This window comes from Teleopsis dalmanni, chromosome 1 (genome assembly GCF_002237135.1).
Source record: "Teleopsis dalmanni isolate 2A chromosome 1, ASM223713v2, whole genome shotgun sequence".
Taxonomy (NCBI): Eukaryota; Metazoa; Arthropoda; class Insecta; order Diptera; family Diopsidae; genus Teleopsis; species Teleopsis dalmanni.
Window position 1 is genome coordinate 49,691,880 of NC_051846.1, and position 70,273 is coordinate 49,762,152.

The 70,273-nt window shown below is 27.1% G+C and overlaps 10 protein-coding genes across 13 annotated transcripts; 4 read left to right on the forward strand and 6 right to left on the reverse strand.

Moving 5' to 3' along the window:
• Positions 1-17,534: 17,534 nt before the first annotated feature.
• On the reverse strand, positions 17,535-19,808 carry LOC119668874 (UPF0389 protein CG9231). Its single transcript, XM_038078545.1, has 3 exons — positions 19,773-19,808; positions 19,498-19,685; positions 17,535-17,789 (listed from the first exon to the last, which is right to left on the reverse strand). Exons 1-3 carry the CDS (start codon positions 19,782-19,784, stop codon positions 17,591-17,593), a joined length of 399 nt encoding a protein of 132 aa, XP_037934473.1. The 5' UTR covers positions 19,785-19,808; the 3' UTR covers positions 17,535-17,590.
• A 759-nt stretch (positions 19,809-20,567) lies between these two features.
• On the forward strand, positions 20,568-21,959 carry LOC119672931 (rRNA methyltransferase 3, mitochondrial). Its single transcript, XM_038084103.1, has 2 exons — positions 20,568-21,731; positions 21,789-21,959. Exons 1-2 carry the CDS (start codon positions 20,638-20,640, stop codon positions 21,940-21,942), a joined length of 1,248 nt encoding a protein of 415 aa, XP_037940031.1. The 5' UTR covers positions 20,568-20,637; the 3' UTR covers positions 21,943-21,959.
• A 595-nt stretch (positions 21,960-22,554) lies between these two features.
• On the reverse strand, positions 22,555-25,230 carry LOC119667897 (importin subunit alpha-7). 2 transcript variants are annotated; one of them, XM_038077238.1, is made up of 8 exons: positions 25,032-25,230; positions 24,608-24,825; positions 24,274-24,549; positions 23,993-24,213; positions 23,641-23,904; positions 23,241-23,580; positions 23,023-23,182; positions 22,555-22,927 (listed from the first exon to the last, which is right to left on the reverse strand). In XM_038077238.1, exons 2-8 carry the CDS (start codon positions 24,788-24,790, stop codon positions 22,743-22,745), a joined length of 1,629 nt encoding a protein of 542 aa, XP_037933166.1. In that variant the 5' UTR covers positions 24,791-24,825; positions 25,032-25,230; the 3' UTR covers positions 22,555-22,742. The 2 variants fall into 2 exon arrangements, with proteins under 2 accessions (XP_037933166.1, XP_037933165.1); XM_038077237.1 differs by having other exon boundaries at positions 24,608-24,817; positions 25,032-25,229.
• An 86-nt stretch (positions 25,231-25,316) lies between these two features.
• On the reverse strand, positions 25,317-26,127 carry LOC119667898 (coiled-coil domain-containing protein 58). Of its 2 annotated transcripts, none has more exons than XM_038077240.1 (3): positions 25,928-26,127; positions 25,587-25,872; positions 25,317-25,522 (listed from the first exon to the last, which is right to left on the reverse strand). In XM_038077240.1, the coding sequence occupies exons 2-3, from the start codon at positions 25,842-25,844 to the stop codon at positions 25,415-25,417; spliced, it is 366 nt and encodes a 121-aa protein (XP_037933168.1). In that variant the 5' UTR covers positions 25,845-25,872; positions 25,928-26,127; the 3' UTR covers positions 25,317-25,414. The 2 variants fall into 2 exon arrangements, with proteins under 2 accessions (XP_037933168.1, XP_037933167.1); XM_038077239.1 differs by having other exon boundaries at positions 25,587-25,859; positions 25,928-26,122.
• A 2,567-nt stretch (positions 26,128-28,694) lies between these two features.
• On the reverse strand, positions 28,695-33,675 carry LOC119665739 (sterol regulatory element-binding protein 1). Its single transcript, XM_038074977.1, has 10 exons — positions 33,570-33,675; positions 33,058-33,200; positions 32,245-32,996; positions 31,309-32,185; positions 31,062-31,252; positions 30,388-31,002; positions 29,936-30,324; positions 29,748-29,871; positions 29,335-29,502; positions 28,695-29,271 (listed from the first exon to the last, which is right to left on the reverse strand). Exons 2-10 carry the CDS (start codon positions 33,161-33,163, stop codon positions 28,912-28,914), a joined length of 3,582 nt encoding a protein of 1,193 aa, XP_037930905.1. The 5' UTR covers positions 33,164-33,200; positions 33,570-33,675; the 3' UTR covers positions 28,695-28,911.
• Positions 33,676-35,347: 1,672 nt separating this feature from the next.
• LOC119665347 (Y-box factor homolog) lies at positions 35,348-37,999 on the forward strand. Its single transcript, XM_038074616.1, has 4 exons — positions 35,348-35,779; positions 36,255-36,881; positions 37,280-37,371; positions 37,676-37,999. The coding sequence occupies exons 1-4, from the start codon at positions 35,665-35,667 to the stop codon at positions 37,721-37,723; spliced, it is 882 nt and encodes a 293-aa protein (XP_037930544.1). The 5' UTR covers positions 35,348-35,664; the 3' UTR covers positions 37,724-37,999.
• A 340-nt stretch (positions 38,000-38,339) lies between these two features.
• On the reverse strand, positions 38,340-39,910 carry LOC119665437 (torsin-1A-interacting protein 1). Its single transcript, XM_038074681.1, has 4 exons — positions 39,216-39,910; positions 39,015-39,154; positions 38,860-38,965; positions 38,340-38,801 (listed from the first exon to the last, which is right to left on the reverse strand). Exons 1-4 carry the CDS (start codon positions 39,802-39,804, stop codon positions 38,680-38,682), a joined length of 957 nt encoding a protein of 318 aa, XP_037930609.1. The 5' UTR covers positions 39,805-39,910; the 3' UTR covers positions 38,340-38,679.
• Positions 39,911-41,590: 1,680 nt separating this feature from the next.
• On the forward strand, positions 41,591-43,360 carry LOC119669616 (ras-related protein Rac1). The gene has a single exon (XM_038079593.1). The coding sequence runs from the start codon at positions 41,850-41,852 to the stop codon at positions 42,426-42,428; it is 579 nt and encodes a 192-aa protein (XP_037935521.1). The 5' UTR covers positions 41,591-41,849; the 3' UTR covers positions 42,429-43,360.
• A 2,798-nt stretch (positions 43,361-46,158) lies between these two features.
• Positions 46,159-47,396, reverse strand: LOC119672174 (calumenin-B). The gene is made up of 2 exons (XM_038083168.1): positions 47,294-47,396; positions 46,159-47,229 (listed from the first exon to the last, which is right to left on the reverse strand). The coding sequence occupies exon 2, from the start codon at positions 47,218-47,220 to the stop codon at positions 46,246-46,248; it is 975 nt and encodes a 324-aa protein (XP_037939096.1). The 5' UTR covers positions 47,221-47,229; positions 47,294-47,396; the 3' UTR covers positions 46,159-46,245.
• A 1,274-nt stretch (positions 47,397-48,670) lies between these two features.
• On the forward strand, positions 48,671-52,520 carry LOC119670798 (membrane-associated tyrosine- and threonine-specific cdc2-inhibitory kinase). 2 transcript variants are annotated; one of them, XM_038081208.1, is made up of 7 exons: positions 48,671-48,858; positions 48,930-49,592; positions 49,647-49,845; positions 49,901-50,046; positions 50,109-50,125; positions 50,201-50,482; positions 52,171-52,520. In XM_038081208.1, the coding sequence occupies exons 1-7, from the start codon at positions 48,760-48,762 to the stop codon at positions 52,322-52,324; spliced, it is 1,560 nt and encodes a 519-aa protein (XP_037937136.1). In that variant the 5' UTR covers positions 48,671-48,759; the 3' UTR covers positions 52,325-52,520. The 2 variants fall into 2 exon arrangements, with proteins under 2 accessions (XP_037937136.1, XP_037937135.1); XM_038081207.1 differs by having other exon boundaries at positions 50,109-50,482; positions 52,171-52,519.
• The last annotated feature ends 17,753 nt before the right edge of the window (positions 52,521-70,273 follow it).

A 70,273-nucleotide genomic window follows, 5' to 3' on the forward strand; every position in this document is an offset into this window, starting at 1 on the left:
TTTCAGTTTGATTATCAATAATGAAGTTTAACGTTCGTTATAAATAAATGTATAAAAAAATATGTTTACATAGATTGAACAATATAGCACATCTATGAACATATACTTTATTATATATTTCTGTAAAAAAACAATTTAAGTATAATAAGAAATGAATACAAATTTGTATAAGAACAAAAAAATAAAAATTTAATCAAGATTTTTTTTATTTGAAATTAATTTAAACAGAACGACTTTTTCGACAAAGCATGTATACTCGTACGTAAATACAATACTTGTATATATGTAATAACAATACATAACAATACATATACGTTCAAGTTGTAAATATATATTTTTACCTAAATAAAAGTCTATAGATATATCGATCAATTAACTATGCATGTTCATGCGTTCGTTAGTCGAACAGTCTGTATATCTGTCTGTCTGTCCATCTATGCCTATATGCCTAAGCATTTATAAAAATATGTGTGCTTTACATTTATATATAGAAGGTTTTGTGAAATTCGAAAGGCATTTATTTGGCATCTGTTAAAGTCGTTACTATGTACTTAAATTTAAATTCAATTGACTTCTTTTATAGCCAACAAGTTTTAATAAACGTACGTAATCTGAATATTTGTTTGTGTGTATATGTATGAACTTCTTGGTCTGCTCAATTCTTTTTTATGATTTGAAAAAAAAAAAATTTTTTTTGACGGCATCATGATCATCATTATCATTTTCATGATCATGTTTGTAAGAGTAGTCGTGATTGCTGTCGACGGCCTGCGTGCCTTCGATTCAGTTAACATTTCTCCGAGACAGATTCAATCTCAGGTTCAAAATGTACTTAACGAATTCAGACACACATATCTGAAAGTCGTTTCCATTGTGTATGTGTATAAGCGTTAAGAATTAAGCATAACTGCCATATTTACAGAGATAAATTTACGTACCTTTCTGCCTGCTGTGAATACAAACGCAAACATTTATACACACATATAACGCACATAATTGTTCTTGTCTTTTGGTATAAAACAGATTTAAGGTATCTATCTTACGTTCCTTTTGATTTTTTATTATAATTTTTTTTTTACTTAAAATCGTTTTGTTACCACCGGTCGTTTACCAAAGAACACGTTTATGAAATAAACTGGTTCCAAGACATTTTATTCATTAAAATACAGGGTAAGACTCGTAAATTCTCTATATATATGAATGATATTTTGAATATTGAATGTTAACTATGGATTAATGCTTCAAATATTATTCGAGCAGTTCGAAGTTTATACCACTTTTACATTCGGGTATGATTTGGCTAGAACAAAGCGAACCTTTTGAATATGTTCGAATATTATATATATTTGCTGATATACTGTATTTGCTGTAAAAACAAAGAAAAAAATTAAATTAAATATAAATCAGACTGCCAAACTGCACTATTACATATAAATATCCCTATAAATGTATATTGATGTATGTACATATAGTAACTTAAAAATTTATTGTTTGCGAGAGAGGAGTAAGGTGGTTTACTTTATTGTCATATATTTATAGATATCTATATATCATTTATTATTTGCTATTATTAAATTTAATGACGTGAAATCGCCCAACAGCCGGCACTGCGGCCAAGTGAGTTCTATTGTACCACAAGACATCTATATAGATATGTATATTACCATTTACAGATATTAATTATTTTCTTTGGGAAACTCAATGAAACTATGTTTTGTTCAAGCTACAATCTTGTCGATTAGAAAAATATGTTAATTAATTCGAAACTATGTAAAGGGTACATATAAGGTTACCAATATAATTAATTTTCAACGAACTGAAATACTAAGTTACTAACGCTATGAATGATAAAATAAGTAATATTTACGAAATAACAAAATATTTAATAAGATGAGTGAAAGTGGTAGTATTTAATTATTCAAACGTACAAATTAAGTATCTGTTTTTAAAATTTAGTAACAGTATTATTATTACAGTAACAATAATAACAGTAATTATTAATTTTCTTAATAAAAACATTTATATCTCCGAACATTTGATTAATAACTGCTTTTTTTCTCATCCCATATCAATGTTGATATTAATTTTATTTTACCTAAACACTACATTTTTCCGGAAGACGAACTTGAATTTTGATAATAAACGGAAGTTCTTCTTTGCCAACAGGCACAGAGACGACTATTGACTACCTAAAACAATTTTCTCGAATCTCATAATGAAAGTAAGCTTTCAATAATAAGAGTCAACAAAAAAGATTGAAGGAAATATAGACTGAAACATTATTTTAGATAAAATTTTATCAATAACAAAACAATAGAAATAAATATAAATATTTTTCTTTTAAAAATACATAACATCATACACCTATTTAAAAAATTAATAATTGTTTTATAAAATTACTGTATAATGTCGATTATACTAATTTTCTTTGGTATAATTTTGTTTGACTACACGTCTTGACTCTGAGCACGTTCAAGTTCGGTCGCTGGAATAAATAAAATTTGTACATCAGGCTTTCCAACAGTTGACGATATTATTGAGCATTATACTTTTGAATTAATGGTTCTGATTCTAAGCGCAACGGAAAGTGATGATGAGGGTTCTTCTTCTTCTTATTTGGCACTATAGTCCAGTATGAACTTTGGTCTCCCTCACGATCTGCCTCCATCTGTCCTTACCTTCTGCTATTCTCTTCCAGTTCAGTACTCCAATCGTACTTGCATCAACATACACGTCTTCATCCCATCTTGTTCTTGGCCTACCTCTGTGCCTGCTTGTCATCGGTTTTGCATTGAATATGCTGTTTGGCTTTCTCTCCGACCACATTTTTATTACATGAGCAGCCCATTGTAACCTTTGCGACTTAATGTATCTATATTTTCGTTTCTAAGCAGTTCTTCAATTTCATTATTTGTTCGTTTTTGAAAAGTTTCTGCATCAATTTGGATTGGCCCGTAGATTTGACGAACTATTTTTCTTTCAAAAATTTTTAAAGCTTCTTCCTCCGCCTTCGTCATTGTCCATATTTCTGAGCCATATGTAGCTACCGGTCTTATTATTATCATGTACATTCGTAGTTTACTTTCCTTGGATAGTAGTCTTGATTTCATTAAGTCTAAATATTTGTAAAAACATCTATTTGCTGCTTGTATTGTATTTTTTATTGGGTTGGTGATGAGGGTTCGGTGGATGAAATTGTTCATCAGCCTTCCAAGAATGAAGTATAGGACTCATTTAAAATTCTGAATTTTTATTTGCAAACGAATGATACTACAATTGATGATCACTATAAGAGTTTGAATAAAGTGTAATCTCTTTTTACTGAAATAAGCAAAAAAATTAAAGTCCCAAATCCTAATTTCTAAATATTTTACTTCACTATAACTTCTGTGCTTCATTTGATTGCATATAAATAAATATCTTAAAATGTAATTCTAGTTTCTTTCAAAAATAAAAACAATAAAAAAATTCTCTAACTCGAAGTCTTCATAAGTCGAACGTTTTCTTTGCAAAATGGTACTTCGAGTTATGGAAGTTTGACTGTATATATATTTGTTGTTATTTAAAAAAAAATCCTAATAGCAACAAAAAAAAAACACGTATAAACGATATTAAGTTTAATTTTTTATTCAACACAACATGTAATAAATCTACATATATCAAATTATAAAATAATATAAACGATTTCTTTTTTAAATACTAATTCTAACAATTGTCTAAGCAATTTCAATTATTAATCTAATATCTATTTTCGAAAATAAGTAATAAACATGTATTTTAACCTGTTTGTGTGGAGATTATTTGAATAACCCTGTATCGAAAGTGTTTTTTATTTTCTTTTACTCCCGCATTGTTGAATTTAAAAAATCAATAGCTTCGAAATGCGAATAATCAAGCAGGCAAGAAAAAAGACCAAGGAAATCACTTCAGGCAAAAATTTCATTACTGCTGCTGTATAACTTATGAGTATACGCAATACAAACACAAGTAACTATAGAATATAACCTTTTATATACGTGCAAGTGACTGTGTATCACTGCCTTATAAACGTAAGAAAAGACTGGCTATGCAAGGTAAAAAAGCAAAGACTCTCTGATAACTCTCTGTGTAAAACCTGCAAATCAGGTATGAGACAATCAAGCCAGCGCACACCAGCTTCATTTAATACACCAAACGATTATGAACGTAGTTGTGTAGTGTTAAGGCGAACAACAACAGTTTAGACGAAAGCAGCACCAGCAGCAAATGCCTAACGATCGATCAGTGCACAACGTACAGGTAAGCGTGTTGCTTATATTTTCGTCACCGGTTATTTTAAAATTCAAAGGTGGTGCTGCGCAGGGTAAAATGTACATTCCGACTGCCACTATTTGTTGCCCCGTGTGTCGTACGTTCGTTGCTTGGTTCAATAGTCGTTAACAAATACATGCATATATGCAATTTTATCTCAGTCACTAACACATACAATGACAAATACGTATTTACATAACATAACGCATCGAATCATAACGCCTTAACTCGGCTTACGTCGCACCAAGCCAATTTTAAGAACTGATCTGGAGCTCAATTCAAACATTTCAGCCAAAACTTAAATTAGTCTAGAAGCGTTTGTCGGCAATGAAGGAAATACCAAGTAGTCGTGCTTGTACGTTCAAAAATGTCGGCAGTTAAAGTCATTTTTATGAGTTAAATTTTTTTTGTAATTTTTAGAAAGATTTTTGCTTAAAACATACAGAATCACTTTAGTGAGTTTAACTAGTTGGATTTTTTTTATAAAGTTAAACTTAATGGCAATCGGTACCGGCGCTACAAAGCTGCTACTTAAAGGTTTGTGATGCTGTAATGATGATTATTGCAATTTTGCCAAAATGTAAATTTATTTTTTTTTTAATTAATATTTTATTACACATTGTTGTGTAGTGAGGCACAAAATTGCTTAAAGAAATTGTTATTTTTTCTCTTTGATTTATTATTTATTTTTTTTTTTAAATTTCAAAAAAGTGATAAATGTGCATAAATAATTAAATATATATTGTTTCGTCTGGATTTAAAATGCATGTAAGTATATTTGTTAAAATCTATATAAATAAATAAATGTATGCATAAATACACGCAAATGTACTGTCAAAGTGTATAGGCGTTTAATGATATTTTGTCTGCTGCTGTAGCTACATCCGGCTGTGTTATGACGATCTATATTGAATCTGCGAATTTATAGGTATCTTTTTGTTTCTAGGAAAAACGTGTTTGTGTTTGAAATAAAATTATAAAATCAGAATAATCAATTGACATGTTTAAAATAAAATTATTCATACATTTAGATGTATGTAAATATTTTTAAAACGTAACGGTTTTTAAAGTGCAAAATATTTACCGCTGATTTACTTTTAATTTTTTTTAATTTGCAATTTAATTAGCAGCTCTTCATATACAAATGTTAGTAATTATTGTACTATTCTCCCGAATGCTGTTGGCGCCATTTTCTTTTTCGCACTTAAAAAGTTGAAACCAAATCAGTGCTACCAAAACGCAAAAAAAAAACAGGAAATGATGCTAACTAATACTTGAAAAGACTCCTATTAAGAGAAAGAAGTACCATTTAAAAAATTTGATTTTTATTTTTAATAAAATATTTATTAAAATGGGTTTTTTTTAAATTAATCAACAAAAAAAATAATTGATATTGGCAATAACAAATCTGATTTTAACAATATTTCAAACATTTTTAAAAATTATTCATTAATGTATAAATTAAATTCACGTCTGTTGAAGAAAATACATAATCAAAAAATATAATACAATTAAAATTATTTCCGGTATACGTTAAAGTTTAACTATATCATTCATATTTCTTACTAAACTGTGGGGAAATTTTAAATATATTTTTATATAAAATATGCCTTCTCTGTGACTCAATAAGATGTCATTACATATTAATTATTACATGATTAAATTAGTCATAATATATAAAACTGTTGTATTTTTTTTAAAATTTGTATTTAAAAACCTAACTTTGAAGGAATTGTAGAAGATATTAAAACATGATTGCAATATTAAAAAATGGTAACTTTTTTGAAGAATAGATAGTCAAATACATCGTAAAAATTTGCTATAAATTTTTAGGCTTTAATTTTTATAGAGAACTTTAAATTTTATAGTAACATCTACCTCATTTCCTGTGCTAACTATTATTTTTAGCCAGTAATATAATCATCTAAAAAATATTGTATAAATCGTATATATAGTATATATAAAATACTATATATATATATAAAATACAGCACAACCGCCAATAGTAGAAACCGAATTAAATAATTAATAGAACTAATTCATAGAAATATGTAACACAGATATACAGATATATATAAATTATTTTACATAGAATTAATATGATTTCACTTTAAAATCATAAAAAACCTTTCAATATAGTAGTTACTTATTAAAAAAAATATAGGACTATTAGTTAATATGATATCATATATTCTCCAAAATAATTTATATTAAATGCAAAAATTTAAAAATAAAAAATTTCATTTATATTTTTATTATTTTTAATTGATTAATTTTATTTCAATGACTTTACTGTGTTTGCTGTACGAATTTCCAAAACAATTAAATGAGAATTAAAAAATAATAATTTAATTATTTTAATTTCGTAATTTTTTAATTATTTAATCATTTTAATTAATTTTGTTTTAATTTAATTATTAAAAATCTTGTAAAGATTAAGAATTTTAAATTGATTGTATCAAAATTAATTTTTTTAATTTTCTTTGCTCTTATTTTAATATTTTACCATTTATTTTCATTTTGTATTAATATTTTTTTTTAATTTGCTTCATTATTTTTGATAATTTTCTAATATTTCTATTACTAAGTAAATTTTTTATAATATTTTATTGCTTGTATTACTTGCATATCTGTATTATTTGTTAATATATTTTTTTTTCTGAATTACTATTTATTTTATTAATTATGTTTAAATTTTTTTTCAAACTTATTTTTTTACGTTTTTGTGTAAATTATTTTTATACATATATTTTTTTTTTGTTTCAAATATCAGTATTTATTTAAATATATATAAATTTATTTTACTTATTACTTATTTATCTCTTAGTATGTGAATTATTTCTTGTTTTTAATTATTATATCCTTTAACTTTATTATATTATGTATTGAACAGTTGGACGTATGAAATATTCTTTAAAATATTATTCAAATATTAACTTATACAATATTATTATTTTTTTAAAAATTTCAGTATAGTTATTTTAATATCATAATTAGTAAAATGTAATTAATATCTACAAAAATAAGAATATTAATTATAACAAACCTCAATTGTATATATATCCATTTTTTAGAGTATTATATATATCAATTTGATAGATAAGATTTAACTTATTGAATGTCTACTGAAGGTTTGTAACTAAATTAATAAATATAAAAAAAAGTATATATATACACATATTTTCTTTTAATAAAGTAAACTTTAGTCGAGAAGTATTTGATATGGTATAATTTTTACGTGCATTAAGTTTGCTCTTCAAATTATTTGCAATTGAGATAGTATTTTTTGTTTAAAGTTGAATCATTTTCAGAGTTAATCGAAATTTTTCTTATATGTAATATTAATTTTAATAAAATATATATTTTTTAAGTAACGCAGATATATAAAAATTAATTTTTTTATTTTATTCTACTTAATTTTACTTTTATGTGAAAATACATTTTTTAAATATTTGAAGAAAATTCATATTTATACGTCGAATTCAAATAATTATATTAATATTAACCAAGTGAAAATATTTGAATAAAATTATTTAGTGACGATCACCCCAAATGAAGTGATGTTTGCTATTTAGTGTTTTGAACGTAATTGTGGGAATTTACTTGAACATTAAATATCTCCCGTCTATTACAACATTCACCTGTTCATTCACTTCGTACACCCATCGTTCCAGTTACAGTCACTTGACCAACCGAAACAATAAGAATACCAAATATAATCGAGGCAAACAACGTAGCGTGCATATTTATGGGAATATTTTTAAAACTAAAAGTTGAACAAAATATAAAGAAAATTAGTAGAAAAAATTTAAATAATTTTCCGTCTTAATAACGATTTTTGACCTTTACAATTGAATGATTTAGGTAATTTTCCGAAAAATTATTATAAAAAAATATATATGTATCGTTGCATTTGACTAAATCTGTTCTAAATTATCTTTGGAAAATACATTTCTAGTGAACGTTTTTAAAATTGAGTGGGTTTTCTTTGTGGGCGTTCATTTCTTAAAGCGTGGTAAGAATTAAAATGACTTGACAACGTCCAAAACAGAAAAAAATCAAGCTCAGAATTTAAATCGTCTCTAAACTTTTATGAGGCACTACATGATACATTGGCAAACTGTACAAAATACATACTCGTACACATACGAAAATAGTACATAAATATTGAGCGCTTCATTGGTTGTGGTCAGAAAAGTGCTTAACAACAAATTAAATTAAATAAAAATAAAAATAAAAAAAACCATACATTAAACCGTGTGAAACAGCGTGATGACAGACGATTTAACTTGGCAATTTCATCAGAAAATCTACTAATTTATTTCTTGTGCTATGTTGTCTTTGGTTATCTAGCTGTATGAGTGAAAATAACGTCATAAAGCTAGCTTACCGAAGTTAATATTAGCACTTAACCAACATAAAACTTAACAATTTGAATACGAAATAGTATTATTATGTATAACGAATATATTTAGATGACGTTAGAAATAAATATTGTACAATAAATAAAATATGTAAATGGATGAACGAATTATAATATGAAAAATAACAAAAAAAATTTTTATTCATTCTTATATATTTAAAATACAACATACTCCACCTTAATTTAATATAATTAATCAAGTTAAGAATTAAATTATTAAAAAGTAAGCTTAATATTGTTAATATTAGCAATATTTACATATATATATAGTATATTGACTAGATAAATATTATATTGAACAAAATTAGATTGCATAAAATTGAAAGATTATATTGAAATGTGATTAATTTTTTAATTAAAAAAAATTATGGTAGACTTCATTTGTTTCAAAAATATTTATAAATATGGCAATGATTTAATTATTTAGCATTTACTTGAAAAACTATTTTATAGTTTCACTAAATGTTAGATAAAAAAAATTAAAGATAACTTATTGACACGCCTAGTAGAGATATTGTGTACTAACAAAACGCTCCTGATTAGAAAACCAAGTTAGGAATTGTATACTCTCTATAATTACTCTTGCTACAACTGCAACGAAAAACCAATAAATACTTTACAACTGCTTTATTATCGTCCAACTCAAGTCTATAAGTTTTCTAATGAATTATTTAGAAGATAAGGTAGAGAGAGTGCTTGATGATCATTCATGCATATTACAGCCCAACAATTTCAATTTAATTCTTGCAATTATTAGGTGATAACAGACTAAATGCCCTTTGTTGTCCGCATCCTCGAGAGATGAATGATATTTTGAAACTGTGAATATCGATAGTGACCATGTGATACCCATTTATGTTGTGCACTATAATCACTCTGAAATTCTTTCCTTTTAACTCTATTAAGCATTTCGGTGAGTTTATAGTCAGTTCTTTCGTTAGTTGGTTAGTAGATGACGATTAAATATACTAGTAATTATATAAAAGAGAGGTACTCAAACTTTTTAAGTTATAGATCATCTCTGAAATTCGAAAATCAACGTGGCGCAACAAATTTTATACCTCAATGATATATTGTATCAAATAAATATTATGATAAAGTAATACTAATAAGGTTAGCTATACTGTTTCAAAATTTAAGTAAATGTTGTAATGTGTTATTATTATTATACATAATGTATTCAACAATTTTTTGAACATGCTAATCCAGAAAAATATTTTTAATTTTAAACATGGACTACATTTTTGAAACAATGAAAATTGTTTTGCTGAACACAATTTAAGAAACGTTATTCTAAAGAATCTTAGTTATTTGCAAGACTTTGTCTTTCTTAAATATTTAAATTTTGTTTTTAATTGTGTTAGATAACGTCCTTACTAAAGCTATTCACCAGTCACAACGGGGTATACGCTGCGGGCTTTTAAACCATCTCGAAGATCTAGAATATGCTGACGACATTTGCCAAAACGACAGAACGATATGCAAGATAAGCCGGACGATATGCCGGACGGTGGCGCGGCAGTCGATATCCAAAGCCAAATTAACAAGGCATACTGAATAAAGATTTGAACTGTTCCATACTTTTCCAGCACACCAAGCTGCGGTTATTTAACAGTAATGTTAAGAGCGTTCTGTTCTACGGCTGTGAAACTTGGCTTACCACCAACAATCTGATTCGTAAACTAAAAACATCTCTAAACAAATGCCTTAGGAGAATTCTGAAAATTTGGTGGCCCCGCACTATTAAAAATTCCGAACTATTGTCAAGATGCCGCCAACTTCCTATAGCAAACGAAATCAAAAAGCGTAAATGGCAGTGGTTAGGGCACACTTTGAAGAAGGCACCAAATGAAATCTGCAAACAAGCATTAACATGGAATCCTCAAGAAAGCAGAAGACCTGGTAGGCCCAAGCAAACGTGGAAGCGAACACTAGAGAAAGAAACTCAAGCAAGCGAGAACCTTTGGAGAAATTAAAACCCTGACAAAAAATTTTGACAGTTGGAAAAAGTTCGTTATGGCCCAATATTCCCCTGGGAACGTATTGGAATAAATGAATGAAATATTTAAATTGGTTTATGTCAAAACAATAATCCAATAGACATAAGTGTATACAACCCATATTAAATACCTAAACAGTTTGTATAGTAGAAGAAAAGGAGTAAGGAAATAAATTATTTAATCATTTTTTATATTTTAAAGTCATTTTTAGATATTATTATCCATAAAAATAGACTTAATGCGTATTTCTATATTTTAAACAAAATATTGATATTAATACACACTTATATATTTTTTTTTTATATTAAAATGAATAGATTTATAATTCTTAATGCAAATAATATATCAGACAAAATAACAGTAGTTCAAATTACGTTTCTTCGCTCCTAATATTAATGGTAATATATGCGTTTTATTCAAATTATATTTACGCTTCGCTTTTACATAAAGTTCAGTATACTCATCGAAGTTCTCCCCTCACATCGAGACATGTTTCCAATTAAAGACATAGCAAGGTCACTAAGATAACTCTCTTAGTCTTGTTCAGTATAAGTAACTTCTGTTGAAAATTAAAAATTTTTTAGTTGCAGCAAATTGTTCCGCTCAATAAGCATTTGTGTGACAAAATATTATCAACATCTATCTGCCTTAGTAAACGCTCTGCGATATTTTCTGAACTGCTCCTCTGCCTTAGTTACTAAGTAAAATAAGAGTTAACGCTTTTACTTATATTTTTAAAGGTTGAGAATTTTTGTATAGGTATAGTATAAAAATATTTGCATAATTACTTATTTTTCATGCAAAATTGTTAATAAATAAAGTTATCTTTTAAAAAAAAACTAATGTACTTTTAATATTGAAAATATTATGTGAATTAATTTTATATGGTTTTAACAAAGTTCTTTTAGTGCTGTTAGGTGGTACCCTGAGCACTGACTTATGCATGTGTGAAGTGAAGTTAATTTCGTATATATTTCATTAAACTTAATTAAAATATAAACATTTCTAAAAATTATTTTTTTAAATAGGACACAATTAATTTGTGACTTAATTATTTTAGTAGTTTAAGATTGTTTTAAAATTTATTTTTAATAGGGTTTTTGATATAATATTACTTTAATAATTTTAAATGTTGTAAAATTTGTTAAAAATTGCAAATTTTATTTGTTTATATGTTTTGATAATTACATATAAGAAATAATATCATTTAAATAAGTGTCACAAATTAAATACTTACTATATATATTAAAATATATCAACTAATATTATTGATCTATATAAACAATTTAGATTGTGGCCAACTATAGGTAAGTTCCAGTTTAGCCATTTTGTTTTTCTTTTTCTTTTCTAATAGGTAAGAAAATATTATTGTTTTTCCAGACCAAAAAAGAGTTATAAAAAAAAAAAAAAGGAAAGCAACAGCAACTTGTCTGCGTTTTTTTTACCTTTAATACTAACGTACCCCGGAAAACATATAATCTATGTACATATAATTGATTTGACTTCATATTTTCAGATTTTCTAAACACTCCACTACTACTAACAGTCTCCTCAGACGACAAAGTACTGCTCATCTTATCCAACTGGATTACTGCTACAACGTGTTACCTAATGCGATTTAAGTGTCTTTATGGCCGCCTGTCTGTCATTCTAGACTAGTCTAGATTCTTTGCTTTTGGAAACGCATCTAATTATCGCCTATATATTTGCTTCTAAAATGGAAATAGTTTTTGTGTTGGGATTCTGAGTAATTGAAAATAAATAATATACGAATATAGCTTTCACCCATACTACGTCAAATTATACCAAACTACATATAACTTTTTGTGGAAGTTTTTTAGTTTAATTTATGTTTTTAATTTGATTTATATTCTGGTTAAGTAAATATAAAACAACAAAATATTTTGAAAATATTATTCCAAACTAAATAATCCTTTTTTAAATTCGGATTTTATTTTTAAGCAATAATATGGAGGGCTGTATTTTTGTACAGCTTTATAAAAAATTTTGAGAACGACAAACTGAAATCAAGATGCTTTTGATATTTTGTGGATATAATTAATGTTTTCTAAAATTTTGAATCCATTTTCGTCAAATAATAAATAATTTTAATTAATAAGGAATTCATTGAACTTATATTTCCTGTTAACCACTAAAAATTATTTTATTCAGAAAGTTTTGTTTTAATATATCACTTATTTCGATAACATAATTTATTAATAAAAAAATAACGTTTTATTGTACTATTATTAAATATAATATATCACTATTAACTATAAGAATACAAAATCTATTATTTAGTTAAGGGCTGTCCAAAGAATGGCCCGCGCGACACATGCGGCCCGCGGCTAATGTTTGTGTGACCCGCGACATGTTTTTAATCTACCACAATTACGCAAATTTTTTTTTGGTCTAGTGGTAAAACCACAATATTTTATTCTTATTATCCTATACCAAATAAATGAATTTAAATTGATAAATTAATGAAACTAAATTTAACATTATAACCTTATTTTTATTTATGTCGAAAACAACTATGAAATTATGTATTTGTTTCTGTGGCCCTTCAGTCTGTACAGTGATTTGTGTTGGCCTGCGATCACATCTAGTGTGGACAGACCTGATTTTGTTAATTCTGATTAACGTCACAACTCAAACTTTAAAAAACAGTTAATTATTATTCAACAGTTACGATCGTTCAAACAAATCATAACAGAGGGGCAGTTAGTGCCCCAGATATTGTAATTTCTAACATGACTTCCCCAACGCTGTAATCCTAAGTTTATAACATAATGCTCTAAAAATTTTGAACAATCTTTTTCTGTTTTCTTTTTCTTTGTTGAGTTATGTATATTAATTTTCTTTTTGCCATTTCATCGTTTGAGTTGTGATGAGTATGCTCAGCTCACTGGAGTCGTTGGATTTGAAAAAAGTCGGCTATGCATACGTCACCAATTGCTGCTCGAAAGTCATTCTTGTAACTCGTCCTTGACAATTTTAAATTATGGATACATTATGTTACTTGATATTTAATTAAGTAGGGACCTTTATATCAAAATTATAATAATTTAATAATATAAAAATCATATTATATTGTATGAATAGTAAAAATATTTCAGATACATAAAGCAGTTACCACATAAAGAATATAATAACAACACAATAAAAGATAAGTTATATTTCAAATTCGATAAATCAAGCTATAAATACTATGAAAGGAGTTATATAATAATTGTGTCTCTATAATTCTTTACGTATTTATTTCAATGGGCCTCTTCATTTACGATAAAACTAGCATTGTCATACGAATTAAGGAATACAATAACAACATATGGGGATGCAGTGGAATAAGATAGCATAGATGCCAATGTGTAATGGATGGTAGGTTGGTAACTGAATTTATTCCAAAGACGCCGCTGCTGCTGTCTTATCGATCAAAGTAAGACATATTTCATTTCATTTTTTTCATTTAAAAACCCAACATTCACATAAATAATTTATTTTATTAGAACGTCAAATAGAGTTAGTAAAAACTCATAAGTGCTTAAAGTATCTTTTATAAATGTGTAAATAAATTCGAAAAGAAAAGCAAGCGAAATGATATAACTACCAAATATAACATATATATAATAAAATTTTTAAATATAAAGCAACAATATTAACTAGTTCAAAATACAATATTAAACCAATATTATCTTATCTAACTAGTTAAAGAGTTGAACCAATGTGATTCTTTGATTGACCTAACTTTGTTTTAAACAAAAAAACAAACCTTAACATATAAGAACAGAAGAGAAACAAAATTCTTATCTTTTAATAAGAACATTAGGTTATGTATATTAATTTCCATCACATTTTTATATGGGATGGCCATGCACCTGTTTTCGCCATATATCCATCATCAGTGATCTTTGGAAAAATCTGTTGGTTTAATTGTCCGTATATAATTTTTAGACTTTGCAAGTGCCAGAAAATTGAACCCTTTTAGCTTTGAACCGTGGACCCATGTGTTTAAATATACAAAATCAATGTAAACTTTATTTAAATTATTCAATTTTCATGTCACATGATATATAATTTTTAATTATTACTTTTTATGTAATGCAGGGTAATAAATAAATTGAAAGTAAATATACAAGAAATTAATGGTGTATAAAATACCATTGAATTATTAAGTACTTTCGTATCACAGACAACTAACTATTAATGTCTAAGTATAATATAAATATAGATGTCCAACGCTAACTATGAAATAGGCAACGATTTAGTTTTTTTTTCAGCTAAAGTCATTCATACTAACACTTTTTTAAATCATAATCTATTTGAAAAAACAATTTTTGTAATTTGCTTTATGAGCTCATGTAATATATATTTAAAAAAATATAAATATATTTTTAATATATATTATTCATCTTTTGTATTGAGGGAACTTAACTTTATTTTTTCTTTACTTAATACATGTGTTCTTTTATATAAAAATGTACTTGTGAATTACATAGATTAAACGGTAAAATTTCAACATTTTCTTTGATCATTTATTTTACATAACTTTGAATGTCTAGTTATAATTTATTTATTTCAAAATTATAATTATTATTTTAATTTTATACACAAGTATTACAGAAACTTCGACTATGAAAAAGAAGATCACCCCGCGTACAACCTGTAAAGCAAAACATGGATATATGTCTTAACTTCTTAAGGACCATAGGACCGAATTGTCCCAAGTGAAAAATATTTATTTATTAATAAAAGATAATTATGCAGTTACTGTTTTTTCTCACTAATGCAAGTTTGACCATTGAAAATTGTACATATTTTTTTTGGAAAATATTGGATCCTAACAGTTTACTTGAAGTTTGAAAATCAAGTTTTTTATTTGTTGAATAGTCATTATCTCTTAATAACTGCTCTTAATAATAGAGCAACACATTTTTTTTAATTATTGCTTAATTTTAATTAATATAACAATATTTTAAGTCTGTTTATTGTTTTTGAGGAACTCGCAACAACCGAACTGGAACTGTAATAGTTGCCAATCGATTGAGATTAGAATTCGGGACATTATGTAAAACTGACTTACGACTTTACTCTTAATATGGAACGAAATTTATAATAGCTCACTACATTAAATAATTTGCTGACATATTTCAAATCATCAAATTGGAATTTAAGAAGTAGTGTAGATGTGAACCAGAACCGATTACTTATTTGAATGTGATTTATTATATATACTAGCAGAAAAGCGTGTGGATTTCTGCGTTATGGTCATGAAGAATTAATTATATTTCCACTGACAGAACAGATAGAAAGGTACTGTGCAAAGAATATTTTGATAACATTTTTAATTCATCCTTGCTAAAATACGAGTTAACATATCACAAAATAAAAGCATGTAGAACGGTTCAAAAAAACTGAATCCCGATAACCAAAACAATTTTTTTTCAAAATTTATTTATATTAGTCTTTACTGTATCCCAATTAGCAACTTCTAAACCAAAAATCTATCGAAAGGTTATGATCCTTATGGAATCAAAAAAACTGTGTATGGAAATACTAACAATATACTTAAGATAGAACCCAGTGATTCAAAGAACGGCCGGGTCTACGTCCCAAAGTCACTTGTCAAGCTCCACGTCCAAGCTCCGCTCGCTACACCCAAATGGGACTACACAAGCAGATCACTTTTAGTTACATCATGCAACTCAATAATTAAATTAATAAAATTAATTAGTTAATTAAATTAACTCAATTCAGATTTTAGTTTCTTGCATAAAAATTGATTTAATACTATATTTTATAAATTTGTAATTAATATCTAAAAATAAATTTGAATAATCTATATGTCTGGGTTAAAAAATCTTTTAAAAATATTCAATACTCCATAAGCACTTGTTAGATACGCAGCAAAACGTTGTCATCTTACATTATGCGTACACTGATGTTTAGGTTGACGTTATATCATACGTGACTTACCGCCAGTAAGATTAATCTAACCTAGCCTATGTTTTAAAAAGTTTTCAAGATTATAAGAAGTTAACCGTTCAATAGAACTTATGAGATGAATGAGTAAATTTCTAGGTGACGTATACAAGTATAAACTAATTATAGAAAACTATCAATCAATTCACATCAGTTAATTGTTTGGTCTTACGCACTCAGATTATAAATAGATACAACCGGCTGCATGTCTTATGGAAACTTAACTCGCTAAAGCCTTATGCAAGTCCCTTTTGTTACCGAGAGAATTTAATAAGATACGTAATAGGAATAGGTATGAACGGGATACTAGCTCCCCAGATTGATCTTTTGTACTGCATAAGATACGAAATAGTTGGATTTCTTTGTACTAAATTAATATTTTCATTTTCTATGAAAAACATAATTAATAATATAAGATAACCACAAAAAGGAGACGTGCACTTATTTTATCGGCTTATATCTGCACAGAAGCTATAACTGATATTGAAATAAATTATATATTCAGAACAGTGCAATATATGTTCATTGTAGTTTACTAAAATTGTTTATATCATATTTTGTGTGAAATTAAAGAACTTGTACTTGTTAATACTTAATTAATATAAGTCTATGTCTAATACTATTTCACAACAAATGCTTCGATTTACTTGAGATTTTGTTTTGCCATGAAAAGAATTATACACATATCTTATAAAAAATATAATATAGATTAACGTCTAAGTAAGCACAGGGAATATCGAACGCTATTTAATCTTGAATCTAGAGAAATATAAATTCTTAAAGTTTGACTGCTTAACAGAGCTTAGACAAATTAAAAATATTTATATATTATTCAATACATAAAACATATATTTTTTTTAATTTTTCTAAAAAATTAACACATTTTTATATAAAATTACTTTGATTCTTCAACTTTAACAGATTCGTTATATTGTTTGTGCCAATCTAGATTTTGCTTGGAAACAGATTCGCCACGTTTCGCAGCTTGTTTGCCACTATAGATCATTATACAGCAACCCACAATAGTAAGTCCTATCATTATATTAGCCAAACGAATACGCACTTTATTACGGCAACGTTCCATTTCTTCATAACTAGAATAAAGAGATAAATATTAATATAGTTCATTTTATAATGATATTATTTAAACAAATACCTACCTAATAATATGATTAGCAATATTAACAACAATAAGGTTCATAAGAACATAAATAAGACAAAAATTCTGAATATAATGAGTTATAAAAAAAATTGAACTTTTCTTATATCTAGGAAGGTTATAAAATGGGGATTATATTTTTATTAATTCATATTTCTTTATAAGGCTTAAATGAAAAAAAAAATCATTGAACTCCCATCTGTGGTGCTAAGAGTTATAGCAGTGTTCATCGGATACTACGTTAAAGTTATACTGCGGCAAAGTTATAAGCTATATCTTTCTGGTATAAAAAAAGATTAAAAAGTAAAAGCAAGTAGAGAAAAAGAAATGTAAAGGACAAATTCAATTATTTTACATTAAAACAGATTTTCAAATGTAATTTTTATTTTTATAATAATATTATTGCACGCATTTTAGTTCAGAAATTCGATATTCCCTGTCTTTTAAAGTTTATGTGATTCACTATAACAAAGAATAAGATTACAAATCCATTTTAAAGTCTAATAGACCATAAATAAAATTATTTATATTATATTACTTATTAATGTTATATTAATTATTTATTCATTAGTAATTAAAAAAATTATGATATTTTTTTAAATACAGAAAATATGTTTTTTTATTTAAACCAATTCAAAATTTTTATCACAAAATATATATAACGATAAGGAAGAAAAGATTTTTAAAATGGAAAAAAGAACAAACAGTTGGATTTCTGACTTAGTATTAAATAATGAATACTTTTTGTGTTTTTGTAAAGATAAGAGTGAATAATTGTTGTAAAATTAATTATAAACAAATACTAATAACATTACAACTTCAATTTGTAGTTAAATGAACATATTTATTTATATAAAAGAAATATTATTTTAATGACAATGTTTTTTAAAATACAGAAAATATGTTTTTTACATTTATGCTTATCATAAAGCTGTATATTATAATATTAAATAGAAGATTAAAAAAATAAATAGAAAAAGGTTTTATAAATTTAAGTTAATCAGCATAAATAAAAAATTATATATGTACATACATATATCCGCAGGCCAATATAGCAAGAATAAGCAATTCTCATCATACAAAACGTGTTTTTAAATGTTTAGGATTTTTACTTTAAGCCAAAAATGTTTAATTACCATATTATACTTATATAATTTCAACGATAAATTTTAACTTATTATAATTAATTAATTTTTTTTTTTTTGCAAAATCAACCACTAGAATAATATAATAGAAAATTATAATTTCAATTAAAACTTCCATGCCTTTTAAAATTACTCATGTTACTTTTAATATCATTAAAAGCATTCAGGAGTAAGTATATTATCATTAACGGAGCCAATAATTATGCACTCGATTTGAATATTGTTACAAAAATAAATATGAATTTCATCATTCCTAAAATTTGTTGTGCTTTCTTTATTAAAAAAAATTGATTGTTTATGATAAAAATTATAAGCATATTTTGAAACTAATATAATTAGCACTTTAGCGAAAGGAAAATTTTATTATTCCACTCTGAGCACTAATTATTAAAAATAATAACAAACTTTACAAAGGACTGCATTGGTTTCCTTATTTTGATTAGTTAATTATAAATTAATAATGGGTTAAATTAATAATGAGAACTAAATATCTCTTACCTGACATGACTTGGAATATCAGAAATATTTTTATATTTTCCACTCCAAACTAAAAACCGTTTTTCCAGATTGTTTGGAACATGACTTTTAATAGCCTGGCACAGCGGTTGACCAGTGGAGATGCTACGTTGAATCAACAAACTTCCACGCTGAATTGCGGAATACGAAACTTTTATATGCCGAAACATCTGAAAATTTAAATTTATTCTTTCGCCAATTAATAAAAAATATTTTATGCAGCTTTAATGGTAACTGCCTCTATTCTAAACTCTCACATTATACAACATTCGATCCCGTACCTTTCTATATAAATCAAAATATTACTCAGCTGTTCGTAGTGCTGGTAAATAATCGATAAATTTTACAATACTTAATAGATATAACAATTAATATTATATATTTAGCTTATACTATGTTTAGAGTAAAATATATATTATGTATTTTAAATTACTAAACTTAATTCGTCAGATGTATAGTTGCCATTTTAAACATAGTATCTCTTCAATAAGTTGAGCGTTAATTTTTTATAGATTTTTTTTAATTAGAAATATTTGTTTAAATATGTTTAGTATTCATTTGTATATTCAACACTAATTTGTATTATTAATGTTGAATATACAAATGTTCACATATATATATATATATATATTATCTTCTTTTAGTTTATTATTATTGTTAGGGGATGTGGCACTGTGACCGTAAGATCTATTGTGCCCCCTTCTGGGTTTAGAGTAGGTCTCTAAGCCTTGTTGCGTCAACAAAAAGTAGTATCATACTTTACAGAGTTTTATTGTCTCTTTCGTAAGAATACACATTCCCAGGAGCCTATTCCGAATGTGCATTAGGGTATTCTAACAGCACATGTGTGACCGACACCTCATTCTCTTCAGAGAGTTTGCATCCGTAAGTATACCCAGTCTTGTAGGGCGGTGTTTTAGTTTACAGTGCCTTTTTTTAATTTAATGTAAAACAATTTTTTTTTAAATTTTATAAATACATGAATAAGCAGCTGTTATTTTGAGATGATATTTATTAATATATCGATAACACAAAAACAAAAAAATAATAACCTTAGTTCTTGTCTGAAACACTCGGTAACTTAATATTATTTATAAATAATTGATTACAAAAGTAAAGAAAATGATTTGTCGGTTTCGGTGTTGGACTTTTGCTTCAAATGCTTTTCTACAAAAAAGTTCAGTGTTAAATGCAACAAATTGTATTAGAACTCGATCTCGTGGTGCAATATCAAGTTTTTCCCTCGTTCGCCATATGAAGACATTAGACAAGCCTAAAGCATCAGATATAGAAGATGCACTTCAAATAGAGGCAAATTTATTTGAAAATTCATCTTTAATAAATAAACCAGTAACATCTAATAAATTTCGAAATCAAAAGCCACAAGATTTTCAAATAAAAAAATTTCCGAAAGTTAAAGCGAGTTCAAGTCTCAATAAACCGAATCACAAAATCATTGATGATACCGAATTGGGTTTGCAATTTATTAAAACAAGTTCTGTAAATGATCCGATAATTACTAAGATAATGACTGATGTACGTTCCAGAAATCGAAAAGACAAGAGAGGTTACTTTGTATTAGAGGGAGCACGTTTAATACGAGATGCGCTTAATTGTCAAATTCCATTGGAAACTTTAATTTTTAGCAAAAAAGAGGAATTAGAGAAATTAAAAACAGAATTGGCAGATGCACAACGTAATTTTCAAACCAAAATTTATAAGGTAGCTTATCATGATATCAAAATTTGGTCAACTCTTACCACACCACCTGGTATAATGGCAATATTTAATCATTCCAATAAGGAAAAGATTGCCATTAAGTCAGAAGAACCAATACTTCCTATAACTGTAATATGCGATAATATAAGAGAACCAAATAATCTTGGCAGCATAATACGTACATGTGCAGCTATACCATGTCAACAGATAATTGTTACAAAAGGTTGTTGCGATCCCTGGGAATCCAAAGCTCTGCGCGGTGGTTGCGGTGGTCAATTTAGAGTACCAATTAAGGATAGGGTTGATTGGGAACATATACCTTTGCATATACCACCAGAAACGGCTCACGATTGTCATGTATTTATAGCAGAAAATAATCTAGAAAAATTAAAAAATAATAAAAACAACAAAGGTTATTTAGATGTTAAAGAAATTGGTGCCCACAACATTGTTATAATTGGAGGTGAAAGTCACGGTGTCAGTTCAGATGCCTACAAGTACATAAAACATTTATTTATTTAAGATAACACCACTAAACTTATTTTTCATTCTAGGTTAATGGAGATTGTTGGAACTAAAGGACAATGTTTACATATTCCATTAGCAAATGGTGTCGAAAGTTTAAACGTGGTTTCAGCTCTTACTTTAATACTTTACGAATTAAGGAAAAATATAATTAAATTGGACATAAGCGCTGACAATTATTAAAGTTAATTCCTTTTATAAAAAATACATATAAATAAAAAACTCACCTAGTTAAGTTTAAAAAAAATCGCTTTTGAAATGATTTCTATTAAAAAGAAAATGTTTGTTTTTCATACATATTTAAAATTTATATTTTAACTTAGGGAAAGTTAATACTTTAATTATTCATAATAATTTTATTTTGGTTGATTCCATATTGATTGTATCATATCTCCGTTTTTAATTGCTGCCTAACGATTTTAAACAGCAGAATGTTTGTGACGACTTATGATACATTCATCCATATACAATTAGCACCTCATTTTTAATTTCTATGGTATTTCATAAATGAAAGATTTGTAAGTAAGTTTTTTGGTTCCCTCTTTCAAAGTATTTTGGAACTTTTTTATTTATTATTGTTTCGTCACTGCATTTTCTTCAATTGTTTCATTAATTAAAAAATTTAACAAACTTAAAAATTAATAAAATATAATTTACAAATTTATATTCATGATTATATACATTTATATATTTATACAATCGCGAATATATTGGGCTATAAAATAAATATGTAGAATTTTATATACATAAAAAGCAGATAAATATAAAAATCTTTGCATTACAAATAGATAGAAATTATCCATATAACCAAGAACAATAATCTTTAAGAAGCATTTAATAAATAATATTTTAGTGGTATAACGTGTGCCGCTGTTATATGATAGATATAATTCTATTGTAAACAAGTTAAAACTGTTATTAAAAAAAATTGATATTAGTTGATTCAGAGCAGTGAACTCGAGCAATAAGTTATGTTAATAAGGCTAGAAATTAAAACCACCTTGAGGAGTATCGATATCAGAACTAAACGTATATTGATTATTTTCAACTGAAGGTGCTACGCGAACATCCTCTTCCTCATTTCCAAAGTATTGTTCAATGATATAAAACGATTTGTGGTAAATGTCACGATTTTCATGCGACTGTAAATACTCGATTTTATCCAAACCTATTTAAAAATTATAAATTTTTTTAATAATCTCATATTATTTCTTTAAAATTTGACTTTAGGCATAAATGTACATATCATATAATTTTATTTACCTCCACATTCTTCAATAGCCATAGCATATGGATTAGGCCGAGCTGGAAACTTTTCGCCTGCCTTTAAAATATTTTCCAAAGCATTTAAAGCTACTTGTATAATGTCAGTGTCTACAACTGTTAGGAACTCACACATAGGAGGTATGCAACCAACGTGTACCTATGATGATAAATATTATGTTGAATTCATTTTAAAAAAAAAAAAATAATTTTATTACTAAATATCGAATTTGTTCTGCTGTTCCGCTGCTAGTAGCATTAGTAATAGCCCATGCTGCTTCTTTTTTTGTTTTAAATTCAGCTGTTTGCATAATTGTCATTAATATAGGAAATATATTTGCATCAATAACTGCCTGAATCTGTTGACGATTTCCTGCAGCTATATTCGATATTGTCCAACAAGCTTCTTTTTTAATAGTTTCCATTTGAGATGTCAATAAAACACTTATACATGGTAATGCATTACAATTAAGTATAACCTGTGTTTGCACATCGTCTCCAGTAACGATATTACCGACTGCACGCAAACAAGCAGTAACTACATTATTTTGAGGATGCCTTAAAATTAAATATGGTTATTATAAATGAAAAAAGTTGTATATAAATACTTATATTTACATAAGTAACTCAACTAAACGCCGACAAACACCAGCGTCAATAACTGCCTGAATTTTGTCATTTGGTCCATCGGACAAATAACTAATTGCCCAACATGTATCACTTAAAACGTCTGGATCATTATGATTCAGTAGTCTTGCTAATATAGGCAATCCCTGAACAATTTTTGTAAAATCTGCTGGCGGATTTTTGCCCCTACATAAATTAGACAGTGTCCAAACAGCATTTCGTGTCATTGTTAAGCCATCTGTCGTGCTAAGCACACTACAAAAGGAATTTAAAAAATCTTTAATAATGAATTGTTATAATATATATGTAAAGTACAATATATATTATGAAATATATTACTAACTGTAATAATGGCTGTAATATTCCTGAGTTAAGCAAGTGATCACGGCATGTTGGAGAATCTCCTGCTATATTTCCTAGAGCCCAAACAGCTTGCTCTTGCACATCATGGTGGGGACTCGACAACAACTCTATAAAAATTGGCACTGCACCAGCATCTATAACAATTTTTGTTTGTTGAGAAGTTCCAGATGCAATATTGGTTAATGTCCACGCTGCTTCAAACTTTTTTAAGAATGTGTAAGATGATCGAACGCATTTTTATTACTAAATTTAAAAACTTACCTGTAGTGACACATTTGAGGTATTTTTAAGAAAATATACAAAACGTGGCACAATGCCTTTCTGTATCACTTCCTCTATTGGTGGATTTGGATCGCGCGATAAAAGTTTGCGAAACTTTTGCGTTGCTTCCAACTGTTCGTTTTCTTTATCGCTGTATAATTGATCAATCATATCTTTTTTAATAATGGAATTCAAGTTTATTTGATTTTGTTCTTCATGCTCATAATGCAAAAGTAGATCTTCAGAATGTTCATGAGAATTAGCAATATCCGATTCCTAATGTGACACAAGCTTGTGTATTACTAAATTTAAATCTATAAATCTATTTTATTACCTGCATAACCTCGTTATCCATGAAACCTATTCCTGGTGGATCAAGCACAACGTTACGCCGCTTTATTAATTGCTGCTCACGTTTTTGTTTCCTTAATTGAATGCCCTCCTCCTCCCGTCGGCGACGCATTTCACTTGAATCCAGACCAACATTTTTATAGCGATGTCTGTGTGTTGTAGACATGGCTATTCGAGTTTAAGAAAGAATTATCTAAAATTCTTTAAGATGTTATTTGAGTTTTTTTAGATATTTTAAATTTTCGTAATTTAAGCAAATATGACAAATTTTATTACGCACACATTGACATGCAATTTCTATAGGTATGCATAAGCAATTAAATTATATACTTTTACTTTTTGTAACATCCACGTTTACTACACATGTGTTGCAAATTAGTAATAAATATTTATTAAAATATATTTACCTTTGTAAGGAAATATTTATTGAAACAAAAAAATGTAAGTGTGACGAGTATAATTTTTGCGAGTTTTTTTCGGAACTGACAAGTATGATGAATTTTTGACACTGTCAAAATGAGTTTTAGAGTTTTCAGCTTTGTAGTAACCTTTCGTTTGAATTAAAAATAACAGCTGATCAAAAATTTTTGAAGATAAAACAAATAATAAATAAATTTAGTAATTCACTCACTTATTATAGTTTTTTATATTTTTCTATGGATACAGTTAAACATAATTTTTTTTATCTATCATTTTATTAAAAAATGTTGACAATTGTGAAAATAAAATTTATTGCACTGACCACTGATAAAACAGTCACTTGTGCAACTTCTAAAAAAAATAAATTTAATCATAAAGCTCCTGCATGGAAATATGCTCTACATCTTTCATTAAATGCTTTATATGACCGATCCTTGACTATATCTTCAACATTCAATTCCGACTGTAGTAAACGTAGCTAGAGTGATACAAATAGGAAAAAATAATTTTTTTACTTTAAGAGGTTAACAATTTGTACACACTTTTCGTTGTTCTGATTTAAACTTTTTATTGACGGTAGTATCATCTGGTTTTGCATCACGTTCTTCTCGTAATGCTTTTACTACCTCTGCAGACGTAATGATGCAATTTCTTATTGCACGCTCCCGTTCCTGGTGACCGTTTTGTAAACGAGAATATAAATCCTTACACGTTTTTTCTCCATCTAATTGACCTCTAAATGATTCTGTCGGAAGAGATGTGTTCAATGCATAAATGATTTTATCATCTATATCGCGCATTTTTTGAAGTGCTTCCTGTAGGCAAACCCTAAATTAGCCAAATTTTTGCACCACATAATATATACATTAGATATTTCGATTACCTGAAAGCCCAGGAAATCTACGCACGAATAGTTAGATACCATATCCAATATATTTACTAGCAATCTTGACTAAATTCAGAATAAAAGCTCCGCAGGTCAACGACAGTGCACGGCTACTGACATAATAGCAGGCGGCAAAATATTTTTGACTGAGTGAACATAACCTTTTAAATAAAAAAGCACAAGCTATTAAAATTAAATCAACGCCGTCAATACCTACAGTAGTGGCCAAGATATTATTTTCGTTAACAAAATTTGGTTATTTGTTTTGAAACTGTATTCGCATGTTCCTTTGTTGTAAATTGCTTTAATTTTTGTTAATTAAATAATTAAGACTAATTCAAAGACATACATCGTTTTGCTAATTCAACTTAATTCACAACTCAGGCCAAGTGCGAGTTTGAGTAAATTGAGGCAAAGTAATTTGAAATTTTATAGGAATTTTTTGCACTGTACTTAGGCCAATATTTATTTATTTATTTATTGTACTTATTTATTATTTTTGTTTAAAAGTTTTCAATTTTATTTATTTATTAAACATTTTATAAAATTTTCACAATGATATTAACTAATTTACCTAATTTTTATCTAATTTACCCTACTCGAAATTCTAGTAAATACCAACATTCGCTGCCATACCGATATAATTCACTATTTCCCTCAATTTACCAATCAATTTACTTGAACTCACACACACACGGCCTCAATAGTTGACATTCATTATATATTCTATATATTATTATTCTATTCTATTATATTACGTATTCATTATATTAAAAAAATCAACAATAAAATAAATGACATAAATAAATGTTTAACATTAAATTTCGGTGAAAAAAAGAGATGTAGTAGCAGTTGCAAATAGAGAGATGGTTGTGTTATGTATCTTTATACAATTACCACCCTATAATTTTTAGCACGCTGTTTACACAAAATCTTTTAGGATGTTTAGCAAAAAAATATCAAGAAATGAATATAAGTGCTACAAAACGTGCATAAAATCTTATCTCGTTTTATTAAAATAATTTAATATATATAATAATATATGAAAACTTATTTTATATACACAATTTAAACAAGTAGTTACGTAGCAAATTATTAATTATCTCACAAAATCTTAATTTTCAATAGTTAAATTGCAATAAATAACTTAACATTAGTCACTATAGATTAAAATGAATTTTGTATATGTATATTTTGAATAGTCAACAAAACAATATATTTATTATCATAAATTTTCTTCTTTTTTTGGTATATAATTTTTGCATATAATAAAAATTACTAATTTTTACTATATAAAATGCAATTACTAATTGCTGCACATTTATCGACTTAAATACAATAGTGTAAATGTACTCCTAGATAAACCCTAGAATAATTGTATTGCTGTTAATGGAAACTATATATGAGGTTGTTGTTTTAACATTAAGTACGTTTCTTGATTTGTGAAATTGTTTTTATTTCTTTTCTTGATTTATGCTTATTTCAGTATATATAAATATGTGAGCCAAGTTTAGTATTGGCTACTAACGTGAATGGAGTTAAGAGGCTAGCTTCGTAGTTGATTTAAATTGAGTAGAACAATACTAATTGTTGAAATTGATGATTTACTAAACAGTAAATAGTGTGAGATGATCACAACTTTTTTACATTTTTTTTTGGTTAAAGCTCATGAAAAAATTTATTGTTTGTTATAAAACTACATAATTTAGTGAAAATACCAAAATAAGAATTTGAAAATAACTTAAAGGAGTTTAAAAAATATAAGTTATAAGTTTAGAACATAAAATTAGCAGTTAGCATATATTATAAGTATAAACAAATAAAAATTAGCTTTCCCAGGATTTTTAGCAGAAAATTTTTTGATAAGAATAACAAAAACATCTTCGACTACACAATTAGAATTTTTCGTGAATAATTATTAGAAGACTTTACTTAATAGTAATATATAAAAAATAAATATCTAAAAAAATTTCGTAAACATTTGTTTTTATCGGATTGTAAATAATTATGAGTAAGTAATAGATATTTTTAACATCAGACTTGAATATTTCTTAATAGAACATAAAACACTCCTTAAAAAAGTGAACGTTATTTTTTTATACTGACCTGATAATTGGATGATAGTATAGTATAATTAATTAATATTGTTTTCAACTTTAATTATTTAAATTTTCTTGTTTTTTGGTTTTTAACCACTTGTTGATGGAGAACTTCTTTTTAACTCATAGAATATCGACAAAGCATTTTTTGATTCTAATTTTCAATCTAAGTGGAGCGCCTCCATTTTTACAATTAATGGACTTCTAGTTTTTCTAACTTGTTTGGCCTGCAAATGTTTGGTAGCTTTTTTATACTCCTTTATTTTCTTCGCATCACGATAACAAATTGTTCTTACAGTAGTTGGAGCTCAATCTAGAATTTTCCTAATGTCAGCAGGTTTTTCTTAAAGTTTAAGTATTTTAAATTATCTAACTTTTGTTCCAAGGAAATTTGTTTTCGCTTTTGACTTATTTTTATAAGCAGAAATTTGTCTTTCCACTTCACCATACAAATGTAAACTGGCACCTTTTTACTAAAAACTTAATACATGTAAATCCTCTTTTAAAAAATGTGACTTACATTATTATAATGACACCATAGATCAACGATTACCGATTGTCAGTGGACGAAACCGATCAAAATAAAGTATATTAACGCTAGATTATAATAATCTAATAGGCTTGTAGTCTATTCAGAGCAATTTAGAACACAATTTTAAGATATAGTATTTAAGTTTAACAAAATATTTTATTTAAATAACACCAGAAATGTCAGTTTATATGATTCTTACCACACCTTGAAGATGTACACAAGCAGTGCTTAATATAACTAAAAATGTCATACAGAATTCTGTTAAAGTGCGTATCACAACAACAAATACAATAATTTAAAAAACAAATTAAAACTAAATATGTTTTAAATATATATTAAAATCGTCGTTTTTAATTAGTAACGGCAGATCCACTACCAAGTGATTTCATTAATTGATAACACTCTTTTAATTTTCTCTTATCGCCCACCTTTTCAAGGGTCTTAGCTGCTTCAGCTAACATTCCCGCTCTTTCGCCGGGAGAACATAGTAATGCAGATGGCAAATATTTGCATGCAACATACATAGCAGCAGCGCGCTCCCTCTCTCCGCCATCAAAATTTTGATTTTTATCTTTTCCGCCACAAATTATAGAAGATCGGGAATGACGATAACGCAAGCTTCTGTGAAGTAATTGTTGCGTAGGGCCGGGTGAAGCACCAGCCATTAATCGACAAACTGCTTCATATAAAAATATACGTGGTTGACCATTCTAAAATAATATTAAAATGAAATAAATTTCTAGTACAATTTGGATGAACTATTAAAAACTTACTGGTATGTATTCGACAATGTTACGAAGTGAATTTAAATCATTTTGAAATTTTTCTAAAACATCACCAGGCACCTGATAGTAGCCATCATCATCCATAGTGACATATTCAATCTCCCATATTTGAGTTCGAGTCTCTAATATCCAATCACACGTGAGCAATTGGAATAACTATCAATTGTAAGAAAAATAATAAATGAGATAAATATAAATGTGTATTAACAATATTTTAATGAAAAATAAATGCTGATTGTGAAATGTACAAAGGTTGCATTGCAGTAGTATTGGCCGAATAAAATGAGCACAGACAATGCGACTACAATGCACCTTCATTACATTTCATTTTTTCATCTTGTAAAAAAAAAATTGTTTAAATAAAATAATTAAATAACTTTATATTTATTTGCAAATCATACCAGTTTAATTTCCTTGGCATTAGATATTTTGTTTATAGTTAAACACTCTTGCAAAGAGGCACTCGATTCATCACAAATTTTTGTTATTATATGTCTATCCGAAGTATTTAACTTAGTAGAAATCCTAATAAAATATTAAAATTTATTTTTTACTATAATTAAAAATGCATAGCAAAAAAGTTATTTACATTAATTGCATTTTTGCTTGTAAAATAGTATGTAGAGCTTTGGGCAAATTATCAGTGTTCTCAGATAGATTTTTAGGTAACAACTTCACACTATTGTAAAGATCTTCAGCTAATATATCTTCACCCAATAACCAATGGACTGCGACTTCAAGAACACTTGCCCACCATTCCACATTAACGTCCCTTTCATCCTCAAATATTGTATTCCGCAAGAGAGAAGTGTATTTTAAAACATTTGTTACAATGGTACCAGCTAGTTGACCATTGGTAGATGTATTAGCACTGCTAAGTTTTTCACCTTTTTCATCGTGTTTTACGCGATTAGTTGATTTATACCCTGCACCAACTAGACATTGTATCGCTTTATGCAGTAAATATTCCCGATAGTTCTTTTAATTACAAGAAGTTAATATTAATTAAAATAATTTTGTTTTAATCCACATTAAATTTACCTTAACAATGTAAGACATTGGATCGGAAGGATTATTTAATTTAGAAAAGAAACCTTCTTCTGCCTCTTGGTCAAAATTGAAGTTATGTGTAACGAAATACCGATAACCGTGCTGCGTAAAAGCCCAATTCGTGTTGCAGTTCTGATCGCGTATTTTAGCGTTTTCATGTTTTGCTTTGCTCATATAATAGCGACCAAAAAATTTTAACCACTTTGGATAACTCCTCTTTACACGTAAAGCAGATGTAATATATATATTAACCAATTCATTAGGGCTTAATACATTTCCCGCGACTTCTGCCATATTTATAGCAAACAAAGACATCATAAGTCCGTGCGAATCTTTTCTATTTGTAGTCATATGCAATTGATTCAATCGATTGAATATAAGAGCTAATTCACGTGCTGATGAAAGTGCCTCTTTACGTTGCTCGGTGCGACAAAAGAAACCTCCGGCCTTACGTGATAAAAAGCGACCAATCCAAATGCGATGGAAAAATAAACGTACAAATTGCCAAGTATTAAAAGAAAACGTTTCGAAACGTGAAGTTGGTAGGGTAATACCGAATATTTGTAAACATGTTTGATATTCTATATATGCACCCTTCGAATTTCCCTAGAATAAAAAATAAATTACAGCTGAATTATACGTTAATTATATAGTCATTCACCAACCTCATTAAAGTATTGATCAGCAATTTTTTTGTGTTTCCAGTAAGTTGTTGAAGCACTTGTATCTGTTCCTAATAAAGGATCGCCGTAAACGAGTAACTTAATCATGCATACCAGTAAAACTATCAAATTCAATATCCATATAAAAAGTGTGGACATGCTAGCTTCCCATACCGAATAACTGCTTTTATTATCTGAAACAAAAAAACATATTTCAGTTCTACGCATTAACTTTTATCTATCTACTCACAATGATCATCAATTGAAAGAACACTTCTTGTGCGTCTTATTAATACACCTTCACTATGTTCTTCAGTTCCGAACTCTGCACCCTTGTTTAAAAGGTTTTTAAATGGATTAACTGCCAAAATAGCAAACATAAACATGCATAACGCTAAACGTGAATGAGTAGCCATTCCACGAGTTGTTGTTGGAACTATTTCTACATCATCTTTAACACTCGCTCCACTACTACTAGTAGTGGAACCGCCAAATGGTGATGGAGGCAAAGAAATATCTGAATGTGGTGGTGAAAGTGAAGGATTTGATTCATCACTACGAGGCGGCGTCATAAATTCTTGCTTTGTATAAAGCATGGATTCATCAGATGAATGTTTGCGCTTTTTGCCTACAACTTCTGGTACTATTACAGATTGTAATAAATTCTTAACATTTGAACCTTCATGACGCAATAACTCATTCTGTAAGCGTTTTACTTCCATCTTTAGTTCACAATTTTGTCTATGTAAATCGCGAATCTTATCAACGGATTTTCTTAGAACTGCTGATTTGTTTAGCTTTGCGGCTTCACCAACGACCAGATTTTTTAACTCAGTAATTTTATCATTAATCGAAGTACGATAACGACGTTCTATAGCATTATGCGCTGAACGTTTGACTTCTTTAACTTTTGGTTGTACTCTGTTAATCGGCACTTTATTTTCAATATTATTCACAGGTTTGTTGACATTTGATGATGTAGCTTGCTCTAGCACAACAGGTATATGTGATGCCAAAATAGTGGTACCATTAACTAAAGTTGCAGGACTAGCAGTAGTAGTGGTATACATTAGCGTAGGGTTAGCTTGTATAAAAATTGGTTGTTGTTGTTGACTATTTGCAGAGTACTAAAAAAATCAAATTATATATATTTGTATATGTGTACATATCATAGCTTATGAGATACCTTCGAATTTTGTTGTGACGAAATGTTAGACGGTTTCGAATCAGGCATGATACTTTGTACAGTCAAGACTTGAGGCAAAGTTTGCAGCTTTTTAGTAAATGGTTGAACATTATGATCGATGGTAGAGTTTGTAATTTGTACTTGTTTATCAGGCAATTGGGAATTAGACTGAAATACGAATGTATTACTTGGATAGGCTGTCGTGAGCAAGGAAGATAGGTTATGCATGGATGACGACGTTTGTGAAAGAGGAATTGAAGTGTTGGTTGAAGTTATTTGATTCATTTGTATAGTTGGTGTTATAGAAGTTTGTAATAAATTATTGGATACATGTTGAGTTGTTTCTGGTACAGTTTTAGTTTGTTGATATTCCAAAGATGTTGAATGTTTACTTGGTTGATAAATTGTTGGTGAAACACTTATTTGATTTATTATTGTTGACACTGGTGTAAAGTTGGATCCCATTAGGGGATCTGATGAAATTAAAGGTTTGTAGATAGGAGATTGCATTTTTGGTGATACATCAGATGTTAAATGAGCAGAATGTTGTAATGTTGGACTTTCTTGTTTTACTTGCAGTAAGGGCATTTGTTCCGTTTTTAATTGTAACGCATTTGGCATACTTTCAGTTTTTATATGTTTAGTATCCAATTCCGAATTACATTCGATTAATGGGGATTCTGGACCCAGTAACAATATATCATCTGGCAATTCCATTTGATCAATATCATCAAATATATTATTAAGCATATCTAAAATAAAAATTAACTGTTAATAAAAATTTTATTGTATATTTATTATTTTCACAGTTACCCGGTGGAATCATTTCCTTTATCATTGTCAGTGCATCTTCATCCTTAAAGAGGTCTAACGAATCAACTAGGCTACTTTGTAACCCCACATCTAGTGAGGTGTCCATTTCAAATGTATTTTTTATTATGTTTCAATATGTATATCTAAAATATATATAATAATAACAAAATGTTAATAATTGTATTTTTTCTATTTAAAGCAAAGCATAAAGTATTAAACACATCAGCCAATCAAAATTCGTTATTTGATCATACGATGTGACGTCACAGTTTAGTGCAAATTAAAATACGCTTGTAAATGTAAATAATAGATTGCAATAAAAAACCAACAATATTATTAAATTTTTATGATTTCTTATATTATAATTCAAATATATATCTTTATATCATATATTTTTATCTTCAATCAATATTATTTCATATATTTATATACTAAGTTTGCCGAATATTATTTTAGCACACATTCTTAATAAAACAAAATTTTGGCATATATTTATTTTAGATATTTCTTACAAATTTTTTTAAATTTTTTCACGCATATAAAATCCATTATTTTGCACAATCAATTATTAGAAATAACGCAAAAACCATTCTAATTGCGTCAGTTGTTATTGAAGTATGTTGAATAACATTAACAAGAGATGCCAACATTGCAAAATTGCTTTCAACTTTTTTCGGAAATTTGCAATAACTCTTGTATTTTGCTTCTGTTCGTTAAATTTAAATAATTAAAGTGGCACACTAAATTTTATAATTATGAAAAGAAAACATTGTAAAATAATATGTTTAAACTGTCAATAATTTAATTGGTGTATTCCCATACTTTTGCCGATAAACAATTTAAAAAGTCGAACCGAAGATACAATACCTTAGAATGCACTTCGCTCAAACCGATGCATGAAACTTGTTTCTGTTTCGTTCATGATTTGAAATAAGCAGGCATTACATATGTATTACACATAACTATTAATTTTGGTCCCTGTTGTAACATTAATTTTGAGAGATAAAAAGTGGTATTTTATTTGCTATTACAATATAATTAAAGCAAAGGTTTATGATAAATTTATACATAGGTAATACATAAAACATGTATATTTATATATTATATGTTATACATATTCAAATCTATAAACTTTGTTATAAATTTTTTAAATAAAATTAATATGACATATGACATATTAGAATTGTTCCACGAGCTACTCGTAATAACTTTAAGTAACTCTGTGTAGATACAAATGCGTTCCAGCAAATTTTCAAGTAAATAAGAAATTTTTTTTTTGAAAATTCTACAAATACTTCACTCTTACATTATATATCAAGTAAAATTTGTGTTGGTGTGTGAACCAGCTGTTTTGGTTTGAATTTAAATTTTTGTATTGTTTATTTGCGCGGTACTGGTGTTCTCACCAGAGCTGTTCCATAAAAATCTGTGTAAAGAGCATAACTTGGCACTTTATTTATGTTAATTTTTCAGTTTGAACTTTACTTGTGTTTTATTTGAATTTTACTACGAATAACTCGTGCAACAGACCTATTGTATGTTGATACGCTATATTTTTATTTACAATTTATTGTTATCTTACTGTTTTATATTTAAAACTTACACCCATGATTGACATATTGGAAAATTTGAATAAAGCATACAAAGAACATGAACTTATATAAATAAGACCGCTATAACCTCACATACTTTTGTGTGGATTTTGGGGGGATTTTGATTAACTGAAAAATGAAATAAGTTCAATAATGTAAAATATCATAAAATTAAATAAAGTGTGAACAAGCTAATAATTTTACTGTGAAAAAGTGTATAAAATATTTTTATTATCAATACTTTTTAAATAATATGTTTAACTTTATTTGTCATGTTGAAAATATATTTATAAAACTATGTTATATATTTTATGGTCACATTAAATTGAGATAAAAAATATTTCCTTCAGAGTAAATCATAAAAGAATTATATAAAGCAGTTTTTGCGCGTAAAACTATTGAAATAAATTGTAATTACTGTAATGACTGGAATATAATGACTAATTTTAAAGTTTTAATAAAAGGTTTATGTATAAAATGTGTATGCGGCGATAAGAAAACTATTGATTTTTTGAATACTCATGCTATTTGCTACTTGTTTGAGCACTTATATGTACAGATTTAAAAAATTTCATCTCTTTTTACGATTTTCTAAGATATCGAATTTTAAAATGAATATATTTGTGTTAAACAAATTAATTATTTCAAATAAAAACTGTTTCTAACAAATAGAACCTGTTCAATTGAAAACTGCAATAAAATTTTAAAATTTGTTCTTGTATTGTTTCCGAACATTCGATTTCGATTAAATAGATTTTCGATAAATTTGGCTTGTATAATTTTTACCGGAAGTTTAGCCATTTTGACAAAGATTTGGAACAGACAACAACACGCATTGCAGAGCAGCAGAAAGGATTTCGGGAGTGATTTTTCCACCTTTTTTCACTCAAATAATAACAGCAGAGTAGTTGAAAGAGTCGAAAAACATCAATTGAAACATAAAAAGGAGCAGTCACCTTAAATAACATCAAGAACGGATTAAAACTATATCAAGAAAAAACCTCAAAGCTCTGATATGGCAGACTCAGATAAGCAGCTACCAGCCGAGCAACAACATCCTCAAGATTCCACTCAAGGCGATACTGTTCAGCCACAACAAAAACAATTGCCGCCTCCAAAGGAAATAATTGGTAAGAAAACCGTGAAAAATGTGTTAAAGTAGCGCAAAATTGTGAAAAAGTGTTTTTCGTGAAAAAATTTACCCTCCCTTGTTAAATTGAAAGTGTGCTGAAAATAGAAAAATTTTCCTAAAATAAAAGAGCGACGCCATTTTGAAAATGTGGTCGGTCGGTCACCGGCTATAAAGTTTTTCATAGATATTTACACCGGCAATTCAAATTTAATGAATTTATGGAACAACATAAAAGAGAAAAAGAAAAGTTTATAGTTTTTTTCTTTCTTTCACTTTATACATTTATATGTATGTATCTGGCGCAAATATTTCTGCGCAGTGCCAGTAGCGGTTAACAGAATTACAGAATTTTGCACTACCAATTTTTCAATTTTTCCAACGCTAAATAAATATAACTAATTTCATATAATTTAATTATATTTGAACTGCATAATAAATGTTTTTTTTTTTAATATAACAATTTTCTCTTAAAGCAACCAAGGTAACTGGCACAGTGAAATGGTTCAATGTAAAGAGTGGATATGGTTTCATTAATAGAAATGACACCAAAGAGGATGTTTTTGTACATCAAAGCGCTATTATCAAAAACAATCCCAAGAAGGCAGTGCGTTCCGTTGGTGATGGTGAAGTGGTAGAATTCGATGTTGTTATTGGCGAAAAAGGCAATGAAGCTGCTAATGTAACTGGACCTTCTGGAGAACCAGTACGTGGTAGTCAATTTGCTGCTGATAAACGTCGGAATTATCGCCCTTGGCTCAGGAGAAATCGTCGCAAGCAACCAGCTGCAGGTAACCAAGGCCAAGAGCATGGTGGTCAAGCAGTAGGAGATCAAAATGACATTAACGACGGTCAACAGCAAGCTCCAAGACAGCAACGTAATTTTAGGCGTGGAAGTCGTGGACGAGGTAGGCGTTTTAATAACTATTATCCACGAAACCAACAAAGACGTTCGGGAGGTGGTGATGGTATTAGTATTGGTGATGGACACGAGCAGAATCCTGATCAAGTACAACTTGCTCGTCGCGGCGGTCCACAAAGACGTTTCTTCCGGCGCAATACCAACAATCGCGGCCGTCGTGGTGGTCCACGTAGTGATGATGGTGAGTAGAGATTGTTCTACGAATGGAACTCTATTAAGATGTGTTTGATTTACGTTATAAATACAATAAAATATTAATACTCTATACATAAAATTAAACACATTTGTTTTTCTATGCTCATAATCGTTTTATAGCAATCATTGTACATATTTATACAATTTGATTTGATTTGATTTCATTTGTGGAGTAAAAAGGATTACTAAATTTTTTAAAATGACAAAATGGGAAATTATCATGACTTGCTTTTGTTAACTATTTTCGTTAAATTATGGTGCATGAAAAAAAATATACTATACACAATATTATTTGGTAAAAATGAGCATAAAGTTCATATAATATTGAACTAAAATAACGAAGTGGTGTTAATATATTTTAAAATGTATGTGTATTTCTACTAGGAAATGGCGAACAAGGTCCTCCACGCAACACTCGTCCACGTCGTAACAGGAAACCAAATAATGGTGGGGGACCAGCTGGCAACGAACAAGAGGTAATATAAAGAGAGAGATCCGCAAAATACATCATCTTTAAACTATAACTCTAAAATTAACTACTATTAACATCAAAATATTATACCAATTAAAGCTCCAATTTAACGTAGAACAAATTTTATGTTTAAAGAACAAATGACTAACCCAATAATTTGTAATTCTTTATTTATTTCTATCCTATTATTTTATTTTACTTTAATTTATTTATATTTTTATTTCCTATGCCTATGTTTTTATACATCGACTCCAATCCACATTTTATCCATCAATAAATCCCATAAATACAACTGCTACAATAAATAGAACGTTGGCCAGGAAGTTCGGAACACCACAACTGAGAGTTCTGCATAAGCAGATCGGTACAACAAAGCAGCTAGGCAGCAAATTTTAATAAATAAAACTTATTTAAATTAATTCAACATAACGGAAAAAACCTCTTAATACATTGCAGAAAATACTATATAAAATATGTAATTACAAAGAGGAAAATATCTTAGAACATATACAGAAGAAAAATAATGTGGTGAATAAAATTAAATTTTATATCCTTTTATAATTTCTTTAGTTCATAAAGAACGCTTCCTCAGAAATGAATATATGTATTTTTTAAGTTTGTAGTGCATTGAGTTGTTTCGTTTTATTTAAATCCTGTCAATATTGTCATTTAACCTAGAATATAATTTTTCCTTAAAGAAATAATTTTAATTGAACTTTTTGAAAGAACAAAAATGCTGCAAAATTCACCAAACTAAAATCATTTAACTTTAAGCAGAAAAATACCGTGCAAATAGTTTACTGAAGTTATTTCTGTAAATTAATTTGTACTTGTTTGTTTTATTATACATAAACTTACAACTTATACATTTATACAATTCATATTAAAAACAAATATCTGTACAACTGAAGCAAATAATTTATTGGAAAAAATAAAAAAATTGTAAAACCCACAAAAAGTTTGTTTTTTTTAATTATATATATTTCTTAATATTAGAAATTAGCGGTAAATGCATTTTAAATAGTAAAGTAATTTAAGAGATTCCTTAACTAATTTTATCCTACATTATTTATAATAAATATACATAAGATTTGCACGCCTTAATAGATAATCTTACAAAACAATGGAAAATGTAATAATATTAATAATGTTTATGTATTATTCGTGATAATAGAATAACAGATAAAAATGCCTATATGATAAAGAAGTCTGAGCAGTTAATTGAAAATAGTTTTGATTTTTCCGAGGTACTGCAATTCCAGATTTTTGTAGTGTATAACAAAAATTAATTTCATTCATTTTAGAATAGTTCTCAGCTACGTAACGCAATAACATCTTCCGTAACACGTGTTATTAATGCATCTAACTCATTATTTTTCAATTTTGAACCCCATAGATTTTCAAGAGTGTTCCTTGCACTTTGCACAGCGTGCCCTTTTTTTAAAAAAAAAGGTTTTAGTATTTAGAGTAACATACAGAACGTTCCTCTTACCTTCTAAATCAGGAACAGCAAGTTTTAAAATGATAATAACTTCATTAGCAATTGGACTAATAGTATCGCATATAGTGTGGAGCGCTCGTGCAGCACCGGCTGGAATCTTCAAAAAATTTAAATAAGTTGTTGATATTATATGCAGTATAACTCACTTCATTAAGATTTGCAATAAGAATAACTTTCCCTTCTTTTATTTTACTTTTGTACTTTTCAATTGCGTATCCATAGTCGAACTCCGCTTCTTGTGAGGTAAAATCTTTACTTTCTATTTCCACTGGCTTCATATCATCTCCTTTTTAACAAACAACAATTTAAATATATAATAAATAAAGAAAAATTTATATAAAAATTACCAAAACAAAAAGAGAAACGTTTAGCAATTTCTGTGATTATTTCTTCAATGCCTTGGACTTTATGTACGAATAAATATACGGCTGGACTTTCAACTCGTTTATTTAGTATATTTTCGATACCAACTTCAAGTCTTCGCCAAATCTTTTCTTGCTGAGTTGGATACTTTTGACGAAGCTCATTAAAGGAACAACTTTTATTTGTTGGTTGCTGTGCTTTTAATATTACAAAAAAGTACATCGATAAACCTATTACAGCAATTACAACAATCAAGCTCTTTGTATAGCGACCAAAATGTGATTCTGAGGATTTTTTGTCATAACATTCAGTATGTTTTATATAGTTAGATCGCTCATTTAGAGAACCATGTAATTTTTTTCGCGATGTTTCAAACGTATTAGATATATTTTGTGTGGACTCAAAGTTGTCTGAATATTCTGTGTCAACCGATCTTGTTTCATCGTCAGAATCATCTTCACTGGAGCATGTATCAGGTAAAGCAGTTTTATCTAACTTTGGACTTTCCGGTTCACTATGCACATTTCTTCTACCTCTTATTGGCATATCCTTGAAATTAGGCGACATCAGCATATTTTTAAAAAATTCAACAAACTCAGTTTATTTAGAAAACAATGAAGCACATTAAAGAATATTTAAAGGAAAGAAACAAAGTTGATCTAAAAATTGTGTAAAAATGTTTTGGATTATCCAATAAATATTAAAATTTTTGTGTAATGTGGATAAAATAATACTCATGATAAAACTCTTCATTATGAGAAGTTTACTGCCGGTAAATCACTGCCAGCCCTAAAAAAAAATATATATTTATTTATTATAATATATAGTACAAAATTGGAGTGCAGTAAAACCAAAGAAAAACTATTGTATGTTGGATAATAATGAATACTATTCTTTAACCGTATATATCTTATAAACTTATAAATTGCATTATTAAGGTGCATCCACACCAAAGCGAACGAACTTTTGGTGTGGATGCACCTTTACATGTGTACATTAGTAGTATTGAGACTGAAATTGATTATAGTAGATATGTTCCCGTATTTTTTAAGTAAAGTCAAAAATCAAAATTTCTATTCCTAATGTTCTGTTAAAGTTAAAAATCAAAATTCCTATTCCTATTGTTCTGTTAAAATTAAAAATCAAAATTTCTATTCCTTTTATTCTGTTAAAGTTAAAAACCAAATTTTCTATTCCTATTGTTCTGTTCAAATTAAGACACAACGATTTTTATATTATTAGCCGTAATTTTTTCTTTCAGTGTAGCAAAAAAATACTCGCAACTTATGAAACAAAATATTTTAAGCAACAACAATGTTTTGAAAATCTTCAGAGTTACGTTTACGTTACAAGTTTTAGTGCCACCAAATTCAAAGATCAGTCTATTGTAAATGCTCACTGGAAATATGTTGCAAAATTTCAGTCATCCGCTAAAATCATATGAGCATTTCATTTTCCAATAAGTTCTAATATACAAATAAATTAATTTAAATATACAAGATAAAAATGCTTACCATTGTCCTTTTTATTTTCATTTTGTTTTCTTTTATTTACAATATTAGTCTTTAGTGTGCAATTTTTATATTTTATAGGGCCGATTTACACTACATTTACACATGAACATGAAAACCGGTTACTAATAGATTAGAGAGGGAAGAGAGTGTGATCTGAGTTTATAAATTTCGCGCAATGAAATATGCTGCAATTCTTTAGCTTGACACGTGCAATGCACTATTACACACAAGCATTTTATACGTTAACACAAAACAAAACAAATTTCACGCTCATGACAGTTCACGATAGTGTAAACTGAACTGACAGTTCATGTCGTCGTCAAGTTCATCTCACGTTCATGATAGTGTAAATAGGGCCAGTAAGTTTAAAAACCAAAACTAATTTTTATTTAGTTTCTACAGTTTTGAATAAAATAAAAATGTTCTGCTTACAAAGTCCCAGGTACTTTACAACAACCTTGCATTCTTGTTTAAATTTTTTTTTTGACATAAGCTTTCCAAACTTTTTTATCTCATTTATTCAATCATTTTATTTAAATTAAATACTTAATACTACATATTAATTTAATTAAAGTAAACTTAACTTTTAAGTTTAACAGCTCTTATTATTATTATCTTATTAAAAACTGTTTTGGTGAATGTATAAATATTTTTGTATGATGATTTTTTGTTTTTTGAAATAAACGGACTTAAACAATAATTATTGCACCAAAAAATGAAAACTTTCCTGGAAAACCAATTCAAAATAAAATGATTATTAAAATTATATGTTGCAAAAATAAGATTAAGTACGCTGACAATATTCTTTAGTAATTTTGAAAAAAAAAAAGAAATATACGTTTTTAGTGTCTTACACTGAACATACTTTGCAGTTTAGTCGCTGCCTGTAAAAAGGTTTCTCTATTCTTATAAGCATTTCTGAAAGAAAAATATACATATTGTTCTGGAAAAAGTTAATTCAACGCACAACGATTGTATTGCATTTTACAGAAAAGCATTTATGCCGATTTTTTGGCTAAAATAGTTATATATTAATTTTTAAAGTGCAAATAATTGAAAATCATTATAATACTTACGTCTCAAAGGAAAACAATTTAGTCAGCCATGCAAGCAATCAAATGTGTTGTTGTGGGTGATGGAGCTGTTGGTAAAACATGTCTCTTGATAAGCTACACCACAAATGCGTTTCCTGGAGAATATATACCTACTGTTTTTGACAACTATTCAGCAAATGTTATGGTCGATGCAAAGCCAATTAATTTAGGCCTTTGGGATACAGCCGGTCAAGAGGACTACGATCGTCTTCGTCCACTTTCCTATCCACAGACAGACGTCTTCCTTATCTGTTTTTCATTGGTTAATCCGGCCTCTTTTGAAAATGTACGAGCAAAATGGTATCCTGAAGTACGCCATCACTGCCCTAGCACACCAATAATTTTGGTTGGTACTAAGCTTGACTTGCGTGATGATAAGAATACCATTGAAAAATTACGTGATAAAAAATTAGCTCCTATTACTTATCCGCAAGGACTTGCCATGGCTAAAGAAATCGGGGCTGTTAAATATTTGGAATGTTCAGCTTTAACACAAAAAGGTCTTAAAACTGTTTTTGATGAAGCAATACGCTCCGTACTGTGCCCCGTACTACAGCCAAAATCAAAACGTAAGTGTACGCTGCTATAATTATTTCATTCAACTAGTGGAGCCTGTACCGAAAACTAAATTGGCAAAAATAAAACAAAGGCTATACTATATATAACCAGTTAATCTACGCTAAATCAAAACATTTCAATTTACATAAAATTAAATCGAATTTTTTGTATATTTTCACTGACAATTTGTATACATCAACTAAAGTAGTCACTGCATTCTATTTAGTGAGTAAATGTGTGCATTTCAAAAAGTATCATATGTCGTCAAAATCTGATTAAATAAAAAGTATAAATTATATACAAAGTTAATTATAATTATAGAGGAACAGATTTATCCAAGTTTACCAAAAATAAACTGGAATTTCTTACATTCAAATCAAATTATTTTGGGTATGACTAATCAAGTTTTTGCTTCCTAAAGCTTTTGTTTGGGTTAACTCCGTTCAACGAGCAAATTTTAGAAGGGGTTGTTTGTAACAGAAATATAAACTTATATATTTTTTGTGACTAATTTAGTATTATGCTTTATTTGAATAATGCTGTTTTTAGTTAACTTATTAAACATATGTTTTATTGTTTCGTAATATATTTTGTTAGTTTTCCATGTGCATTAATTTAAACTTAAAGTTATTTGCTTTAATAAAAGAAAAATTAATAAAACTACTCTTTTATATTTAATGTTGTAAAATTTTAAATACCAAAAAGTAGTAAAAAAATACAAATATAATGTAGTAATTATAAAAACATGTTAACTTTATTTGAACTGAAACCATTTTTTCACAATTTAATATATAAAACCTTTAATGTATTGTATGTGTAAGGATTTATGAAGAAACCTTCATGTACTTGGAGTACTGATATTAATTTAAAATAATTTTACATACATGTACGTACGTAATTATAAATAAAAATTAAATTATATAAATGTGTGTCACTAAATTGAAAAATAAAGAAAATTGCATAAATAGTATTTATCTATGTTTTCATTATATGATTAGTTATTACTTTATTCTTTTTATACAGTGCTTTTGCAAATTTCTTATAACTGCTACACAGTCTTCATGATTCATTACATAGTTATTAGTGAAGATTACAGGTAAAGCGGCAAACGGGAAAGGTGACGATCGTACCATGGCTACCATTCACTGAAGGCCGAATTTAGAGCCGTTTGTGTCAAACACAAACAAGATATTTCGAAAAAAATTCAATTAATAATTTGATCTATTTTTAGCATATAGTTTATATTTTAAATAAATAATTATTGTATAAGTCAGGATGCATGTATTAAAATTCACATTGGCATTATGCTACTTGTGTTAATTCATCTTCATCTTACAATAATTTATAATATATTTTTAATATTAATTAACCTGTTACAGTGTTTATATGCTGACTATTTAGTTACCTTTGAATATTTCATACGCTTACACTCTATTGATGTATTTTTTCGAATGTACTAATTAATAACGTGGAAGAGCGGATGTCTCTTCGTTACTTAATTATCTTCACTCTTTGTTACACATTTGTTAGCTAATATAAAAATTCCAATTAAAATCAATCTCTTGAGGATATATATATATATGAGGAAGTTGACATACAATAGTTATATGTAGTATTATTAGAATTTTTCTTCCTATTAGCAATATTCTTATTAGGCTGCTTTTAATAATTTAAAACTATTGTATTACCTGTGGAGTTTTATTTGAAACCTGAGCGCTTGAATATTTTTACTCTTATTGCTATAGTGATCAGCAATTTTGATTTTAATGAAACAGCGCTGCTTTTTAATATATTGGCCCATGTCCCGCAGTTTTAAGAAATTGTTCCGATGTTTAGGTTTTAATTTACTTGTTATTTATAATAACTTAAATGATATGTTCATTAAAATAACGCTTTTAAAAATGTGTGTACTTTTTGAAGGTTTTTAGATATTGTTTATATCAAAAAGAGTGAGAAACATTTTGCTTATTTAATTAAAATTAATGATTATATTCATAGAAGCAATTTAGGTCTTAACTTTAAATCTAAACTATTTTTCTCAAAAGTTAATAGGATTCTGGTGAGTTTTCCTATTGTAGTTCGGTTTTGGGGAACTAGATTTAAAATACACACTTTCTAAATGATATTCAATTTTAACTGTTTTAAATTATACCTCGGCTGGCTATTAGTTTTTCTTTTTAATTTAAGTTTTTGAACAGGGAAATTTCGTTGAAATTATTTTTTTACTTACCTAACTTATATTTCTTATTTAGTTTTTGAAAAAAGATTTCCTGAAATTAAACGACGTTTTTTAACTCCTTTGCTATTTAATAATACATTCACTAAAATATTAGTTATATGTATAAGTAGCGGTTCACAGTGATTAAAATAATTATAGTAGAATAAATGTGTGAGTATTCGATAGCTGTATCGTATGAGTTCAAGATTATAAATAAATATGCGTACAATCTTTAGGGAGATATTAAGATGGAAGTTGCAACATATTTTGCAGAGATATCAGTTCACTAACGCCTCAAGGATTGAGCCCTTTGTGATGTAGAAATGATGGAAGAATGTTGCAAATAAAAACTAATATTTTTGCAGTAAACCTGATTTAAATTTAAGATCTTAGAATCTATATTAAAACTTTACTGATTTAAAAATTTATATGAATTTTTCAAATGAAATTTAAATAAGACCATTCGAGATTATATACTCTTAAAATGTTAAAGAAACTGATGAAAACTATTACAGGGACTGTGTTCTAATAAGAGTAATTTAGAATAGGGGATAATTGTGCTATGCTCTATTTTATAATTAAATTTCATATAGTTAACTAGATAAAATTAAATCTATAATATATTATTAAGAGATATTGTCTACTGATATTTCGATATTTGTTTTCGCATTTTAAAAATGTTTTATCATTTTTATTTATTTTGTTCTGGAATGCATAGCACAACTACAAATTTATTATCCACATGGCTGCAATTTAAAAAACTATCTGCAGAATATTCTACATATGTACATATGTATATATATATATATGATATGTATATATCAGACATATGGTTAAGACTCGATATGCATTAATAAAAGAAAAACAATGAGAATAGTTGTCCGACAAATTCAACAAATTAAATGTAAACACATCATCGTTTAATTTGTACTGATAGATGTGTATTTGTACGGGTGTCCATGGTACGTGATTTTTTTTTGTATACAACTTTAGTTTTTTGTATACATATGGTCCAAATTAAAAAGCATGAAATTTCAACTCTTGCTTATCTCAGCATTCCGTGCAATATAAATTAGTCACATCAGCAAAAGAATAAAGTAGAGTATTCTAAAGTGCTGGTTCATTTTACAAATTATCAGCATGGAAAATGAAAGAACTGATAACCTTTTCTATATATAATTCCTGTAATATACTATAACTTAAAAATTTTGTCAGAAAAAAATTAAAAACCATTTAAATTATGTGTTTGAACTTTTTATGTATATATTTAAAAAACAAACATATATATTTTTACCAACAGGCGTTTTCTTCTTAGTCTTAAAATGTTATACATTTCATTTAGAAGAATGTTAAGCAACATACATTTATAAAAACTATTAAAACAATCTAGATATATATTAAAATTAGTTTGGCATTTTAAGTTTTATGACAAATAATTATCAAAAAGAATATACTCAACATTTAGAATATAATAATTTGTTACAATAGGCAAGAAAAAATTAATGTTTATAAAAAAAACATTTATAAGTAGCACCTTAAATTATTACATAAAAAATCAGTATTAAATATTTAAAATCTATTAGAGACTACATATATTCGAGATTAATATTAATTTTAGACTTCTTTGACTTTAAAATTCGTCGTGACGAGCTAACGCTTCTCCAAAGTCGGTCGCTTGTGAGCCAACGAAAATATCATATTTATCAAGTATTTCATCTTTTGTTAATTTTTCATCACCGTCTTGATCAGCTTCAAATATCAAATGTTTTGATTCACTTTCAGCATGATCAAAGTCCTTGGGCACTACCCATGCACGTACCTCTTCTCGATTAAGAAAGCCATCACCATCTAAATCACGAAATTTTGAAAAGCTTTCACGTTCACTAACAACCCATTCTGGTTCGACTTCACTAGGTTCTGAAGCACGGTAAAGATCACCAATGTATTCATCTACTGACACTTTCCCATCTTTATTTTTGTCAATATCCTCCAAAGTTTCCATTAATACAATGTCTTGCATAGTTTTATGTTCTTCGGGATGAAGAAAAGCGGTGAATTCTTCCTTTGTAAGAGCATCATCTAAATTTTGATCGGCAACACCCCACCGCCGACGATCTTTTTTAAGCATACCCTGATATGATATACCATTTTCTTCATGTTCTAATTCTTCCTTAGTCATTCCTTCCATGAACCCATAAACATTTTTACGATAAGACTCCCAATCAATTGTATCATTATTGTTTGGATTATGTTGTTTCCAAATACGAGCAACGTCTTCATCAATATACCGTCGCTTTGTATATTCAATCCATCTTTTTAATTCAGATAAATCTACAAGTCCATCCTTATTATCGTCAATACGATCTACAATAACACCCAATCTTCTTTTACTTTCTTCTGGAGGTAATTGGTCGAATTCTTTGGCTTCATCTTCACCCAAAAAAGCTTCGTGATCATATTGTGTGTTATGGGTATCTCCGTCGAAATGTTTAACATTGGCGGAATCATGTTCATGTGGATGTTGTTTTAATTCATCTGGTTTAGGAACAGCGTTAACATATATTATAGCACATAAAAGAAGTAACAAGCAATTTAGTCGTAACATTATGCGTTTCTATTTGATGTGCAAAAGTTTATTTTAGAATATGTGCAATTTAAGTGTGCAAATTAATTTATACCTGCTTTTTATTTAGTTTCAATTTGATTGGACCAAAAAGAATACGTGTACCTCCTCCGCAAGAACGTTCTCATTAAATTAAATTTATTTATATGAACCGCATCAAAAACTATATATATAGAACTGCCAACATAAAAATTTCAAATTTTTTATAAAATTAAATTAAACACACCCAAGCATAGGATGAAAAATCTATGACATATGTAAGCGTCAAGTAATTGACATTTTCAGATAAATGGTTTAATCTGAAATGTCGTGTCTTAGTATTATATACTATATGTATTTTATAACTTAACGATTATCAGTCACTGTTTTGCAAATATTTTAATATAAAAAATTTCATTGTAAAAATAACATGAATTTTTGCAAAGAAAGTTTATAAAAAAATACTTACATATAACAGAATTTTATTATGAAAGTTAATTTAAAGTGAACTTTAAATGCAATATAATATAGTTATACATTGTGTTTTATTAATATGTTAGTCGTTTTAAAAAACTTCAACTATAAACAAAATATAATATTATCTGCGTTTACAATGGCTAGACTTTGGCAAGATTTCTGCTTAAATTCCCATTTATTTATATATGTAAATTTTTTATATTCAAATATGCATTACTTTTAAATTTTGTCTGATTTGTATGTTAGCTTGTATGTTTCATAAAAACTACTTGTGTACAAAGTAAATATAGTGTTGCGTCTACGACATCAAGGATATCCGATCACATTAAGTGTGATCTATAAGTCCATAAGTTATTTACAATATTGAACTACTATTAAGTTTTTGTTTGTGAAATTATTATTACAATATAATTATAATTAAAAACAAATACATATATGGATATTGTAATGTCTCAGATTTTTCACAATTGAGTGCGTGTGATTACTCTACCCATTTATGAAAGTTGTTCATTTGCTCGGCATTTGGAAATAGATTTTATTAGTTGACTGTTTCACTTTTTCCAATATACACTTGTTCTTTAGATATAGGTCTTCAAATTTGCAAATTTATTTATAAATGACTATAACTATTCAAGCAACGTAATGTCGCTCTCGTTCCACCATTTGATTAAACAAAATATTTTGTTTGAAAATTATTTGTTCGTGCGGAATCAAAGAAATAGAAAATGAGAAATTTAGAAATTAGAAATAATGCAAAAAATAGTGCAAAAAATTATCAATTTGTATTCATATATTTTAATGCATAAAAAATCGTGCACAGCCTGCTTAAAATGCAACCCTGGGTTTGTTCATAAGTTTTCACTTCAAAGCTAAAATTTCTAAAATCACTTTGCTACAGTTTTCAAAACGCTATCCTGTTGCAATCTTTTTTGATTTATTTCAGTGTTCTATTGTTTTTATTTTTATTATAATTTACTTAAATTCAAATAATTAATAAAGTTAAATAATTTTATAGCTTAATAGTATAATATTTAAAAAAATACATGTTATAAAGATCAAATTCTGATGCAAACAGACACAATGATAGACATAACAAATGGTTCTTTTAATCTGCCAATACCGGATATAAGAGAAGATGTGTTGTTTCAGCATTCACATAAACAGGTATGCAATCAAATATCATAATTGTTTTATTTATTTGTAAAAATTAACAAGTAAAATTTTGAAATCCTTAGGCTCGACGTGATGATACCAATCGGTTACGCCCACCAAAACTAAATAAACGATATTATCACGACAACAACTTTAATCGAAGTCATTCCAGTAGTCCTGCAGCTGCATTTGCAATTTCATTTCGTGGAAGTGCAGATAATATATCAGAGGCTGAGACAGTTCCACTCAATTCCTCAATGGATGCCTCAAAAAATCAAACATATTTTGAACAATCTTTTACATGTATATCAAAGATTGGCGAAGGCTCATTTGGGGAAGTGTTTAAGGTAAAATCCAAAGAAGATGGGTGCATGTATGCTGTGAAAATGTCGAAACAAATGTTTCGTAGTGAGACATATAGGCAAGAACGGTTAGAAGAGGTTCGGCGGTATGAACAGTTTTCAGGGCATGCAAACTGTTTACGTTTTTATCGAGCATGGGAACAATGTGATCGTCTTTATATGCAAATGGAACTTTGTCAAGAAAGTTTAGAGCACTATTTAGAAAGAAAGAAAGAAATACCAGAAGAAAAGATTTGGTCAATATTATTGGACTTGCTTCTTGCACTAAAAAGCTTGCATGATCGAAATCTAATTCATTTAGATATAAAACTGGATAATGTGCTTATTGGTGATGATGATAGCTGCAAGCTTGCTGACTTTGGTTTAGTTATAGATGTTGATAAAGTATGTTTAATTTAAAAATGAAATATTTTTAATACTAACGCATATTTATTGAAGGCAAATCGTCATGAAGCAACTGAAGGAGACTCTAGGTACATGGCACCAGAAATAATGCAGGGTGTCTTTTCGAAAGCAGCAGATATATTTAGTTTAGGGGTTACAATGTTGGAGTTATCTTGCAATTTAGAATTACCTTCAAATGGGCAACTTTGGCAGCAACTACGAAAAGGCTTATTACCTGAAAGTTTTATAAAAGGTAAGAAATTAATTTCAAACAGAGTATATTGCTAAAGGGAATATTTTTTTTTCAGATATATCTTTAGATTTGCAACAAATTATAAAACAAATGATGACACCAGATCACGAAACAAGGCCAACAGTAGATGCGTTGCTTACACATGAAAAACTAAGACGTCTTAAAGTTCAAAGAGATCGTTGGGAGTTTCTTAGGCAATCTGTATGTTAAAAATTCTTATATTTTTTATTATTTAGATTTGATTTTTCTATATTCTTTTACAGAAGCAAAGCATTCGGAAGTACAGCCATACTATATTATCTAAACTGTGCAATTTAAAAACTTTATTTGTTCGATTTTTCATGTGTATTTTTAGTGGAATTAATAATTCAATGAATGATCAGAATGCAAGACATACAGAAAAGGAAGTTGAGGAACATCATAATATACCAATAATATGTACTCATGTAACTTCATCAACGCCAACGGTTAGCAAAATACCAACACCTGGGTTTTTATGTGATGATAACTCCATGGATTTTTGTCAAAGTTATACACCATCACATTTTGCAAATGGTAAAGTTATAAACTCAACACCAGTGAATCTAAATTGTAGTGCTCTTCGACCGCGTAAGGAATTAGAGAAAACTGTATTTAGGTGAGTTTTTATTTAAATAAATAAATCATGTATATATTTTTTTAATAACCAACTGTACAAGTTCTTAGTTGAAAAGACTCAGATAACAAAATTACTTAGATTTCGTATATGCTTACAAAGTTTAATTTGACAGTTTAAATATTTTCTTAAAAAAATGATTTCTTAAATATAATTGCTTATAAATTCTTATAGGTATTTAAAGGTGTGATTAATATAAAAACAAGATATTTGTAATGATTTTAAAAAAGGTAAATTATTTTTCACAATTTTAAGAAATCATTTTTTTATAAAAGAGATCCTAAATTGTCTTCATAAATGTGTTTTTGGTATTTCTTACTCATCTGTTTTTAATTTTTAATAAAAGTAGATTATAACCTGTTATTATAATTCGCTCATCGTCTATTTTACTACTAACTTTCTAACTTTATTAAATATATTTTTTATTACATTGAAAAGTGTTAATTTTTTAATTATATTAATAAGTATAATAAAATATAATATATAACAATATAATATATATAATAAAATCAATTCTTAATTAAATAGATGGTTTTGATTTTAATAGTGTTTTTCGTATTTCTTACTAATCTATTTTAGTTCTTAATAATTATGAATTATTCCTTATTCTAATTTTTACTCTACTTATTCTACCTGCGCACTAATTATTTTATTTACTTTGGCTTTTAACTTGGTTAAATTTCACTTTTTTATTTATATCGAAAACACTTGATGTTTTTGTAAATATATTGACGTATGTACAATAGAATCAATTCTTAAATAAATATGTAGTTTTGTTTGTTCTTCATTTAGAATTGTTTTTCATATTTTTTAGTTCTTAATAATAATGAACTATTCTTTATTATTATAATTCTTACTCTACTTATTTTTTTGCGCACTAATTATTTTTACTACTTTACTTTTTAATTTTGTCAAATATATTTTTTATTATATTGAAAATGTTTTTGCCAATATTTCGATGTATATATAATATAATTAGGTGCTTATTACATACATGGTTTGGTTTTGATAAAATTGTTTTTCATACTTCTTACTAATCTAATTTAGTTCTTCATAATAATAAATTATGTGCCTTTGTTATAATTCTTCATCTACATTCTCTTTCTGTACATAATCTTTTACATTTATACTTGCTAACTTTGTTAAATTTGCTCTTTGTTATATTGAAAATCCTCCATTTTTTTCAAATATGTTTTTTGTAACCATAAATGTTGCTAATATTTTCTACATTTCTGAGAAATAAGTTTTTTATAAAATATAACCTTAACTTTCCTCTTTTTGTTTTTCTTATTAATTTCTTTGAATTTTCAAAAAAGTAAATTATTGCCTATTATTATTATTATTCCCTAAATCCTCTACTCAATGTACGTTGAAAATTTTCATCACTATACATACTAACTTAGTTAAATATATTTTTTATAATATTGAAATCATTTTTTTTTTGTAGTAAAATTTGTTATAGTTTATTTATATACATATAGTAATTAATTGCTTGACTGTTAGTACGAAGCTGAATTTAATCTGTACTCAGTTTAAAAATGCAAATTTTGTGTATTTAAATTACTTAACATCTTGTTTAATTTGTTTAAAACTGCAACTCACACAAATTCTTATCTATAGAAATGAATATAGATACAATATATATCAAAAAAATTATTTTTTAATTACAGAACGTTGCAATTTAAAGAACCATTACCAGAAGATCAATCAAATAAGTTATCAAGTTTAGACGATATCGAGACACGTTGTTTATCCCTTGTACGACAGCGTTTAGAATTATCGTCTTTACGGGGAAAACTTTTCTCAGAAGATGAATCAGATTAAATAGTTTGAAATGGGCATTGCATTAATTAATTAATTTTATTTTTTCAAATAAGTGTAAATGATTTATTTTTATTTCTTCTTAAACTGCATTGAGTTCAACTTCTAAGTTTCTAAAACGTAATTTTCCTTCTTTATATTAGAAATTCAATAAATTAAATTATGATACACTAGTGGTTTATCATAAATATATTTACGATATCCATTTAATGTAGAGACTATGAAAACATTAATTGCATTTTTTAAAAATAATTGTATATTAAATTTTTATTATTTTTATAAGAATATATTATCAAAAATTTGTGATATGTTAATATAATGCAAAATGCATAAGTTATTTGTTAATATTTTGTGTTTTGTACAACATAAATGAACTGTTAAACAAATTAGTTAACATTAACCGTCAAAAGTTACTAAAAAATTAAAAATATTAATAAAAAGGAAAAGAAACAGTAAATTAACGCTATTTTTTCTTTATATAATACACAAATTTGTGTATACGTAAAAATATTTTAAATATTGAAGCCATTATTTCTGAAATATATATGGATTGTCTTCCACACCAAACTTATTTGTATGTAATTTCATCTTTCCAAACACTTTTCCTAAATATTGTTATTAATATGAGATAGACTTTATAATGTTTTATATTCTTATATTTTCTTTATGATTATTACATATTATTATAATTAGATTTTAGGTCATTATAAATTTTTTGTTATTCCTTTTTTCATTTATGAAGATAAATTTAAGTTTTTACATACAATATAACAAAAAATAATTATTTGGTTATTAAAACTCTTCATTACGTATAAAATCAAAATTGTGGTCATTTTAAAACAAAAGTTTCAAATACCAAATAAACTTACAGAACTAAAGAAAAATCTACTAAATTGATACTTTTAAAACTTAATAATTATAATTGCAAAACTAGAATTAATTTGTATTGACATACAAAAACATATTTTTTCAAAAACTATTTTTCACATTATAATATTAAAAGTGAAGTTTCTACTTTGTATTACATTTTAAATTAATATTTTTAACGCTTCAATTTTAAATAATTTATAACAAGTATTGTTTTATTTATTTAACGTAATAGATTTATATCATCCTTCACATATCTTATCTTCGGTTGAATTGAAGATTTCAAAAATTATATTGGATAATATTGAATATTATATCCAAAAATACTTTTTCTAATATGAATTTACTTGAGATTGTACATTGCTTAAATTTTTATTTTTTATATATTGTTTTCAAAAAAAATACAACAAAAATAGGTGTTTTGTGATTGCTTGTTTATGTGCACTTTTGTTTTTTGCTCATTTAATTTTCCATCAGCAGTTCTTTAATTTGCTTAGATCAAATTTAAACCTTGGTTACTAATTTTTATATAAATTTGGGAGTTGCTTAGAGAACCTTGCTGACCCTGAGCTCTACGGAACTGATTATACTTTAATCAAAACATTTCAATATCTGCAGATGTAGGTAACATCAATCCATGAAGGGTTGTTAAAGTGGGAGTTAAAGGTAAACAATTTGTGTAAGTTACATTAACACTTAAATTTAAAAATGCCCACAAGTTAACCTCAACAGTGTAATTCCACAGTGTAAGATAGTAAAAAAATTGGAATACATCTTGACTATAGTGGGATTACCTAAGAAATTCATAAACGATTCATTCATTCACGATAAGTAACTGCAAGTCTTTTCAAAAGACAAGAAAATACACCGATTATTTTGCTCAATCTTACAGTTAAGTTTAAAGTACAATATTTTTTTCTAAAAAGTTATGCAGAAACTGGTGTAGACATATGCCACACAACTTTACGGCACTGTAAGTACCACCAATGTGAATATCCTGGAAAGGTAACAATCTAACACACTCAGAAGTAAAACTATATGAACTATATCACACTATGATATTAAAACTATATAATATTAAAGCATTCATTACATTATCAGGGTCATTTCATCCATTCATCAATTTCCATCAGGAGGAAACTTCACTTTGTGGTGTTTTCCAACTACTTCAATGAGCTCAAAATCCGAATGTATGCATAAATGCAAATTAATTTATATAGACAGTGTGAACTCGTTAACTATATGCTGCAACGACACTAACTAAATTATGAACTAATTTATATTGAAATACTTTATTTAATGAGATTATTTGAAATATCTGATCTGATTATCTCTTTATTAAATCTTGAGGATTTTGATGTGCTTACAAAGCTATATGATGTGTGCAAGTGTAACTTTTTGTATATTTTATGTCTTTATTTGTGATAAGTTTTAACGAAGAGTGTGTTGCATAGCAGTGTGATTATCGTATTATCTATAAAGTTAGTATATATCAGCTATTTAGTAAAAAATTTTAGTAAAAATATAAGGAATTTGAGAGTTAACCTTTTAGTTTTATAACTTAATTGTCTTCTAATTGCACAAAGAGATAAATCTATAAAGGTACACTATGTTTAAGACCGTCACAACAACCTATGCATTGGTTTTGTATGATAAATTTTGAATGATGCTGTAATTAATTTTGGTAGTTTTGCATTTTTTAATATATATAGTCATATATAGAATTTTTTAATATATATATAGTTAAAGTCTATTAAAAAATAATTTGTTTAAAGTGATTTATTCATCATATTTATTTAAAGTATATTGTATGAAAGTCATTTATATTAAATTAAAAACATTAACGGTAACTACTATTGTGCGTTATTGAATTAACTTAATATTTACTTAATTTAATTATATTAAATTATATTGTATTAAGTTAATTTACTTTTGTTTGTCCTTGATAAAGTTATTTGCCTTAGAAAATTATTTAAAGATTAACAAAGTCGTTTCAAATTAGTTATATGAAACGTGTAGTTATATAATTTAACTACACATATTTATATTCTGCGCAAAAAATTGTAATAACTGGAAACATTACAATAATATGTAGTTTTTAAGGAATGACTATCCGCCGAACACCTTAAACCCAATCTGATAATTATCGTTGACATATGCTACTCGCTTTTTAGAGAAATCCGGTACTCTGAAATGCTAGCACAGGAACGGAAGGAATAGTTAACCTTAAAGTTATTAAAGAAAGGACTGTATAAACTATTGAGGAACTGCTCTGTTGCCATGTGTTAGCAATGTCAATGTCCATTCTTTGTTATCCTTGTTAAAACAAGGAAACAAAGACGGATAGGACCAAAGTATCGTAAATAATATAATAAAATAACGCACGTAGTTATTAATAAAACCAGCAAGTGACTAGGTTTTTTATTAGACCGTAAATTACTTATATGGAATGTGCTCATATATTGATAAATTATTCAACTAACTGAGATACTGATTAGATATTAAAATCGTTTAAAACAATTTATAGAAATCCTAAGCTCATATTAGAGTATAAATGAAATAATAATGCTGACAATTAGATTATATTGTGAGTATACACAAATATTGCTCTCATTTGGGTTTTTGAGAAGAAACTGAAAGTTAACAGTATCAAATTATATATAGAAAATTATCTATAGAAAATTATCTATATAAAATTATATATATTATCTATATAGTTTATCTATCTATATAGAACGGTTAAGTTAAAAACATAGTTACTGATATATAGTTAATGTCTACGTATACGATTTTTCTTTTTGACTGATTCAGAGCATATGAATGACAATCAGTCAAAAGTGAGACGAAATATACTTAGTCTTATAAAATAGATAAATTGGAATGTAAAATGTGATTTTTTTTGGAAAATTTTAATATAAACAAAAATATTTTTTTAAAGACTAAATTTATTTTTTAAAATAAATGATAGAGTGTACACCAATTATATTTTTCTCATTTAAATGCAAAAACCGAAGGATTTTGCAATTTTGTAGTCATATCAAAATGTTATTGTCACAACAAAATGAGTCATTCAAAATAATTTCACTTTCACTAAAGGTGTTTCACCTTAAAGCTTCAATAACGACAAAAAATTTTAACTTTGTAAATAAGTCACGTACCAGCACCATTTCTATAATCAATTATGATCTACAAAAACTCATTCCTGGTTTACTTTTGTCTAATGTGCCCGCACATATACTATAACAGAGATATTACAATATAAAATGAAGAATGAACAATGTGATATCCAGACACCCACATGATTATTACATAGTCAAGGTAATGAAAGCGAATTAGCCCTAAAATTAGTATGCCATATACGAACACTTTGGGAGTGCGTAATTGCTAAATAGGTGTTCATGTAAAATTTTACGAATTGGGGTTCTACAAGAAAATTTTGATATATAATAGTATTTTTTATACACTATATTTTTAAGATATTTATCAGTTCAATAAAAGATAAAAAATATCTTTATATCTAAATAAACCATTATTTGTATATTATATTGATTTATAAAGTATTATGTTCTAAGCACAGCGGTTTTGAAAAGTTTCTTTTTGAGACAAGTTTATAAAAACATAATTTCCAAAATTAGAGTTAAAAAGAAATGTACATAGAGGGATTCGTCGATTTTATCGTCAATATAATCGAATCGACTATTTGAAAAACAAATGAAAAATTTCGAAGTATGTTTAGTTATTTAATATAGTTCATCACAGATGAAACTATAACAATGTCAACGAAGATTCTAATTTATCCTTTCAGTTACGATTACTAGAAGTTGGTCTCTACCTCTATGTGTATTTGTATTTTTCAATACACAGAGTTGTGACAGATACATCTGTATTATCACTGCCGATAAATGCAGTGCTTGGTGGTGCGGGTTTTGGGAATCATAAATTCAAAAAAATGTAAGTATCGCTATATATATATATATTCAACTATTTCTTGCTTGCAAAAATGCATTGACTTACAATGAAAAAATGTGTGATTGTTAGTAATTTTGTTTCTATTAAATAATACATGTCAAAAATGTTTTATTCCAGATATTAATTTACATAATATTGCACCATATATATAAACATGTACTTTCTATTATTATGTTGCTAGATACTTAGACTTATTATTAGAGTATCTTTAAGTTTAATTTTGTACCAAACCAAAAATGTTATTTATTGTAGTAAATGGTATTTATTATGATATGAATTGTAATAAACGCGATACATATGTTGCTACTTTCGAATCATTATAGTAAAAGTGTTATAATTAACCTATGGGTAGTTAAATTTCAGGTATAATTTTTTTAATAGAATTATTAATTACACAAATTAGTTTATGTATAGAATGAAATTAAGTTTACATATAGAATAAAATGGTTTCTGTTAGAAGAAAAAAAACAAAATTAGGCGATTTATTTTTCTTGCGTTTATTTTGAGAAAGCGTAATAATCAATCGAAATATGGATTAATTTATTATAATATGAGTCAATGACAGCTTGCACTTAATGTAAGCTAATATAATGTAATGTAGTTAACGCAGTGTTTATAATATGTTTCCACTACTTACTTTGTAAGTTATTTAAGTAACTTTAAGATTATATCCTTTCCATTCACATAAGTAACTTATTGCTTGTGATAGGGCTTTTATATGTCAGAAAATTCATTGAATATTTCAAGATAGCTTCTGTTTGTTTAGAAAAATTACGTTGATATAATATAATTGACATATTCAATTATTTATATATATATTTCATACATCTATTACATATTCAATTAATAAAAATAAAAACAAAAATTATATTAAACACTTACTTTCTTAGCTCAGCTGTAACATTTTACATATAAAACTTAATGTGGATTAAGTTATTTATTTAAATTATACCTCTAATTTTGTTTTAAGGATTGGATTCGACATTATTAGTTTAATCTTTTTTGCTTTATTTTTAAGTAAGTTAAAAAGCACGGAAAAGCTCTTTGCATGGTTAATGAAATTTACTTAGTAAGTTAAACTTACTAAGTAAGCAGTATAAACATACTCTTACACTGCTACATAAAAAAACGATTTCAATTATAAATAATGTTAATATTGCATGGTTTATTCCAAATGGTACTGAAGCCCTAAATAAGTTTAACGGATTTCGTGTTTCGAAAAATTCATATACTATCAGTCACAAACGAACAAGCAAGCCAGAGTTGTGCAATCAGTTAATACCAACAGAATAAAAGCCAAATTTTAAACGCGTAATCACACGTTGATTGAGCGAACATTTTACTTGCGGATGTTATGGGTATTTTACTTGACAAATTTTTGTACGTCATCCACATTTCGGACAAATAACTACCTGCGATCGGTCTGCACTTTTTCACAGCATTTAATTTTAAATTGTATCTGTTAGTTATACTGAGTCAGACAATATTGTACAATATAAAGTTGTGCAATCAGAGTTTTAATAGTTTTTATATTTCGTCATAAATTGTAGACTTACTCTTAGTCCATAGCGTAGACATCGCGTCAACCAAATTAATTATCATTAAAAATTTTTTGAAACGGATTTAATGAAACTAAATTGAATATAAATATTATTGAGTTTAGTTTTCCAATTTGTTTAACAAAATATCTGCCTATAAGGAATAAGTATACAACATTCCATGTAATAAGAAGTAATTCCTCCTTTTTTTACCCTTATCTAAGCTGTATACTAAGAGACAATTTTACAGTGCAAACTTAAGTGTCAATTTGAAGTGATAGTGATATCACTTGAATGTCAATATAATATTTATTTGAATTTTAAGTTACACTTTAATAGCCAATATCCAAGATATAATAATATAAATTTCTATAACTTCAAATTGATTTGTTAAATTTCAGATAATCTACATTCCATATTCCGATCTTCCAAAGAATTCTTTTCTTGAATGTTCCTAACATTTTCTCGTCATTGTTGGTAATTGACAAATTTCTGCAAAATACAGGCATGATAAGAACCTTGTAGAGCGTGATTTTTGTTTGTCGGGAGAGGGCTTTATTTTTCTATTTCCTACGTACTATACCTAAGTACTATAATAATATAAATAATAAAAAAAAAACAAATAAAAAAGTCTTTCAAAACTTCGAACTTATAATTGTCAACAGTAATGTGGATCCCAAGATGCTCAACAGATTTGTTTGTACTTTGGTTTTGTCCTCATTTGCTTCGCTTGATTTTCTAAGTTGGAACATGCCGCACAGACGGCGTGGGTGTTCAGGCCAATGCTCTTAATATCCTCGGCACACGCAAATAGCATTAGACTTTTGTAGAAAATTGTGCCAGTGCGGTTTAAATTTGTTATTTGAATGATCGTTTCCAACAGTAGGTTAAAGTAGTCACACAACAAGGAGTCACATTGTTTAAAAGGTGACTCGTTTGGTATCAAACGGCTCGGACAGGTTTTTCCTGATTCTAACGGAGCTTGTGATAACGTCATTCTACATAGTCGTATAAGTGTTGCTGGGATGCCAAATTCAGACATAAAGATAATAGAAACAGGATAGTTAAAACTCTCTATCGATTTTGTTACAGTCTATCAATGTTAAATTTTGTTTTGTTGCTTAAATGGACCACCTGATATAATTAGATCATTTTTATTTATTTTTTTATTTGAAGATTGTTTAAAACTCTCAAATTTGACTAGGACTGAAATGTCGTTATAAATAGGTATGCATTTATATCATCTGCAAAATAAGAATATTCGAAGATTTAAACTATTTAAAGGTATATTTAAATGTTTTAAAAAAAAAAATTAAAAATATTTAACTCAAATTAAAGAGTATACTTTTTTTATATGTTAAAGAAATAATAACATATAGAACGACCTAAACCCGGTGTAAATCAAAAAAAAACTTATTGTAATTTGATCGTAATAACATAATAATAATATGGTCATGATATCCCGAAAACGACCATTTGGCAAAGGATTATAGTCAAGACACTACATGTTAAACTTAAACATTTTTGCAAGGAACGACTAACTAGTAGACGTGCTTTTACTTGTTACCAGTTACTTGTGTAATTAATGTAAATATTGCTTACACTGATGAGCACCAGATGGCGTATATAGTTTTTTGTTAATATAATCAATGCTTAAAATGTTCAATTTTGAACTTCGTTATCTCGAAAAGTAAGTTATATCGGCCAAAACTGTACAATCTTTAAAAATTTTAATAAATAATAATTACCAGATTATTGTTAATATATATGATATATATGTATACTATTTCAGTAAGTCTGAAGAAATCAATCATACAATATGAAATAAATATTTTGGCAATAAAAATTATTAAAGATTAAAAAAATATGTTAAATAAAAAAAATTATGTTTAAATTTTCTCTACACTGTATTTTTTATTTGATTTTTACTCTATCTAAATGTAGCAACGAATCCCATTTCCACAACTACTGAAATTACCGATATCTTTTTAATTTCTATTAAATTTCTTGTGCCCTAGATTTTGATTTTGCTTTATTAAAATGATCTCATCAATTTTAATTTCTTTATATTACGCAACCTAAAGATTTTATTTACAAATTTGGTCGTTTAATCGTTTGAAACGATCCCATATAAATCGATTAGAAAGCTGCGAACCTATGGCTACTATTTTTTTTTTTTGGTTGAATTAAAATATTTATTTGCGAAAATTTCTTCGTTAGCTAAAAGTGAAAGATTTAATATATTTTTATAAACTAATTAACATAAATTTATCATAATTACCGTCTATACTTATACATATAAATACATAAGCTTTAAGATATAACTTTAGGTAGCCTTCTAAATCTTTTCGCTTTTTCGTTAGTTTTATTATGAAAAGGTATTCATATTTTTTTTTAAAATTATTAAAAAATGCGAAATATAAACAAACAACAAAATGAAAGTGATATATGAGGTGTAAAACTATTTATATGCGTTTTTATTAAAATTTATGGAATTTTATATATTTATTTTCAATATTATATAATTTTTAAGTATTGTAGAAAGAAGTTTCTTCTTTTTTTACCTCTGAAATACGGCAATGAAACTACCCTATATTATGTATATTATATTATCATGGGGATTAATTGGATATAAATATATTATCTGTCAATGATAAGAATCAATGATAAGTCATAGTGGTTATTCAATTTTTAATACTAGATAATAAGATATTGTAAAGATAATATTTTTTGTTTTGGTACTTTTATTGCTTATCATGTTCCATGTACCTATCCATTAGAGTCATTGGCCCTTACCTGGTAGGCCCGATATAAAATCTCATAATTTCGATCATCAGTTATTTTATTATACAAACATTGAAGTAAATAAAAAAAAACATAAATAATAAAAACATATTAAATAAAATAATTTTAATTAAAAAAATTGAAATAAAATTGTAGTTATTTATATTTATGTATTTGTCTTTATATGTCATTAAATATAAAACTTCATCTGTTAAACTTTTCGAAAAATTTAGAAATTTTCATCCTAACAAAGAACTTAAATGTATTTTTTTGTAACCAAATTTACACTTAAACGACATATTTTAACAGTCGATATAAATTATAGGTACCATATGAATTGTTAGTGTAAAAGTTATTAAATTATATCCAAAAGTTTTTGTATGGTGATTTGTCAGATATGGAAATCCAAAAGCAGGATTTTTGGCGTATTTTTTTCTACGATGAAAAAGGGTAAAAATGTTTAAGGTAAAAATTATGTATGAAAAAGATATATTAACAAAAACTAGCGTGAATAAGGGTTAATCATATATTTTGTTCCCTCAATTTTGATCTTAAAGTTCATCACATTCTGGAAGACTAATTGAATTTGACAAAGTCAAAATACACAACTGACGATAGCGTTAATAGATTAAATTAATCGAATTCTCCAGTTTTTGCATTTGCATTGTTACGCTTTATTCTCTTGTACTACTTAAAAACATTTGATCGGAACTAAAATTTAATCTACGAATATATAGTACTTTACACCATGAATAAGAAAGATTTGTATTAATAATTTTAATGTTAAAAAATTTATAATATATTCATTAATATATACTCCGCAATATTGCTACCGATTAAGAGAGTTTATTCAAATTTTTTTAATCTTTTTGTAAACGTACCATCCATAGATCATATGCTTAACAATTGTTCTACTTCAAATTTTAATCACAATATTATCCTCATAAACATTTTATCTATCAGTCTTTTACTATAATACATACTTCAATACATAATTTTGATACACAAATATATTAAAATCTGGAATTTAGTTAACAGTTTAAGTTATACGGGCAATACCTGCGGGATCCACTTAGGCCTATTGGCCCATTTTATTACCGTATATAGAGGAAAACTCATGGCTTAAAACTACCTAGAACTTTTAGGGGAGCTCATAATGCTTTTTAGTGTCAGGTCTTGTAATTGTTCAAGATCCTCAAGAAATGGGGCTTCAAAAGTGTTGAGTCGCCGCAGTGCATGAGCTGCGATAGGTGTGATTGAAAGAGAGATTCAATCTGCTGTAATGATTCTTTAGTTGACAGTGACCTGTAAGTAAACCTACTATAAGACTGATATCTCTATAGGGCGTTTCAATGAGAATATTGGATTTCATTTTAGTGGAAAGTGGCCATATTGCATACAGTTGCCTGCATATCGTTGAGTCTTCCCATCTTTTATTAAAAATTCCAGCACAGAAAGAACTCAGTAACAATTTGTATGATGTTAACGTTATGCGCAGATTACTTAATTGTTCCGAGTGAGGTTCTGAAGCACCCTTTCTGGGTAGCTCGTCTGCTCTGCAATTGCCGAAAATAGCCGACTGGGACAATTTACTTAATAGAATCTCGATTTTTTTTTAAATTATAAAATTTTATATTTCCGAATTAATTATATAATTTCAAAAATTAAATAATATAAAATTGTTTCAATATTATATTAACATATTGAGATAATATATTCACTTCTATAGAATAATTTCATTGATGCAAAGTACAGGTATTTAATAATTACAGTAAACGAAAAAATATATATATGTTCAAATGTATTTTAAAAATGCCTTTAATGCAACTGTTGAAGGTTCTTCAACAAGCTGAACTATTTTCCGAAAGTAACAGATATGCTTAGGTATGCGTACACTGTAAAAAATGTAAAAATACTACCAGTTCAACAAGTTTAAAACTTTGCACCAACACATCAATTAAGCCGGCAATGCTATTTTTAAATTATTATTACTTTTGGCAAAAATGAAATGTTTAAAAATAATTAAAGTAGTTTTAATCTTATTTTTTATTAAGATACTAATAAATTTCACTGGTACAATGTTCACTACGTTAATATATTATAAACACTGTAACTATCTTTCACACCTGTAAATTGGCGTTCAGTGTTCACAAAAAAATCTATGAAAAGTTGCCTGTGGCGGTTCGTGTTTAGTGGAGCAAAGTAGGTTTGCTTCCATTTTATTGCTGAATGGACGATATTTTTCTAATGTGATGATTTATGATTTATGTACACACTTAATAAATAAATACATAAATATATATATATATATATATAATATGTATATACAAAAAATTTTCTTTTTATATTCGATTTAAGATTATCTAAATAAGACTTTAATTAATTTATATTTTATTGACAATTAAATTTAAGAAAATTATTATTTATTTTTATTTTGTTTTTTAACTTTTCATAAGGAAATATGCAAAATATAAAATAAAAAATATAAAATAACGTTAAAATGTAAAAGCAAATTTAATGATGATTTTAATATTTTAATTAAGTTTCGAGATGAGTATCTGAATGACTTTAAATGTGTGTTGGCTTTTGAGCGCGGTCAAGTGTAGTAATACAAAAGGTTATTTAATATTCAGTCTTTGTTTATTTATTCATCCTAACTGTAAACGATAGTGAAAGCCAATGTAATTTTAACGCTGAAATGATTATTTACTATCAGTCAAAAATCGCCTCAGATAAAATTAAGCATCGATAAAAGTGTAGAAAGCTATAAAACTGCATTGAACATCTTTAACGGAAGCCAACACATATTTACATATAAGATAAGAAAATATCTTTTATCTTGCAAAAATTAATAATTATAATATCAAACAAATTATATTGAAATATATTTGTGTTTTATTTTTATTTTCTAAAAGTTTTTGCAAAAACTGCAAAAGTTTGAAAACAATTAAGATTTAAAAATTTCACATCAATAAATTAATTCGATAATACGTATAATTTGAAAATTAATTATACTATTATAAAATTTCAATTATTACTTAATTTTTTTAATTGTTCATATTGCAATATAAATTAAAGTTTCAGGTAAAATTGCTACATTGCGAATAAAATATAGATGGGTCCAAAAGGTTGTTGTGAATGTCCAAGACATGCTGAAACATCTCGTGAAGCATAGGCAACTATCCTCAATCTTCTATTGTGTATTGCTAAATTTACTGTAAATTATCTGCAGATAATATTGAATTACTACAAATATATTAATAGTGAAATACAGACAATTCCTTTCAAACCTTTATTGTGCAAATAAACTAAAGTTAATGTCGAATCAAAAAATCTGTTTTAAGTGAATAAATATTTTTAGTTAGGCAATAAATGAATGCCACTTAAGTTTAACTATTAAGTTTAATTAAGTCCTAAATTATAAATAAAACTTATTGCCTAAGCAAAAATTACCTTTATGTGTGTCAATGTGACACTGTCACATATGGTATACTATATACTTGCTGGCTTACAAAATGTTAATTAAAAATTTAAATACTGTAAACATTTTGATTGCTATTAACAACTTTTGTCATCTATAAATGACTTTGTTGTAAGAATGCTTAAGATGTTGCTAGTCAATAGAGTATAAAAAAATTATAACAAAAGATAAGATGTTATTTATTTATTTACAGTTAATTAATATAATGTTGTAGACAGTTCATGTACTTGTACCTATTGAGATTATATTATGGTGGATTAAAATTTAATATAAATTTGATATCTGATATACAAAACTATTATAAAAATAGAATGGAAAAATTCATAAAAAATTTATTTTAAAATTTTAAAATCTTAATTAGCACAAATGTATAACATATAATACGCAGGTAAACACCTCGCATCAAATTTCTCGCATAGCTCTTAATTCTCTAGTCCTAGTTTAGACTATTATGACCATTAAAATTAAGTGTTTTTATATTTGATATAAATGATACAACTAGAGCTACTTTTCAAAATAAAATAGAATAAAATAGGAATGCAATGAAACTGAGCAGTACAACTAATTCTAAATAATAAGTAATAATCTGCTAAAATAGAAGACGATTCATTATGAGCTTTGCTAAGAAGCGCAACAGGTGGAGGGGTATAAGTAGTAATTTTTATAAATTATTTTATTTTAATACTGAGAAGCAAAAAAACAAAAAAAAAATTATTGCAATCAAATAAAAAATGATCAATACATTCGATTAATATATTTAAATCGGGGCAATACTTCAAATTGAAACAGATTGTCGATTCATTTGTCATTGATCTACCACGTGTAAGAGAGAGAGGGTCATACTTTTAATTAAAGTTATTAAATAAATTAAAGTTGATTAGCTTGAAGCAAGCACATATTTTGAAAAGCTAAGATACAATTAAAATTTTCGATAAAGTTTGCTATAAAAAAAATCATAAAAATAAATACATTTATACCTAATTAAAAATAATTAAAAAATTTGATCAATAAGGTAAAAAACATTTTCACGACGAATACATTAATATGCTTCCCCTTTGGGTATGTCCATGGAGTGAAATATAAATTGATAGAAATAAAGTCTCTTAGTGGAGCAGAGATTTGTCACTGTAGAAGATATATTTGTATTATAATTGACTATCATATTAGAAACAACTGTTAGATTGAACAATTATTAAGATCGAAAGTATCCCCATTTAACACCATATGAATTCTAGTTCCAAAAAATGTTAACGAATATATATTACAAAATGACTTCTTAAATATAAATATATAAATTAAATAAATATATATATTTTTATATTAAAAGAAAATATAATTTTATATATTATATAGTGTATTGTGATTTAATGGATTTTCAACCAGTTAGCACTTTTACTCCGTCCTCTACTCTACTCCGTCTTTTAAAAGCGGAGCTAAAGAATTATCAGAATTTCCATCTATTTTCCTATTCAAACATCTATGTACTTGGTTGTACTTTCAACAAAAACATCTCTGTGAATATTAAAGTTTCTGAAATATCAGGGGTTTTTGATTATTTTCTCTAAAGTGCTGTTTTTAAATTTTTGCAATTCCTTAAAGATGAATTTTATCTGCCTTATTAAAATCAACATAACCGTTCAACAAAGATGAGTCAACATTTTTTCAAAAGTCGGGCTTTGGTATTTCACTACATCATATCATTCTACTCATTTCCGGCATTATTAATTTTTAACACCCTTGTTTTCTGATAACGCTCACAAATGGAGGTATCTTTCCTCTTATTTTATGAGATTTATTGAATTTTCTTGACGTGAAATAATATGCAAGACCTGTTTCATTATGCAAGGCTTATTTCACATCAGTAAAATAATTTGCCCTGAAACCAAATATTATATTAATATATTGCAGAAATATATTTTACTTTTAATTTAATAATTAATTAGTTGAATAAAGTTTCTTATTTTATATACTTATTTATATATTTTATATACAAATAGAAGGATCTGCTTTTATAAGTCTAAATAATTTTATATTTCTTTAGTGTTAGAAAGGTATCATTCTTAAAATCATAAAGAATCATGAATAAACTGACAAACCGTTCAATGATCGTAAAGAAACTGCACACCGTAGAGTAGCTGTAAATTTTACATTATTTATTTATAAACGGTGGCATATATAAGAATTTTATTAAAAATGTTAAAGTATATTTAATGAACTAAAAATTGGTACATGGTTCAAAGAATTTAAACAAATTACTTTGATATGCTAAGATTTATTTGAGTGCGGGTTGCTTAGATAAACTATTCTTTGAAGCATTGTATTTCGGGTAATATTAAACATTTATACGATTTTCTATATATAAAGAAATATATATATATAATATATATATATGAAAATCGTATAATGTTTGGAAATATAATATATATATATAAAGAAATATATATATATTTACAATCGGTAAAGGCTGTAATAGTTTTACTTCACAAACGAAAAAAAGTTTATTCAGTTTTAATTAAAGTAATAATTTAATTTTATTTTTAAATAAAAGTTGTTTTACTCACTATTATGAAAAGAAATTATTATATCGTAATTATTGTATTTATTTTTCCTACAATGTCTATTGAGTAAATTACTAGGTTGGATTGAAAAATAATAGTCTTACTTTGAAGTACTAGGTTACCCCATTAAATTTTTTGCTGCTTTTATTATTCGATTTTCATTATTAATTAAATATTTAATAATTATATTAGTAGCTGTAAATGGCTTAGCAACGTAAAACTAAAGTTGTAGTTGTAAGAAAATTTTAACATAAATTATAGTCTTTAATTATTTCTAAAAAATTAATTCAAATGAAAAATATATTATAAAAAAATGTCTTTTAAAATAATTTCATTTAAAAATAAATCAAGTTAAATGAAAAACATATTTGAGTAATAAGTTTAGAAAAATTATATAAAATTATAAATTAAAATATATGATATTTGAGTTCTGGTTAGAAAGTATTTATGGGTTGTATATTCTTAATCACCTTGAATTGTGCGATTTTAAAATTTCAACAAATATTTTATCTTAGTAACTTAAACGTTTTTTTATAATCAGCTTAATGTAAATATTCAACCCTTTTTTATTAATTTTTTTTTAGGGTTTTGATTAAATTTTAATGATATATATATTCAAATTAAAAATAAATAGCAGTACTAGTGTTCGAAATGCGAGCAGCGCAAGCATTCGAAGATTTGGAACGAAGTGTTTAAAAATTTGTTTTGCTTGAGGCGATTCGACTTGTTCGAGTGTAGATGTTCGATCTGTTCCAGTGGCGTAACTACAGGGAAGCAACTGGAAGCAACGCTTTCGGGCCCCCGAATTTAGGGGGCCCCACTATAAATGTTTGTAAACGTTTTTTTGTTGGAATAACTTCATATTGCATTTTATAAAAGACACGTAAATTTTAAATTTAAAGTACATAATATGTATGTACTTCAAATAAAATATTAAACCTATTTATAAAATAAAAAAGTTTTTCTAAGAAAAGTATGTGTCGTAATCGAGAGTTTATATGGAAGCTATATCTCGATTTAAACCCATTTGAAAATAATTTTGTACGTTGTCTTTTGCAAATATCAGTACTGTATACACCAAATTCTATTTAAATACCTTTATTAAAAACGGAGAAACCTCATATCCGATTGTTAAGTTTATATCACAGCTACAAGAAATAGACGTCAAATTTCAATCAAATCAAATGGTGAACAGGGTCGGCTAAAAGTATGTGTATAAAGTTTCATTCGAAGAGTTCAAAAGCTGAGAGAGTAGTTGTGAACTGAAAAAGAATATATATAACTGTACTGATACATACTTAATGGTATTTCCGACGTTTGCTTTAATGCGTTACGAAAATCTTGACAAACCTTATATACCCTTTTCACATTTTTCGTGTAAAGAGTATAAAAAGAGGGGCCCCTTAGTATGTTGATAGGGCCCCTTAGTTAGAATTTGCTTACAGGCCTAAAAAATGTAGTTACGCCACTGATCTGTTCGAAGTTGTTCAATATGCTAAAGATAGAGGTCATCATTTAATTTTACATTTTACAATTATTATTAAGTTTAAGATTAATTGTCACTGTGACCCTGAGATCTAATATCTTCTCATGATATACTAAGAGTGGTTTTTGGTCTAATTTCTTTAATTAATCCTTGTATCAAACCTATTAGATATAAGATGTCCAGCTAATCATTTGTGTAACTGTCCAGTTCAAGCTCCGATCAGCTGTTTCACAATCTAATTTTCAGTTTTCTTGGGTGACCATATAATCTGGATTGGTCTGTAGGATTTTCTGTAATGATTCCAAAACTATTTCTATTTAGTTTTATAATAGAGTTTTTTACGAACAGTAGTATTCTACGCGGTTTTTATAATCGCCATATATCTTGTTTTTTTCTAAATAAATGAAAAAAAAATTAACCGTTTTCTAAGACTGGTCCGGATTATTCAATGTGGTTGATTCTTTTCTGGCAAGTTTGCCTATCATTTTGTAAACTGCAACGGTAATTCATAGGATCCATACTTGAATGTTTTGGTTAAGTGTATTCAGCTTATCAGGAAACTCAATCGCTAGTGTTGATGTCAGCTGTTGAGCGTGTCTTGCTGCCTTCCTTTTAGAATAGTTATTCCTTGCTTCCTTCTACTGTCCCAATCATTCATCACAAAGTTCAGATCTAAATCATTTTAAACAATAATCATTTAAATCATTTAAACAATCTTATATTAAAATATATACTTAACACATATGTAAGACATAATACATATTTCCTTGAATGTGTTTAATAAGTTTATATAACCGTATAATTTATTCAATTTTGTTTATTATATAATAATTAAAATATCTATTCTTTTATATTTGTATTAAATAAAATGAAAAAAAAATCACGTAACAGTAAAAACAATACAAACACCATTTAATTTAATTTTCATATAACTGTCTTTTAACTAATTTGTTTAAAGATTTTAGTGTTTATAACATCATCATTTAGAAAAATAATACAATAAATAGCTTGAATATATAACAAAATGAAAAAATTCCCTTTTCCCTTTAAACAGTTTTAAATTTATTTATTACTGTTAAAAAATTTATATCAAAAACCAACAAAGTGAATCAAATTCGACGAGTAGGAAATTAGTTCAGAGGTTGCATTGTTATTAATGATTATCATCTACAAGCTTATTATATATTATATATAATAAAGTATCTTATGGTTTATTTCTCAAAACTCGCATCCGTATATCACGTAAATATGTCACTCAAGCCTCAGTTG

Bases quoted from the DNA above. Each gene is read 5' to 3' on its own strand.
- LOC119668874 (XM_038078545.1), bottom strand. The intron at 17,790-19,497 runs GTAAGAGATATT...TCTTTATTCTAG, and splicing joins GATATTCCAAGTCATGTCAG to TTATGAAGAAATGGAACGTT.
- LOC119672931 (XM_038084103.1), top strand. From the start codon at position 20,638: ATGATTTGTCGGTTTCGGTGTTGGACTTTTGCTTCAAATGCTTTTCTA. The intron at 21,732-21,788 runs GTACATAAAACA...TTTTCATTCTAG, and splicing joins GTCAGTTCAGATGCCTACAA to GTTAATGGAGATTGTTGGAA.
- LOC119667897 (XM_038077238.1), bottom strand. From the start codon at position 24,790: ATGTCTACAACACACAGACATCGCTATAAAAATGTTGGTCTGGATTCA. The intron at 24,550-24,607 runs GTAATAAAATAG...GTGTCACATTAG, and splicing joins TGGATAACGAGGTTATGCAG to GAATCGGATATTGCTAATTC. The intron at 23,183-23,240 runs GTAATAAAATTA...TTATCATCATAG, and splicing joins CAGAACAAATTCGATATTTA to GTACACGTTGGTTGCATACC.
- LOC119667898 (XM_038077239.1), bottom strand. From the start codon at position 25,969: ATGGTATCTAACTATTCGTGCGTAGATTTCCTGGGCTTTCAG. The intron at 25,860-25,927 runs GTAATCGAAATA...GTTTGCCTACAG, and splicing joins TAGATTTCCTGGGCTTTCAG to GAAGCACTTCAAAAAATGCG. The intron at 25,523-25,586 runs GTGTGTACAAAT...GTATCACTCTAG, and splicing joins TTAAATCAGAACAACGAAAA to CTACGTTTACTACAGTCGGA.
- LOC119665739 (XM_038074977.1), bottom strand. From the start codon at position 33,163: ATGGACACCTCACTAGATGTGGGGTTACAAAGTAGCCTAGTTGATTCG. The intron at 32,997-33,057 runs GTAACTGTGAAA...TTTTTATTTTAG, and splicing joins AAAGGAAATGATTCCACCGG to ATATGCTTAATAATATATTT. The intron at 29,503-29,747 runs GTATGATTTGCA...TACAATTGATAG, and splicing joins ATGCCAAGGAAATTAAACTG to TTATTCCAATTGCTCACGTG.
- LOC119665347 (XM_038074616.1), top strand. From the start codon at position 35,665: ATGGCAGACTCAGATAAGCAGCTACCAGCCGAGCAACAACATCCTCAA. The intron at 35,780-36,254 runs GTAAGAAAACCG...TTTCTCTTAAAG, and splicing joins GCCTCCAAAGGAAATAATTG to CAACCAAGGTAACTGGCACA. The intron at 36,882-37,279 runs GTGAGTAGAGAT...TATTTCTACTAG, and splicing joins TGGTCCACGTAGTGATGATG to GAAATGGCGAACAAGGTCCT.
- LOC119665437 (XM_038074681.1), bottom strand. From the start codon at position 39,804: ATGCTGATGTCGCCTAATTTCAAGGATATGCCAATAAGAGGTAGAAGA. The intron at 39,155-39,215 runs GTAATTTTTATA...TTTGTTAAAAAG, and splicing joins ACGTTTCTCTTTTTGTTTTG to GAGATGATATGAAGCCAGTG. The intron at 38,802-38,859 runs GTAAGAGGAACG...TTTTAAAAAAAG, and splicing joins TGCTGTTCCTGATTTAGAAG to GGCACGCTGTGCAAAGTGCA.
- LOC119669616 (XM_038079593.1), top strand. From the start codon at position 41,850: ATGCAAGCAATCAAATGTGTTGTTGTGGGTGATGGAGCTGTTGGTAAA.
- LOC119672174 (XM_038083168.1), bottom strand. From the start codon at position 47,220: ATGTTACGACTAAATTGCTTGTTACTTCTTTTATGTGCTATAATATAT.
- LOC119670798 (XM_038081207.1), top strand. From the start codon at position 48,760: ATGCAAACAGACACAATGATAGACATAACAAATGGTTCTTTTAATCTG. The intron at 48,859-48,929 runs GTATGCAATCAA...TGAAATCCTTAG, and splicing joins TTCAGCATTCACATAAACAG to GCTCGACGTGATGATACCAA. The intron at 50,483-52,170 runs GTGAGTTTTTAT...TTTTAATTACAG, and splicing joins TTAGAGAAAACTGTATTTAG to AACGTTGCAATTTAAAGAAC.